The sequence below is a fragment of the Podarcis muralis genome, chromosome 3 (assembly GCF_964188315.1).
Source record: "Podarcis muralis chromosome 3, rPodMur119.hap1.1, whole genome shotgun sequence".
Taxonomy (NCBI): Eukaryota; Metazoa; Chordata; class Lepidosauria; order Squamata; family Lacertidae; genus Podarcis; species Podarcis muralis.
In genome coordinates, this window is record NC_135657.1 from 49,237,432 (window position 1) to 49,288,169 (window position 50,738).

Genomic DNA, 50,738 nt, shown 5'->3' on the forward strand with positions numbered 1-50,738 from the left:
AAATAGGAAGCAAGTCTTCAAAGAAAAGAGAATTTCTTATGGGCTTGGTTTGCACATAAGACTAATATTTGATGATATTGTGTAGCATAATGTGGTTCTGTGCTAGTAAATTGGAACATCACAATCCATGTATTGTCCCTTCCTACATGGTTGTCATATTCACACAGGTTTCATCGGGGTTGGGAAGCAATGATATAGTAGTTAAAGTGTTGAATTAGAACTGGAAAGGCATATGATCAAATCTGCACTAGGCCATGAAGCTCACTAGATGAACTTGGGGGCAGTCACTATCATTCAGCCTCACGGTGTTGTTGTGAGTGAAAAGGTCTTTGGAAGAAAGGCAGGTTGTAATGTAATAAATTAATAAATTAGTGCCTTCCTCCCCCTTGCTGCCTCTAAGGATGTAATTCAGAAAATGCCATGCCAAAGTCAAATTGCAAGACTCAGACACATGTTCACGGAATCCAATATTATGATGTATAGTCAAGTAAATAATCTTGTCATGCTTATGTAGCAACGTTGCCAAGTAGGCACCATTGCATCCAATCTATTAGTGAGAAGCTAGTGTCAGCAAGAGATCTGTCACCTTTCATGGTTTTTTTATGGATCAAATCAAACAAGCCACAATTCTATTACCATCGAAATGTAAGTTAAAATAAAAGTTTTTCACAAAAATGATTGCACTATCCCTATCTAGTTAAAACTTGTGTAACTGTATTTGTTTTCATCAGAATTTCTGTTGATTTCAATACTGTCGAGAGTTTACCTTTGCGTAAACTGCAGTGTTTCTTTGCTCAAATAATCAAATAATGGGATGCCCTGCTATTTAAAAGACATGGTGGGCTGGCTGTGTTTGTCTCACTGAGTAAGGTTGTACTAATAAAGAACCCTGATGAATGGACAAAATGAGTGAATGGATAAATGTTTTAGTGTACAAGCTGTTAGGGTATGACAGTCCTGACAATACAACATACATAGGAATACATTGCAAGCTATAAAGGCAGAAGAAAGCACACTAGCAATCAAGAGATGGAAAATGTGAAACTGGTGAGTGATGTTACTATTTTATTCGCAAACTTGCATTCTTCCAACAGAGGCACGATCCTTCTTGCCATTTATATTTCCTCTTCTCTGCTTAGGGAATAGTTAAAATGTGTGAAAGGAAGATGTTTTGTGAAACTAGCCCCATATTCTGATTATGTTCCTGGCCGCTGCTGCAAATATGCCTTATCCAGTTCTGAGACAATCTGGCATCTCATCGAATCTTTGTGTTCCCCAGAGCCAGCCCAAGACATTTTTCTGCCCGAGGCAGAGCAGCAAATGGCACCACACCAGAAATGAAGACCTGCCAAGATATTTTGGCTTCTGAGGCAGAAAAGTCCTTAAGCACCACCCCTTTTGCTGGCAGGAAAAATACAGCAATAATAGACAGTTTGCTGCCCTTTCAAGACATGCATCAAAAATCAACTTCCTGAGATGGCCTTCTCACACTGTCCAATAGTAGAACTGGCCATGGCCCGGAATGTCATACCAGCTTCTGTTATGAGGCCAATTTCATATCCCAGCTTTGTACGTGTGTGTGTGTATGTGTATCATAGCTGTCAACTTTTCCCTTTTCTTGTGAGGAATCCTATTCGGAATAAGGGAATTTCCCTTAAAAAAAAGGGAAACGTTGACAGCTATGATATGTATCTCTCACACAACTCAAACTTGGAGTGTTGGACTATGTACACAGCCAATTTCACTGTACTATATCTTTTGAGAAAGCTGCTTAGCAATATTGGTACCTCTGTAAGTGAAAGAGTCCCAGACGTCTTTTCAGAAAGATGAATGAACTGATCTGTTACGAGCTCACCAAAATTCATCTCTTTCACTCCACGATGGTGTGCTGTCAGAAGGGGCTATGGTGAATTGCTGTGGCTAGAAGACCGTTAAGATTCCGGTACCACTCACAGACCGATAAAGGGGTCAAAAGGGGAGTCTGACTGATGATAGTAGAAAGAAATATTCCAGAAGAGGTCTTGGAAAAGGCTGTGAACTGTGGAAGTTCACTCTCCCACTGTCACCAGCTATTAAAGAGGCCATTAATTAAAGAGCATCAAGCTCTATTGGATTCTGTGGCATGCAGATCCCATTAAGTATTTGCTAGCACCAGTAATGGAATCTTCAAAGGAAGGGATGATGTCACTGCCTTTCCCTTCGGGAACCTGGAGGAATACACCCGACATTTAAAGCATTCCCAAAGATTCCTGGGAAGTGTAACACCCTTAACAAACTACAGCTCCCAGGATTCTTTGGGGGAAGTCATGTGCTTTAAATGTATGATATGAACACAGCCAATGTGTTTGTTGACATTGCACATTTTGATATTACACATGTGCATATGTTTTTGTGAAAGGGTGTACACTTGTTGGTTTGCATAGCTCAGCCACAGGGACACCAACTGTAAACTCATTGATCATTACATATGAATAACTGTAAGAGTGTATAGCTCAGCTGTTTACGCAGGTACACAGACTGCATACTGGCTGAATGTAGTATGTGAACACCCATTTAGGCCTGTGCTGGATTTTTGTATGCAATCATTTCTGAGGTGAAGTGAGGGGTGTACATTGGTCTGGCACTCTCCACACATGTTTTTTATTTTGATGTTGTTTCTGGTAGCTCAAAGACGAAGATTCTCCATCTCTGCTGCTTCTTGCTGTCATTTTTTGAGGTGTCTCCCCTCACTATTCAATTTATTTTCACATTCTTTTGACATGCATTGCCTGCTCATTAACAATGTTCCATGGGTGACTCACACAAGATTGAAAACAATCAAGTGCATAGTAGTTAAAACAAAACCACCGCCAAATATAAGATTGCATCATTATCATTATTAATTTATTTATTTTACAATCAATACAAATATTCAACATAATCTATCACATAGAGAGCTTGATGACCAGGGCCAATACAAAGGATTACCCTGCCTGAGGGGCCTCACTCCACACACCCAGGTGCTTAGAAACAACAACAACAACATTAACTGCTAATTAATTCGCTGTGAGTAAAAGCCTCAGCGCCTAGGGCTTGCTGATCGAAAGGTCGGCGGTTCAAATCCCCGCGGCGGGGTGCGCTCCCGCTGCTCGGTCCCAGCGCCTGCCAACCTAGCAGTTCGAAAGCACCTCCGGGTGCAAGTAGATAAATAGGGACCGCTTACCAGCGGGAAGGTAAACGGCGTTCCGTGTGCTGCGCTGGCTCGCCAGATGCAGCTTTGTCACGCTGGCCACGTGACCCGGAAGTGTCTGTGGACAGCGCTGGCCCCCGGCCTCTTGAGTGAGATGGGCGCACAACCCCAGAGTCTGGCAAGACTGGCCCGTACGGGCAGGGGTATCTTTACCTTTTAATTCCACTGTGGAAGTAGTTCTCTCCCTTTTCTTTCCTATTTTACAACATACATGCTAATTTATGTGGTTCTGGTTGAAGTGAATGCTTGTTTTGGTTTGGTCATGCTTGAAATGGGCCCTGTACATACAAAATGACTCCTCTCTTTCAGTTTGCCACAGTGTAAGTGCAGGGCATTTTGACTCACAGGCCTAGACTGTGCACATATATAGCCTGATGGTCAGTAGACAGCTGTCAGGTCTGAAATGTGCTTCCTTCTATGGTCTGACAAAATCCACATTTGTTGACCTTATGGGCACAGCAATGGCTCATCTGTTTACTCATGCTTTGGCCTGCGGAGGCGGCCGTGGATAATGTCTACTTTATACCAGAGGAGTTGTTGTTTTTTCTTTCTGAAGAACTCACAAAGATAAATATACTGAGGGGATGATCCCTCCCCGGGTGACACAGCACCTGCGCACAACGGTATCCCTGCGAGGCCATCAGAATCCTATCTCTCTTCACCTTTGAGTACAGGCATGGGCAGTGTGCCAGCAGTCCTTAGTGTGCACCAGTGAGGGGGAATCAGAAACAGGGAGGGTCCCTCTGCACATGGATATTGCACCTGTGCAGGGAAGGATTTTACCCATGATATTCTGGAAGTATTGATTTTATGCATCATCTTCATTTACTTTATGTCACAGACATGAGTCCTTTTTAAACCAAACATGCTGTAGAGTCCATTGGGAATCTAAAACGTGTAGAGGGGAAACAGCTCTGAAGCAGCAAAAGGGAGAATGTCATTTTCAAAACGTGTACATATTTTTTGATTTAAAATAGTGACACTTCTTAGAGACGATGTCATTTAGCAGCTAAGAACCGAATCCTACAGAGATGGATATAATGCACTGAGAATACTTTCTCACACACCATGTGCAGTGCAGGTTAAAATAATTATTTTGACCCAACAAGTAAAAGTTAAGGAGAATGATTAAACTGAAAAGGTTTCTGGAAAGAGGAAAATGGGAAGATGTTCGTTGGACTTCCTCCCTTCCTGTTGCGATATATAATCAAGTACCCACTGAACTAAACACAAAATGCCTTCACTAGCAATTATTTGGGCCAATTCACAGGAACTTCTGAGTACTCCAGCACAGATCTCTGCTTCATGGGGATAAGACTACTAATGGCTACTAATCATGATGGCTATGTGCTATTTTCTAGATTCTAGATTCAGAGATGGCAAGCCTCTGAATACCAGCTGCTGAGACACAATAGTGAGAGAAGGCTATTACCTTTGGCTGGCCACCATGATCCTGGGTATATGGGTCTTTGGTCTGATACAGCAGATCTCTTCTTGTTTTCTTAAATTCCTGTGCCTCTGATCTCAAATTGTCTTTTCTAAGTGAAGCAGTAAACTGGATCAATAGGTGAAGCTCAAAGACAACCATTTCAACATCAATATGGTGTATCTTAGCTGAAACAAAAAGCATGCCATGGATGAAAAGTGCCCCAGTAGTGGTAACACGAATCAATAAATTCATATCACCATGATAAGCGCTGATAAATTCAACCTGCACTGCAGTGCAAACTCTGTGTGTGAAAGCATCCTTTATACAGCTGGAGAAGTCACGAGTTGACTCATGGAAGGGGCTGACAGCAGCAGTGGTATAAAAAAGAAAATTGTAAAAAGAGAACAACCATAGTAATATGGATGCAGATCAGTTCACAGATCAATCTCATTCTGATAAGTGACTTTGGTTGCTGTCCTGTGCAGACTTACCCAAGAGGAGCGAATCCCACTGAGCTCAGTAGAACCTATTTCTGAGTAGAAATGCATAAAAGTTTATGCTATGCATCTCCCAATACCATGACCAAATATGCTACCATCTTCTCTAATGTTTATTTTTGAATGCAAAACTACTTTTCCAGATAAACAAGAGAAAGTTGGTAAAAGAGAGAATATTCATAGGAGCAATTGCCATTGGTGAATGTAGAAATTGACTGAGCTCAACATTCCTCTTGTAGGAATGATGGTTTCCTTAAATCTATCTCAACAAAATTAAACCATTCTATGTTGTGCATATAACAGAGATATTTGTGTTGTCTCACAGTGACATCTAGTGATTGCTCCCATGATGAAGAAGCCATACACTTTCCTGGGTGCTGCACTTGTCTTCCTTCCTTCCTTCCTTCCTTCCTTCCTTCCTTCCTTCCTCACTTACTCTCTTGTTTACCTTCTTTAAATCTGTGTTACATTCACATCATAACACTAACAATGAAAAAACAACATGACTTTCTCCATTTAACACAGAATTCTTTTTACCAAACCTGACTGCAAAATTCATTGTAAGTCCCCACCCCCAATGGATTGTATCCATTGAAGTGGTCCCACTCAGGTAAGGACTTCTACTTGGGCAGCAGAAGTTCCCCTCCCTCTTCTCTTCCTGCCCTCCATGCCTCCCCCCCCCCCTAACTTCTTCTGAAAGTTGGAGAAAACCCCAGAACAGATTGGGGGGGGGGGCGAGTGAATGAGAAGGAAGGGAAGTTCTGCTGCGCAATTGCAAGATATGACATTCTGTGTGAAAACGAAGACTTCAGGAAACCCCCATGACTCTTCTGTTACACATTGCCAGAGAAACTCTGGCACAATATACTTTTAGTCCCAAGAGAAACCAGTAAAAACAGTTATCAAAGCTGTACAAAAGAAAGACACGTGAAAGAGAAATGAATGCAATGAAACTGGGTTGTGTAGCATTTGACAGTTAAAGTTGCCTACCTACCATAACTTATTTTATTTCTTTTTCAGTACATAGGTACCTAGGACTACTACCTCCTTTCTTAGCACAATCTCTCGGGGAGAAGTATTTCCCATAATCCAGTGTTTATCTTCTTGCTTTTGTATTCAGGATTTTTTTCCCCCTAAAAAAAATTCATGTGGGCTATTCTTCTCTTCCTAAAGAAAGACTCATTTGTTCACTTTGGGAGGTACCATCTGGTTTGAGTTTAGCTAGGAGTGGGGGGCAAAAGCTTTCAAACTGACAGCACAAAAGAAGCCCACAGCAACAGAGCTGTGGAAAGTGTGTTTGCCCAAACTGGCCCTAGCATTTTATTTCAGCCTAATCCAAAACACCTGCTGCGGGGCTTGCACCTGGGCAGAGGGCACTGGAACGGCTCGACCTCCTGATGTCTTGCCGGTTTGTGAGATCTCTGCGGAATGGAATGTTTGCCCTCTGGTGGCAGTCAAAAGGAAACACTGTGGATTTGCTGAGCGAAGGAAGACATACCGATGTAGTAGAGATATGGTGAGATGCTTTCTTTAAATATAAATCAGGACTAATGAATGGCCAGGGTGAAATTCCACTTTACACATTTAATATTATAACAGCAGAATCCTATACACGTCTGCTTATAAACAAGTTCCACTGAGCTCAATGGGCTTACTCCTAGGAAAGTCAGTAAGTATACAATTGCAGCATATTTTAATTGAACGTGGATCTTGCTGAAATCTTAAGAGCAAGTTCACCATGACTGAAGTCACATTAATTTCAGGGGGAACTAAGTGCTGCTAACTTTGAATGAATCCCAGCCAGTCTCTCCAAGGTCTGCTACAGAGAAGCCAGGGATGTGTGCATGTTCTTTTGATAACATTTTCAGTTATAGATGCCATTTGTGTCTACAAGCAGAGTCTTGTAGAGCAGCGTCTTGGCCAGCTGCTGCTTAAAACAATTCCCTTTAAAAGTATCAACAAGACTTAAGATTTCGTTGTCTAAACATGCTTCACAAAACTGAAATTTTAAACATCAACCCAAGCCGCATTATTCCAGATTCTTAAAATTTACAATATTTGGAATTGGATTTTAGTACAAGACACTCCCCTGCATATGGTGCAAAATTTTACGATCTTTCAAATACAAAGCCCTATGGGGTTGTTGTTTTTTAAGTCCAGTAGTGTGAAATGTAGGTAACAGATGAATACCAGTGAATTGGTCAAACAGTGAAATTTCTCTGCACTAAATTGTGCGTTTAGTTTACCTATGAAAGGGGGGGGGGGATACCACACACATAGCAAAATGTGATTTCCCTCTTCAGTCTGGAGTGTAGCCATCAGTCACCTGGGACCATCTGTTCAAATCTAATACTTTTCTCTTGTTACTGTTTTCATTCTGCCACTACTTGAGGGAAATACAGGAAGAATAGCATTCCTTTGGGGGGAAAGGAATCTCTTGGTGGCACTACATCCTAGCAGAAGACTGTCTCTTTGTCCTGTGAGGCAAGGGGGCTACCAGAGAACAGGTCACTTCTACTCAAACAGATGAGGACAATCTTGCGGAAAATCTGATATACGTTTGTGGGTGACTCTTAAGCAACAGCAACTGTAAAAGTTCCTACGCATATGGATTCATTCAGCATACCACACAGCTTTCTTCAGATTGCTTAGGGAGGGCTTCCCAAATTTTGATGCATGAGGCTCCAGTCTTACACTCTGAATAAAAGGCATATATTTTCTTAATCAGTTCCTCAAACATGGTCCTGCCTCAGGTCAGGTGTCAGTAATTGGCATCCTTGGGGAGTTGCCAGGGCTCCAGTGCCCCAATAGTGGGTATAGTGCAAGTATATGTCCCCAGCCAAGGCCTGCCCTGGGTCTCCCTTTAAAAAAAAATAAAAATCCAGCACCCAGCACCATTTTAATTTCCCTCAATATACAGAAACAATATTCCAAGGCATTGTGGGAAAATAAAATGGTTGCCCCACATTGAGGATTTCAGTTTACATTTCCCACAATGCCCTGAGGCATCAAAGGCATTGTGGGGAAAGTTAAATGCTGGCCGCCATTGAAATGGCCCTGGAAGACATCCAAGTTGTAACTGCAGAACATATTGTCTAGCCTTCTCTCTGTTCCATCAGTTAAGGCTCAGGGATGGTTCTCTGATATCTGGGTGATGCTTCAAGGCTTCTTCCATGCCTTTCAACAGGTTGAAATCCCAGAACAACCTTATTCCTTCCCTTGATTTGCTGTCAGCTCTGTGAGAAGGGGGTGATACTTTGGGCTTGTCAGAGGTGAGGTGGGATCATTACAAGTTGAAGCAGCAATTCCTGAAGTGTTTCACGACACCTTGCTGAACCAGACATCAAAATAGTGTTGCAGACAAGTATATGCTTAAAGCAAGAAAAAAATTGTTTACTTACTTACTTACTTTATATGCTGCCCTTCGCCCAAATATCACAGGGTGTCTTACAGCATAAGCTGTAAAGAATGTCTATAAGCTTACCATAACACCATAATGCCAAGGTGGGGTGATGGGAAGGTAAAGGTAAAGGGACCCCTGACCATTAGGTCCAGTCGTGACCGACTCTGGGGTTGTGGCGCTCATCTCGCTTTATTGGCCGAGGGAGCCGGCATTTGTCCACAGACAGCTTCCAGGTCATGGGGCCAACATGACTAAGCCGCTTCTGGTGAACCAGAGCAGCACATGGAAACGCCGTTTACCTACCCGCTGGAGCGGTACCTATTTATCTACTTGCACTTTGTGCTTTCAAACTGCTAGGTTGGCAGAAGCTGGGACCGAACAACAGGAGCTCACCCCATCGCGGGGATTCGAACCGCCGACCTTCTGATCGGCAAGTCCTAGGCTCTGTGGTTTAACCCACAGCGCCACCCGCGTCCCTTTAGGGATGATGGGAAAATGAAGGACAAATTACAGGGTGGGGAGAAAGTTCTGTTGTCACTGACATATCTAGCTTGTTGTCAGTGGAAACAATTTTACTGGCACTCTCCAAACCCAATGCTTTCTGGAAGAGAGCAGTTTTGCAAGAGTGACATTTCTGTCTAAGGAAGATGCCAGGATTGCTGGCAGTGGGTGGGGGCTCCTTCACAACTGACAAGTCTAGCTTGTCATCAGAAGGAATGATTGTCATGAATCCCTTTTAATGCTTCCCACCACAAAATCAACTTTAAAGGTGCTGCCTTGTAGAGATCCTGCTTTACCTCTGACAAGCACCAAATACCCCATACACATTCTCAATATTCATATGAATCCCATAGTAAACATGTGTTCACAAATGGGTGTCTAGAACAAAAATGATCAGGGACACAAGGAAAGAACTATTGAAACCAAGGGCTAAAATAAAGACCTGGATGTGCATGACTGGGTTTAAACTAAGCACAGAACTCCCTGAAACTAATTTTCTGTGACTGCATGTTTCTTCTCTGGGGCACCACTCTCATGCCTGCAGTTTTCAGACTACCATAATTGCCCAGAAAACACATGGGGAGATTTGCAAGTGATTCCGTTTTCATCCACCCCAGAACTGTGGAAGCCAACCTTGCACGAAAACCTCTGCAGCTATTCCTCTGGAGCGGGCATAGGCAAACTTGGCCCTCCAGATGTTTTGGGAGTACAGCTCCCATCATCCCTAGCTAACAGGACCAGTGATCAGGGATGATGGGAGTTGTAGTCCCAAAACATCTGGAGGGCCGAGTTTGCCTGTACGTGCTCTGGAGTATGGCAGGATTTGTGCTGCTCAGGTAAAGCCATCATCTGTCCTTTGCCACATACCTTTGTTCTTGACACCTGTACAACACCTCTGGGCTCCTAGGTGTTTCTGTGAGCTCAGTTCCTCTTCTGGTTTGTAATAAAGCTAGCAAGTTTGCTTTCTTGTTTTGGTTCTGTGAGATAATTCCCAAATAGATTTCTTAACTCTACTTCTTCCTTCTATCTCTCACTGGTATGGAGGTTCTCTTTCATCTTGCTATTTTTGAAAATCAATTTTAATAAATCCACCTCATGCATTTTTGTTGTCTTTCTTTGGCTAAAGCCTGGAGTGCTGAATTTAGTTCCTAACTTATTGGTTCCTGCTACTGACTAACTTGATGGCCTTGAGGATCAGAGAACAAAGAGCCTGATGACCATAGATGTCAACTTTCCCCTTTTCTTGCGAGGAATCCTATTCGGAATAAGGGAATTTCCCTTTAAAAAAAGAGAGAAACATTGACAGCTATGCTGATGACATCCACTAAGGTTCTGGGAGTCTCCTGGCCCAGACTGATTGGAGTGGTGGCAGTAGTCTACCTTGCAGGGTCGATTTTTGACCTTGGTCATTTGGGTGCTGCTAAACCAACAAGAGAGCTGGACCATAAAGAAGGCTGATCGCCGAAGAATTGATGCATTTGAATTATGGTGCTGGAGAAGACTCTTGAGAGTCCCATGGACTGCAAGAAGATCAAACACATCCATTCTTAAGGAAATCAGCCCTGAGTGCTCACTGGAAGGGCAGATCGTGAAGCTGAGGCTCCAGTACTTTGGCCACCTCATGAGAAGAGAGGACTCCCTGGAGAAGACACTGATGCTGGGAAAGATGGAGGGCACAAGGAGAAGGGGGTGACAGAGGATGAGATGGTTGGATAGTGTGTTCGAGGTTACCAGCATGAGTTTGACCAAACTGCGGGAGGTAGTGGAGGACAGAGGTGCCTGGCGTGCTCTGGTCCATGGGGTCACGAAGAGTCGGACACGACTAAACGACTAAACAACAACAACAAAAAACCAGCAAGGGCTTTCTTCCAGGATGCTGGGAGCTGTTCCTTGACACCATATTCGACATGTGCAAGATGAATGATACTGTGGTCTCACTTTATTCTGAGCTGAAGGAAGCCCCCCTCCTCCTTCTCTACTCACACAGCTGTGAGGTTGTATCTGCATGTATCTGCTTAGGTGATGGAGTGTGGGTTCTGGTCCTATACGTGCCCTTTGTCTAAGGTCTGCTCCTGGGCTGGAGATGGGATTGAGGGACTGAAAAGTGGAAGGAATGGCACGAGCCACATCCTGCAACCACTTTACATGCTGAAGCCCTTGGTGGCAGGGAATGCCAAATGCAAAGCAGCTGCCTGCATAGTATTCAGAGCATTTGCCAAAAATTCCCATTGTGGGTGGCTTGTTTCAAAACAAAGAATCCTTCCTTGGGAGGTCCATTAAAAAAAAAATCAGATTACAGTAGAAGGGAGCTGCTAGTGACCAGGGATTTTCTCCCCCCTCTATCTTCAGCTCCCATAAAGAATGCAAATAGTTATGACAGATTTGTACCAGCCAATGTATACATGGTATTTTTCCTACCATGAGACCACATTCCTCCCCCTATCAGTCTATTACTCTTTTGCCAGCTTCAGTCCTCCAAGCAACTTGGAACACTCTTTTCTCCACCAAACCGTGGCAAGCTGTGCTTTAAAACTACAATAGGACTAATCAGGAGGAACTTAGCTTTCCAAGTTATTTTGAGATTACAAACACACGCATGCACCTACTCGCACACACAAGTGTGAGATACAGAAGAAATTCAGTTTGGTCTGCATGCTGATTAGAACCAACCTCACCCATGCTTTCCAAAATAATACACATGGTATACTTCCCCATTTACACTTCCCAGGATTTTGTGATGCGGGTCTCCAATCAAATACCCCCCCCCCCCCCCCGAAAAAGTGTACAGTAGGGAGAAGCGTGCATTAAAATGCATATATTTGTGGAAATTACATACAAAAACGCACAATACTAGGGAGAAATGCATGCAGAAATATCTGTATATTAGGCAAAATCCCAACCCAAAATGTGATTATGAGTGCTAAAATGCTGGCGAATGTTTTTGAGGACTTAAAAGAAAAATTGCATGAAGCAATGATGAATAAAATTTAAGTGGGAAAATGAGAAACTGAGAAAAACTTAAAGGGGACGGCTTAGTCCATATCTAACACACTTACTTGCACACACAATCAGCATTGCAGAAGGAGCAAATTTATTCCTGTGGGCATTTTAAAGGCATTTATTGCAGAGGCTTCGAGAGACCCTGGTTTCCTAGTGAATTTGCACACTGCCAAAAAGCAGTGGAAGGGGCTTCCTTGTCCCAATTACTACAATGCTGTCCCTCCAGCAAAACCAATGCCGTTCTGTTTTCTTCCCTTATTGCTGCATTCCATTGCACTGGCATAATAGCAATAGAGACTTTGTGTGCCCATCGTATGATGCTGGGCAATTCTTGACAGGAGTCAAAATTATTTCAAATTGTTTTCACTCTTCCTATTAGCAGTCTACGGAAAAGGTAGACTAATTTTAGATTCTAGACATATCCCTGGAGTTTTCGGGACGGGTTGCGTCTTTAAAACAAAATGAAACACCCAAATCATTAATTCGTTGGCTTTTACAGAAAAAGAAGTTTGAAAGGACACCCATTAGTCAAATACAGTGTAAAAGGGCGACACCTGGTGGATTTGTTTATTATTGTATTCTATATTCCCCCTGGTGGACTGACAGTCAGTGTAGAGTCAATACTGATTTTTTGAATATTTTTTCTGTTGTTATTTTAATTTGTTTCTTGTTTTCAACTGTTATATTAAGAGACCAGAACTTAATGCTGGACTACAGATTTGCATTCAGAATGTCCCATTTTCACTCCCTTGCATCTCCCAGAAGGCCTGGAAAAGAGTCTGTTGGTTCCAGGGGGGTTTAAAAAGATAAGTATTTTAATCAGTTTATTTCTGGTTCTCTTTTTCTTCTTCTTCGTCTTCTTCATTTATTTATTTACACTCCACATTTTCCCCTGATAGGAACTCAGGGTGGCTTTCTGATAAAATAGCAACAGCTAAAAACATGGGAGTGCAGAAAGCAATCATTTAAAAAAAGCATTAATAGAATTAAATCATAAACAAATTTAAACAATCTATTAAATAACATAAATATAATTGCAATAAAACAGCATGGTTCTTGTCACTTTTGCATGTGTTTATTCCTAAGGAAATAGAATAATGTCACTAGAGCTATACCTTCCTTGGTGGCCAAATTTCTTTTTTTAGCTTTTAAGCGTCGCAAGACTATAATTGACTGTATTGATATGGGGCTATCTGTTTAGCCCATTTTAGTGTTGGCTAAGTTCTAAAATCTCCCTGGATGTTTTAACTGTGTATTGACAAATGTATTTTTTAATTTTTTTTCCTGACTGACGGTCGAATAAAAGGTTGACTGACTGGTCCTAAGGAAATAGACAAGACCAGGAGGGAACTGAGCCATTGTGAGCATCGCCCTGGAAGTTTGTATGTCGGCATTGTCCTGGTAAATTTGGCTTACCATGTCAGGCAAACTAGGCCAACATGCAGAATCTATGAATTCTGGCCCTATTACTATGAATGTGTCTTCTTTTTAAATTTTATGTCCTTTTTTTCGCAACCTGACCAGAAGTGAAATGACCATTAGAAGGAGCACAGAGAGGGGAAACACCATGGTGAGACCCTACCTGCCCATGGAGTGGTGCATGCTCTGGTTATCTCTCACTTGGACTACTGCAATGCGCTCTGTGTGGGGCTTTGAAGGTGACCCGGAAACTACAACTAATCCAGAATGCGGCAGCTAGACTGGTGACTGGAAGTGGCTGCCGAGACCACCTAACACTGGTGCTGAAAGACCTACGTTGGCTCCCAGTACATTTCCGAGCACAATTCAAAGTGTTAGTGATGACCTTTAAAATAGGGTTACCAGACATCCCCGGATTTGCAAATATGTCCCGGCAAGCGTGGCAGTGGCGGCCTCAGCAGCCCGGAGCCAGCCTGTTAGCGCAGTTGGCTCTAGCTGGCTCCAGGAGCTGCTCGCTGCCGTGGCGCCTGCCATTTCTCCTGTGCCACAGCAGTGAGCAGCTCCTGAAGCCAGCCAGAGCCAACTGCACTACCAGGCTGGCCCCTCCTGGGAAACGACCGCCCACCCATGACTCCCGAGCCTCCCCTGATCTGTCAAAATGAAGGGGGAAGGAGATTGGGGAAGGCTCAGGAGTCACAGGTGGGCAGTGCACCATTGCCCAGTTTTTTAAAAAAGAACTCTGCACATTTATGTACCACAGGGTGTGAAAGAAAGGCTTTGCACCTTTATACAATATGCATGTGTGCTTGGGCCCAGGGTCTTTTGCCTCACCATCCCCACTACTGACTCCCTGTTGCTACTCAGTTTAAAAAAAAAAAGTGTCCCCGGATTCATTGCAAAAAAATCTGATAACCATACTTTAAAACCCTTTATATACTTTAAAACAGTATATTTGAAGGAGCGTCTCCACCCCCACCATTCTGCCCCCCCCCCTGAGATCCAGCTCTGAGGGCCTTCTGGCGGTTCCCTCCCTGTGAGAAGTGAGGTTACAGGGAATTATTATTATTATTATTATTATTATTATTATTATTATTATTATTATGGTGCACCTGTAGCAGCAAAACTTGACGCCTTCATCTGCCCAACCTGCAACCAAACATCTCTTCTCCATATCGGTCTCTACAGCCACAGAAAACGCTGTCACTCTCCAATGGTTTGACTTTAACCCTGAAAGTGCACCCTTCAGTTGTCTCCCAAGACAGATGGATGAGCTTCCAATTGCTTTCCAGTTCTGCGTTGTGGTTTATTTCACAACTAATGTGGCCTTTTTAAACTACACCTTCAATTCTGGCCCCTGATAGATCTGGAATGTACAAAGCTTGTATGTCTCCCAGGGTAACAGAAGTTTTTTAAGTCATCTTCATCCTTGTCAGAGCTTCTTTCCAAAAGGGTGCAACTATCGAGCAATTCCAGAGTAAGTGACTGCTGCAACTGGTTGTCCAAGGTGAGAACAGAATGATGGATTAGAGAGGCCCTTGGCCTGATACAGAAGGCTCATTTAGCATTATCTATATTGAAATGGCACTAGATCATCAGTATCTATCCTGGCCCATTCAGGTGCATTAGAGTCTAATTCTGATCTCCAGAACATAGCCTGGGAAATCAAGTACGCTTTGGAATACATAAATTGGGGAGAGTAGATTTTCTTTGTGCGACTGTGAGCTTAATTTAGAAAAAGCAATATGCGGCTTTATGCCTGTGCCACAAATGAACTTCCCAAACAGCTTGCCTAAAGGGAGGGTGTGAGGGGAAGACCTCTTAAAATATACATTGTATTTCTTCTTAACATGTGCATTCTGTCAGGCAGCAGAGAAACCAACCCCCACAGCAGGTTGCCAGGAACGGACAAGACAAGGAAAAGTCCTTTACATCTGCTTTTATTAAATATTCACACAGAGAGGCTTGGGAATGTAGCCTTTTGGAATAATGGCATCATCCCGAGTGAATCTCCACCCCCTCCGTCTCTCCCACTTCCTCATTTGTCAATCTCATAGTCTCTCCTTCAGGTGCTGAAAAGTGCCCTCTGCCTTTGAGCTCTTTGCTCTCCTACTTTCAAGTTTCACCGGATTCTGGGAGGGGGGATCCGGAATGCTTTCTAAAGAAACTGAGTCCGTCAGCTGTTGCTCCCCTGGTGCTGTTGCCTCCTCCTCCTCCTCCTCCTCCTCCTCCTCCTCCTCCTCCTCCTCTCCCATTATTTCCCAGCTTTTCCCCTCATCTGCCTCTGAGCTGTGACGTTCCTCAAACCCCTGCTGTAATTCTGAACTGTCTTCCTCTTCTCTGGAAGGGTCAGGCTGGGGAGGCGGTCTCTCCACTATTCCTCCTCTGCCCAGTCCCTGACACATTATAAAACATAGTTTCAACTGGAAGCGGCTTTGCAATGTTCAGGGAAAAGCAAAATCTGAAGGATAACTATGTTCTGATTCATATAATAGTCCATGAGCAGAGATCAAGTCAGTTTGAATTAAGATCCACAAAGAAAAAATTCCTCAAGCATCCATAATTTAAACAGACTTAAATATCAAAACTGCTGAAATTGCAAGACACAGGAAACATTATGGCTCCATCAATGTATTGATACACAGAGTGGCTGGGGAAACCCAGCCAGGCAGGGTGGGGGTATAAATATGATGTTGTTGTTGTTGTTGTTGTTGTTGTTGTTGTTGTTGTTGTTGTTGTTGTTGTTGAAAGTGACAAAGCTAATTGTATTCCAAGAGACAATGCAGGAGGCAGGCAGCCCTTCGAATATAGGTTGCCTCCTCAGATCTTGCAGTAAACCTCATACTTCATCTTTGCTCCTAGTTTGCTTTTGGCTAAACACTCTTCAAACCTTCTGTCCATTTCTTGGTTCTGAGATTCTGAGAACAGGCTTTTCCAGTCACCAACAGATCCTGCAAATGTTTAAGATAAATGAATAGTTGTAACATATATTCAGAAGGTATTTTATTAAGCTGGAGTCTCTTCAGTGGGGTGGATTTGCAGCAATGGCTTTCCAGACGCAGTGTCACTGCGACTTGCTTGAAACAGGAGCAGATGGCCAAGACAGCAGCAAAATTATGACAGTGTGATGGCAGTCTTTTACAAAGGAACTTTTCATTGCAACTAAGTCAAATTTAACTTTAAAAGAGGATAGTGGATTGGTTCTCGCTTCACAATAGGGTAGACAATTATGCAATGTCAAAAAAGTGGTTTTGCATACCTTTGAATAGAAATACATCTCACCAGATTGAGGAATATCCCAAGTGACTTGCCAACCTTGGACTGGACAGCCCTCAAACAGAGGACACCTTTAGCTAGAGAACGGCTAGGAACAGCTCTTAAAAATAGATCACTGTCTTCTATAAGTTCGGACTCAGGGACATCCTATTCCACAATCTCCAACCATCTCTTGTGGGATATATTTCCAAGTGATATTTGAAAAATCACCATTTGTTTCTCTTTTAAAATGTATTATCCAATTTATCCACTTCTGACACCAAAGTAGGAGACACAAAAGACAGGACTGCCTGATGGTGTGAGAGGGACCTTGGTATAGTTCCTTCTGATGGATCCCTCCCATGCCAAGTCCCCCATATACCATGGGTGCCCTCAGCTCTTGGAAACAGGGGGCAGAATCAAATCATTGTGGGAAATCTAAGTGGTGGCTCCCAGTTGCTTTGTGCTGTCCACTACTGGGGAAAAAATATATGGACAGGAGAGTCCAGAGCAGGCATTAGAAGGAGGTCCCAATGGGGCATCAGCAAGTTCCCCAGGATACTGCATGTTGATACCAGAGACATGACGATGGGAGCTTTTTCTCCATCACAAACCTCAACAACTTCTGAGCTGATTTTATTCAATCAACCATGGATTCCTATTCCTTTACCCTGTGTTCTTGAATGATAACACAGAATGATAACTTGCCTTGAAATCACAGGTCTGGACTGAAAATTAAACCTTGCAACCCTTTGTGGCATCCCTACTTTACAAAAGCATACACAAAATATAACTTGATAAGTAACTGTAGATAGTTCTGATCACTTAGCAGGCAACTATTGGTGAACAATCTTATCAACGCCCACCATACCCTAGAAATTTACCTTTGCGGAAAAGAACATCTCCAAATGCTCCATGAGTTTCAGCAGATTTCTGCTTCATAGCTTTGAAACTGCCTTTTTCGGCAACACTTTTAATTTCTTCTTCAGTCAGGGAAAACCCAAAGAATTTAGCTATTTTTTGCAATCCTGAATGTAGATCCTTTTGTTTTTTCATAAACAAGAGAAAGCATATTGCATATGTCAAAAACATTACATCTATAGTGGAGCAAAAGTAATGTGTCTGTTAAATTAACCCAACATCATCTACTACTCAGTAGTCCAAAGATTTCACTACCCTTTTGTCAATCTCATTTAAATACCTATTTAGGCATATGGACATATGAAGCTATATGTTTAAATTAGGATTGATGGATTATTATTTTTGTATGTCAGTTGGCAATATTTTTTCCCTTTCTTTTTGTTATATATTTAAATAACATTACTTTAAAATATTTTTTAAAAAATGATGTTTTAACTCTACGCTGAAGGTGGAGACCAATGTCATATAAAAAGAAACTCACTCAATTGGATTCTTCAGCTGTGATATCAGCCCTGCTTCCTCCTGGCCTTGTAATAGTGATAGGTGTAGAGTGACCTAGGTATCCGTTGAGAGGTATTCTAGCCTAATACATGCTTTTGCTTTCAAAACTCTGGCCAGAAGAAACCATCTCTTTGGCTTAGCTGCCAGCCACAAGCCTACACAACACCTGTGTTATGAGCATTTCAGAAAACAGTCAGACATGTCCGTGTTCAGATTCCTGCTCCATGTTTGGAGTCATGGGATTGTTGTCTATCACATGATGGTGTATGTTTTCATTCCACAGAGTGGGAGGTGACGGAGACAGAATGTTTTGGCTGCAAATACTCTGTGGATCCCTAAGTGTTCTGATGCGTCTTGGTATCAGTCGCTGTGATGTTCAGGCTGAAGAAAGCTTTGGAAGCTCCCGAACGACAGAGCAGGATGGAGAGAACATGCCAGTCGGGCATGTGTCTCTACCAGGGTCCTACACGAGAATAGGACGATCCTAACAGTCCGTGTGCACTCATCACAGACAGGACATTCACCTATAAAGTGTCCTTGTGCATTTATCTCTTCGACAGCAGTTCACAAAGAAACCTAGTTTTGATATCCCTGGGGCTAATGTTAACCTCACCTCCTTAAGTTCTTCGTAACATATGCCCATGACATTTTCATCATCAATGTACTTGTCCCATTCTGAGACATGGTCAAAGTAGGAGCCCCAACACACTGGATAAAAAGGAGAAGAAAGCTGCATGATATCAACATTTTAAAGCTTATCATTATAAGCAAATTCAGCTATACAAATTAGAATTGCTGGGGGAAGCAGCACTGTTTTCCACAACAAACACATTGAAGTAGAAACTATATAAAGTAGAGGAGCATTTCATCAGTTTTTCCTTTTTGTGTGGGGGTTTAAGAGGTTCTTAGCTGTTTCCTTTTGGTGCACAGAAGCTAGTGGCTTTATTTTTCAACTTTTCTCCCAAATCCAGACACAGCATTTTATGTCATTCTGAATGGAAAGAATGTGTGACCCACCAGTACCCTGCCAGAGTAAGCTCGCCAAAACATCTTCACCATTTTTGTGGCATCATCCCTGTTTCTTCCATGCCCAGAGCCCCCTAGAATTCACACATACACCTTAGATCCTTAACGCAAAAACTATCTGAGAACTTTAAGCTCACTGTTAGCATACACACATGAACTCACCAGCATACACACATGTGGGAACTCTCATTGGACTGGCATTCCCATTCATGTGGACATGGATGTTTTAAGAAGGCATATACATGCGTGGCTGTCATGGACTGGCTGGATGCACAGGAGTGGTGGGAGGCACCAGCTGGTTCCCAAGGGAGTGATGGTTTCCAAGTGATGATAGCTCAGAGCCAGGGGATTGGTGGTGGGACAATGATGAGTTGTCAGAGGGAGAAGAGGGAGCAGGCTGGGAAGAGGGGGTGTCGGAAGCTGAAAAGGGGAAAGGGTTTAGTGAGCAGGAAGAGGCTGGGGCAGAGAGCAGTCCAGAATCAGAGGCAGAAGTGGAGACTGGAGAGGAGAGGCGTCAAGAGGCAAAGATCAGGCAGGCTGCTGAAGAATCCAGGGGGTCTCCCCCTCCTGCTGCAACTAGGTACCCCCCTGGTCTCCCAGAACCCACAGTGGTATGAAGAGGGCAGAGTAGAGGCAGGCAAGGTGATGGAGCCTCAGATTGCTCGGAAAGGAATTGGGGGAGGAGTAGTCTTAGGCAGCTGCGGGAAGGCGGGGGGACCTTTAGTCCTTGCAACTGCCTCATTGGGGCAAGATCTAATGGGAGGAGTTGCTGTGCTCACTAGACCTGAGCTGTTTTGTCTCTTTGAATAAAGAGTTAACTTCACCAACACATTGTGAGTTATTGCTGACCTGCTCCCGATACCCGCCCTGACAATATAGGATTTTAAAGGTTGAAACCAGCACATTGAAATTAGCTTAGATACGTACTGGCAAACAGCGCAGCTCATGTAGGTCTAGGTCTGGATACTGAGGTCCAGCGCCGAGGCCCTTCGAGAAGCGAAGTTACAGGGAACCAGGCAGAGGGCTTTCTTGGTAGTGGCACCCACCCTGTGGAATGCCCTCCCATCAGATGTCAAAGAAATAAACAACTATCTGATTTTTAGAAGACCTCTGAAGGCAGCCCTGTTTAGAGACGCTTTTTGTATTTGATGAATTATTGTATTTTAATATACTTCACCCTCCCCCCATAAAATATTTGAGTTCCCACCCAAAGTTGATGGACATTTCCATTCAAATTGTGTCTGTGTGCTACATCCTGAGATTGATTATGCGGGGCAGGGCTTACCTGCCCCTCCCGATATTTTATTCAAGTTGGCTCCCTTCCTTCCATAGCATTCTTGACTGTGTCTAGGTCCTAAGTCTCTGGGAAAGGATGAAGCTGGCATATTAACCAAAATGGACAGTACATACTCTAGGCTTCTGCTTCCACCTAGATATCAAAATGGGGTGCTGGATCCAGAACCCCTTCCCATACCATGAACTACTCTTAAATATATTATTTTTGACATTTGCTGTAAAATAAAAAGGATACCTTGTCCATTCATAAAATCTGTGAAATATGCATCCCATGTTGCATTAGGAAAGCCAGGAAAATTATTGTTGAAATGAAAATAAGACACCACTGTATCTTTGGGATTCCGAGTCAGCACCAGTATCTGAAACACAAAGATATAAATCATGCTTTAAGATTGTGCTCTTAATGCTCTCAAATAACATTTAAGTGAATGCTGTAGTAATGCAGTCATAGCTGAAAGACTGTAAGATGCATGTACTCACCTTGGCTTTACTTTTGAAAATAGATTTGGGTAGTAAATGGGGAGGGAGATGAGTTACTATGATCCTTCTGGAAGGTAATTTCGTCATCCTCTTAAATAAGATAGGAAATAAACACTGTGGTCAATTTTGAATTTAATCAGTTCATTTCTTCATTACATTGTAGTATGGATTGCAATGGAAACATTTCCTTCCAGATTTTTCACTAGATCTATTTTTATTTTATTTATTTAATCCCTAGCCTGCTTGGTTCCTATATGTCTACATAACACACAAAGCGCTCTTCCCAATTCTGATTTTCAAGCACAGCTACCACTGTTCTAGGAGACATTTTTTGAATACGTGTCATGTAAATACAACTCTTTGATTTTGTGCACAGTTATCAGTATTTTACAGTTATTTTTTAAAAAAACCTGGTCTTAAAGAATGATGGATAAACTGCCAACTGACCAGGAAAAAGGAAAAAGAAACACGATGATGAGCTAGATTACTGGAACTGGCAGATTTCTCAGCTTACATAACAGTTTATTCGTGCTGCTGTTAATACAAACGACACAGTGAAATCAACATCTGCAAGGGGAAAATGCATCTCCAGTCTAAACCAAACAAAAATTGCAAACCCTCTTCCATGACTTCAGGTGAGGTTGTACCTCCCTGGTACATGTTATTATTGTGCCCCATGTCTTCAATCTACTTTTAGGCTAAAAAGAATAACAGTCAGAGATGGGAATACATGCGACTGTACCATGAATTGACGTTTCATACATAAATAAACTTGCCTCAGAGACACTGTGTCCATCAGGCCATGAATACTTTGGCTTGGCCATCTGTGCCCCTCAGGATGATGCTACATAATCACCTGACAACTGCTACCAAGCCGCAGCTTCTTATACAGTGGTACCTCAGGATGCGAATTTTGACCGTCTGCACATCCACGAGTGGCGAAACCCGGAAGTAACATGCTCCGTTACTTCCGGTGCACCGCGGAGCGCAACCCGAAAGCGCTCAACCTGAAGCGTATTTATCCTGAGGTATGACTGTAGTTCCCGTTGCTCGGTCCCAGCGCCTGCCAACCTAGCAGTTCGAAAGCACCCCCGGGTGCAAGTAGATAAATAGGGACCGCTTACTGGCGGGAAGGTAAACGCCATTTCCGTGTGCTGTGCTGGCTCGCCAGATGCAGCTTTGTCACGCTGGCCACGTGACCCAGAAGTGTCTCCGGACAGCGCTGGCCCCCGGCCTCTTAAGTGAGATGGGCGCACAACCCTAGAGTCTGTCAAGACTGGCCCGTACAGGCAGGGGTACCTTTAGCTTTATGACTGTAGTTAAAAATAGGGGAGAAGACAGAAACTGGCCACCTCATCAAAATATTACTCCCCTCACCCCAAAGTGATGCAATTCACACACACACACACACACACACACACACACACACCCCACACACAAATATAAGCAAAATCTCCATGAAAGGTTTTCCCCAAAACCAAAATGTGCTGGGGAAAGCATTAAGGCAGACCCCCACTGTACATTTAAAGTATGTTCAAGGTGCATTTGTAACAGAGGTCACAGAGCTACAATTCCCAGCAAACAAACAGTTCCCAACTGTAACGAACTATAGTTTTCAGGATTCTTTGAGGGAAGTTAAATGTGTGGTGTGGCTCTGCAGTAAGTTGAACAGATAAGTTGAACACCCAATTGATTGGAAAGAGTGTGTGCTGTTGGTTGACATGAGCTCATCATGTATGGAGAAAGGCCAGTGTTATTTCCCTCTAGCACAGGAATCCAAATGTCTGCTCCTTGGGTGACAAAGATCTGCACGCCATTCAAGGAGGTCTGATGCTTCCTAAACTCATTTTTTAAAAGAGTGGCTCTCCTAGACAATGAACACTATCTGTCTGCTTTTCAGAGACTAATTAATGTCAGTGATGGTCTGATTGCTGATGAACTAACCTTGATGGCGTCTAGATCCTCAAACTCAAGACGTGGAGGCACTGCCAATTCCTCTTCAATTGCCATTCTTCTTTTATATTCCTCTTCTGTATATTTCCCAGCCCTGAATTCCACCTCACGTAGCATGGTTTCAAGCCAGTTTGTACCTGAATGAGATGCAAAATGTCTGGGGTATGTGCTTCATGCTTCCTTTTAATAACTTGCTCATAGAATCCCTGATGCTCAAGGACACTGACCACAAACAAAGAATTTATCCAAAATGTATAAGTTATGATTAAATTGGCATTTAAAAGACGAAATTGTTAAGGATGTAAGGATGTAATGGCAAAATGGGCCCAAGACCAGATATACAATAGAATTGGAGAAATGGGAAAATCTTTGGAAATATGATATCAAATTTTCAGCCTGCTATTTAAATAAAGAAAACTTTTTTTAAAATGATGTATATTGGCGAAAATTGGCGAAAATGAACAAAAAAACCCAGTAGTGAGTACTGGAGATGTAACCATAAGGATGGGAATCTATTCCACATGTGACTTTAGAAAGCATTCCAGACCCCCCCTCCCAGAACCTGGTGAGCCTTGAAAGTAGGAGAGCGGAGGGCTCAGAAGCAAAGAGCCCTCAGCACCACCCGTAGAATAGATGACAAATGAGGAAGTGGGAGAGAAGGGGAGGAGAGATTTACTCGGGGCAATGCCATCATTCCAAGAGGCTGCATTTCCAAGCCTCTCTCTGTAAATGTTGAATAAAAGGCAGGTGGTAAGAACTTTTCCTTGTCTTATCCATTCCTGGAAACCTGCCACGGGGGTTGGTTCCTCTGCCTCCTGACAGTAATGAAATTATTAATGGTCAGACATGAATGTGTAGTCTGGAGGTGAAGCCAAATCAGATAGTTCTCCATTTTTTAGTATATAAATACAGTGGTACCTCGGGTTACATACACATCAGGTTACATACGCTTCAGGTTACAGACTCTGTTAACCCAGAAATAGTGCTTCAGGTTAAGCACTTTGCTTCAGGATGAGAACAGAAATCGTGCTCCGGCGGCGTGGCAGCAGCGGGAGGCCCCATTAGCTAAAGGGGTGCTTCAGGTTAAGAACAGTTTCAGGTTAAGTACAGACCTCCAGAATGAATTAAGTACTTAACCTGAGGTACCACCGTAGGGAGAGTCATATAAGTACTCCTCCTGTGACTCTTTCCTCATCATCGTTGGGCTGTTTAGATTCCTTGGCTATATGTAACTGCACCTATGTAATTTGTTTTTTATACAGAATATGTTCCATGTATGGTTATGTTCTTCATATACTGCCTTTCATAAGACATTTTTGTTTGGGTGGAAAAGATGGCTACTCACCTGTTTTAGGATATCCTACCAGGATCACATCATCCGTTCTGGCTTCAAAGGTTTCAAGAGCTTGGAAATTTTCTAGCTTGCAAACAGCAAGAGGATACAAAATCCCTTTATAGGTAAATAGCTTATCTTCTGGAGCTAGCTTCTCACCATCACCCATCAACTTGTCCAGAATTTCAACACGTTTCCTGTTCATGTTCATCTTTGTATCTGATGGGATGGACACTTGATGAAGACTGAGATTTGAGCTATTCTGCCTGAACAGATTAATACTTATGTTGATCAGAAAAAGTTAATATATTACCAAGATTACGATTCATATCTGGTGATGAAGTTCACAGTGTAAAGTTACTGTTTAACCAAGATGCCTGTAAAGTACCTCTAGCCTTACATTTCCCATTCCATGTTCACAGCTGTCCTTGACATTTGGGCTTCTGATTCTTTCAGAAGCCATCAGCATCAAGAATAGTTTTGCTGGATCAGTTCAAAAGCCATCTTACCTAGCATCAGGTTCTCATAGAAATTGGTTTAGTGTATTCAGAAAACAGGCATTGTGTGTGTGAAGCAGGCGAGAGAGACTCAATAATAATAATAATAATAATAATAATAATAATAATAATAATAATAATTTATTTATACCCCGCCCTCCCCAGCCAAGGCCGGGCTCAGGGCGGCTAACAAGCAATAATAAAAATAAGTTGAATGATTACAACTTAAAACAAAATTAAAATACAACATTAAAATATTGAAACATTAAAATATTAAAATGCCTCATTAAAATGCCTCATTGAAGGAGGAGAAGGAAAAGAAAAAAGAAAGAGAGGGAGGGAGGGAATCAAATTGGTTCCAAGCCAAAGGCCAGGCGGAACAACTCTGTCTTACAGGCCCTGCGGAAAGAAATCAGATCCTGCAGGGCCCTGGTCTCATGAGGCAGAGCATTCCACCAGGCCGGAGCCAGAGTTGAAAAGGCCCTGGCTCTGGTTGAAGCCAATCTAACTTCCTTAGGGCCCGGGACCACTAGGGTGTTGCTATTTATGGACCTTGAGGCTCTCCGTGGGGCATACCGGGAGAGGCGGTCCCGTAGGTACGAGGGTCCTAGGCTGTGAAGGGCTTTAAAGGTCAAAAGCAGCACCTTAAATCTGACCCTGTACTTCACCGGGAGCCAGTGCAGCTTGAAAAGCACTGGGTGAATATGCTCCATGCTCCCATGGCAGAGACCCCGTGAGGAGCCTCGCTGAGGCATTCTGCACCCGCTGGAGTTTCTGGGACAGCTTCAAGGGCAGCCCTGCATAGAGCGAATTACAGTAGTCAAGCCTGGAAATGACCATCGCATGGATCACTGTGGCCAGGTCGGGGTGGGAAAGGTAAGGGACCAATTGCTTGATGCGGCGAAGGTGGACTAATGTCGCCTTGGCTGTTGCTGTAACCTGCGGCTCCATGGAAAGCGAGGCGTCAAGCATTACACCCAAACTCTTAATGGAAGGCAATGGCACTAATTGGGCCCCCGCAAGAGAAGGGAGTTGGTCCCCCATCCCCATGCCATCCTGACCCAGCCAGAGGACCTCTGTCTTCGAAGGATTTAGTTTCAATCGGCTCCCACGAAACCATCCCACCACAGCTTCCAAGCATCTGGTCAGGGTGTTCGGGGCTGAGTGTCATCAGCATATTGGTGACAGCCCAGCCCAAAGCTCCGGATAATCTGGGGTAATCTGGGCAATAAAGATGTTAAAAAGCATCGAGGAGAGGATAGTGCCCTGCGGCACTCCACACACCAAGGAATGGCGCAACGACATTTCCCTCCCTAGTGTCACCCTCTGTCCCCGACCAGAGATAAAAGAGCACAGCCAGTTATGGGCTATGCCCTGTATCCCCATGTCTGCGAGGCGGTGGTCCAGAAGATCATGATCGACCATGTCAAAGGCTGCTGACAAATCTAAAAGGATCAGCAGTCCTGACCCGCCTCGATCCAGTTGTCTACGGAGATCATCTGTTAGGGCAACCAGAGCCGTCTCGGTCCCAAAACAATTAGTAAGTGTGGTAAACAATGAAAAGTGTCAGTAAGTCGTACAGGAGCCATAATACCATGTATATATCCATTGATTGAAATTATAGCAGTGCACATAAATGATTTTAGACCACCACTTCAATGGTTTGTAAAATAGTGTTATTTTACAACAGCATTCTACAAGAAGATACTATGAACTACTGTGGCCACACCCTTATGTAAAAGCTTTGCTTTAAATGCCTTATCTTGGCATTCTGAGACTAAATGCCACCCTTCAAAGTTTAGCACCTCAGGCTCTGCGAATGAGGAAGTGAGTTGGGGAAGGAGTTAGCACCAATTAAACTGAGCTGACTGCAGCTTCTGGGAGCTTATGACCAGAGCTTGTGACCAGGACTCGTAAACAGGGGAATTTGTGAGGGTGTTGGGCATGGAAGGCCCTTGGTGCTGTCTCACGGTATGCATAGAACCAAGAGAAATGAGAGGTGAGGAAGCTGCTGCAGAGACATGCAACACCTGTGCCATGTTTGTCTTCCTCCCGGAGAACATGCAAAAGTACACTTGTGGCAACTGGAAACTGGTTGCCTTGCTGGAAGAGAAGGTATAGCAACTTGAGGCCCACCTAGCCCTACTTGGAGCTACTGAGCAAGAATTTTTTCAGTAGAGTTGAGTGGACCATGCTGGACTAGTACCACAGGTGGGGTGCCCCTAGAGAGGAAGAAGATTGCCCACTGCAAGTGATGAACCCCTGGAGGAACATGACATACAGAAGCAGGGCTATCAGGAGCCATGCTGCATCACTGGAGCTGCAACATGGATTCCACATGCTCACCTCACAGTTTCAACTGGGAGCTGCTTTGCAAAATTCAGTTAAATGCGAAATCTGAAGGATAACCAATTTTTATACAATAGTCCATGCGCAGAGATCAAGTCAGTTTTAATTAAGATCCACAAAGAACAAATTCCTCAAGCATCCATTATTTAATCAGGTCAACCTGCTTAAATATCAAAACTGCTGGAATTGCAAGAAACATTATGGCTTCCTCAATGTTCTGTACAGGTACACAGAAAGAGACAAAGCTAATTGTATTTCAGGAGAGCATGGAGGAGTCAGGCAGCCCTTCGAATCTAGGTTGCGTCATCAGCTCTTGCAGTAAACCTCATACTTCATCTTTGCTCCGAGTTTGCTTTCGGCTAAACACTCTTTAAATCTTCTGTCCACTTCTTGGCTCTGAGATTCAGAGAAAAGGCTTTTCCAGTCACCGACAGATCCTGCAAACATTTAAGATAAATGACTAGTTTTAACATATATTCAGAAGGTATTTTATTAAACTGGGGTCTCTTCAGTGGGGTGGATTTGCAGTGTCATGGCCACTTGCTGGAAAGGGAAAGCCAAGACAGCAGTGAAGTCAATACTGTGTGATGGCAGCAATAGGTGTTCTGCTGTTGCTCCTGTGCAGCCCCACCCTTGTGACTTGCTTAGCCTTCCCTTCTCCTGCAAAGCAGCAGTGGTTCCACTGTTGGAAGACTGTTGTTTCACCTCTGTTCCAATGAGCCTGCTGCTCCTATTGACTCCTTTGGAATTTGTTAACTAAAGGAGGTAACTGACCTTGACATAAAGGAACCATAATCGTTTGCTCCTCAGCCAAACATCACACAGCTGCTGTTAGGATTTACTATGAAACATGCTATATATTAACCACTCACTGTGCATAAGTCTCTCACACAGGAGCTGTTAATTACAACTTTTAAATTAACGTTAAAAGAGGTCAGTGTATTGGTTCTCGCTTGACAATAGGGTAAACAGTTATGCAATGTCAAAAAAAGTAGATTTGCATACATTTAAATAGAAATACATCTCACCAGATTGAGGAATACCCCAAGTGACTTGCCAACCTTGGACTGGACAGCCCTCAAACAGAGGACACCTTTAGCTAGAGAACAACTAGGAACAGCTCTTAAAAATAGATCACTGTCTTCTGTAAGGTAGGACTCAGGGACATCCTATTCCACACTCTCCAACCATCTCTTGTGGGATGTATGTCCAAGTGATATTTGAAAAATCACCACTTGTTTTTCTCTTTTAAAATGCATTATCCAATTTAACTACTTCTGACACCAAAGTAGGAGACACAAAAGACAGGACTGCCTGATGGTGTGAGAGGGACCTTGGTATAGTTCCTTCTGATGGATCCCTCCCATGCCAAGTCCCCCATATAACATTGGTGCCCTCTTAGCTCTTGGAAACAGGGGGCAGAATCAAATCATTGTGGGAAATCTAAGTGGTGGCTCCCAGTTGCTCAGTGCTGTCAACTACTGGGGAGGAAAATATGTGGACAGGAGAGTCCAGAGCAGGCATTAGAAGGGGGTCCCAATGGGGCATCAGCAAGGATGCTGCATGTTGATACCAGAGACATGGTGATGGGAGCTTTTTCTCCATCACAAACCTCAACAACCTCTGGGCTGATTTTATAGAATCAAATACAGATTCCTATTCCCATACCCTGTGTTCTTGAATGATAAATAAAAAACCAGAAGAAGAACTTGGATGCCTTGAAATCACAGGTCTGGACTGAAAATTAAACCCTTTGTGGCATCCCTACCTTTAAGAAGCTTACGCAAAAAATAACTTGATAAGTAACTGTAGATAGTTGTGATCACTTAGCAGGCAACTATTGGTGAATAACCTTATCAACCCCACCCCACCCAAGAAATTTACCTTTGCGGAAAAGAACATCTCCAAATGTTCCATGAGTTTCAGTGGATTTTTGCTTCATAGCTTTGAAACTGCAATTTTCTACAACACTTTTAATTTCTTCTTCGTTCACGGAAAAACTGAAGAATTTAGCGATTTTTTGCAATCCTAAATTTGGATCCTTTCCCCCCCGAAAACAAGAGATAACATGTCAAAACAGTATATTCAGTCCTTTCATTCTAGCTGTACATAACAGTACGTAGTACTGCCACCTTTTTTTGGGGGGGGGAGGTGGCATGAGGGCTCTCGGAAGCATTTGTCCAGCTTAGGACAAGGAGGCACAATGCTCTGACAGGATCCTGGAGGCCTGCTGTCTCCTTCCCAAAGTCAGGCAGGGGAGGCTTCTTCACCCAAGTAGCAGCACCCTGGTAGGTGGGTGGGTGGATAAGGGAGCATCAAGCAGCTACCATCACCGCCCAGACTTGGCATCAGGCCACGCCCCCCACACTGGCTCCTCCCCCTGCTTGCTGGTGAGTACTGACACCCTTTTCAATAAAAAAGCACTGATTACATCTATAGTGGGGCAAATGTAATGTGTCTGTTAAATTAACTTAGTATCAGACTACAGGTCTGATGGGCCTGTTATTACTACTACTACTACTACTACTACTACTACTACTACTACCCTTTTGTTAATCTGATTTAAATACCTATTTAGGCATATGGACATATAAAGCTATATGCTTGAATTAGGATTGGTGGGTTAATTTTTATTGTACATGTCGGCTGGCTCCCCCCCCCCTTTCCTTTTGTTATATGCCCATAAAATAATTTAAAAATATAAAAGTTCTAACCCTACACTGAAGGTGGAGACCAACCCAAAGAATTCAGCTTCCCCCCCTTCTTTTTTTTGCAATTCTGAATGTTGATCCTTCCCCCCCCCAAAAAAACAAGAGATAACATATTGCATATGTCAAAACATTACACCTATAGTGGGGCAAAAGTAATGTGTCTCAACATCATCTACTACTCAGTAGTCCAAAGACTTCACTACCCTTTTGTCAATCTCATTTAAATACCTATTTAGGCATATGGACATATGAAGCTATATGTTTAAATTAGGATTGATGGATTACTATTTTTGTATGTCAGCTGGCAATGTTTTCTCCCTTTCTTTTTGTTATATTTTTAAACAACATTACTCAAAACTCTGGCCAGAAGAAACCATCTCTTTGGCTTAGCTGCCAGCGTAGGCCACGAGCCTACACAACAACTGTGTTATGAGCATTTCAGGAAACGGTCAGGTATGAAATGGCATGTCCGTGTTTGGATTCCTGCTCCGTGTTTGTAGTCATGGGATTGTTGTCTATCACATGACGGTGTATGTTTTCATTCCACAGAGTGGGAAGTGACGGAGACAGGATGTTTTGGTATTACTGTGTTCCGGAAAGTGGGACTATTGTCCTTTGTTCTTTCTCTCTTTGCTATCTGATGAGAAAGAGGAAGGAGCTAAGTCAGAGTGCTTTGAGTGTATTATATGTAAATAAAAGTAGATTAGCCAAAATGCTGTGCTACTGAGTTCTGTTACGCGAACTGTGAATACTCTGTGGATCCCTAAGTGTGTTGATGCTTCTTGGTATCAGTCACTGTGATGTTTAGGCTGAAGAAACTTTGGAAGCTCCTGAACAACAGACCAGGAGGGAGAGAACATGCCAGTGTCTCTACCAGGGTCCTACACGAGAGTAGGACGATCCTAACAGTCCATACGCACTCCTCACAGACAGGACATTCACGTATAAAGTGTCCTTGTGCATTTATCTCTTTGACAGCATTTCACAAAGAAACCTAGTTTTGATATCCCTGGGGCTAATGTTAACCTCACCTCCTTAAGTTCCTCGTAACATATGCCCATGACATTTTCATCATCAATGTACTTGTCCCATTCTGAGACATGGTCAAAGTAGGAGCCCCAACACACTGGATAAAAAGGAGAAGAAAGCTGCATGATATCAACATTTTAACACTTAACAGACTCTCTGTTAGTGTACTCACATAAACTCGCCTGCATACATACATGTGGGAACGCTCATTGGATCTGCTTTCCAATGCATGTGGACACTGATGTTTAAGAATGCATGTGCCTGTGTGTAGGATTTTAAATGTTGAAACCAGCACTTTGAAATTAGCCTAGATACAAATTGGGAAACAGCACAGCTCATGAAGGTCCACTATCACGAGTCATGCTGCTAGATTCTGGACAGATGGAAGATGCTGGCCTATTTTCAAAGGCAACCCCAGCTAAAGCACATTACAGTAGTCAAGTCAACAGGTTGCCATAGCATTCGTGACAGTGTCTAGGTCCAAAGTCCCTAGGAAAGGATTCAGTGGGCATATTAAACAAAGGTTAACACTCCCAGCTTCTGCTGCCACCTGGACATCAGAATGGGGGGGGGGGGGGCAGATGCAGGACCTCTTCCCATCCTGTGAACTACTCTTGCATGATTTTTTTCAAAATAAGAAGGATACCTTTTCCATTCATAAAATCTGTGAAATATGCATCCCATGTTGAATTAGGAAGGACAGAAAGGTTATTGTTGAAATGAAAATAAGACACCATTGTATCCTTTGGATTCCGAATCAGCACCAGTATCTGAAACACAAAGATATAAATCATGCTTTAAGAATGTGCTCATAATGCTCTGAAATAACATTTAAGTGAATGCTGCTGTAAAGGAATTATAGCTGAAAGACTATAAGATGTATGTACTCACCTTGGCTTTACTTTTGAAAATAGATTTGGGTAGTAAATGAGGAGGGAGATGAGTTACTATGATCCTTCTGGAAGGTAATTTCATCATCCTCTTAAATAAGATAGGAAATAAGCACTGTGGTCAATCCATTCCTTTCTTCACTACATTGTAAATTGCATGTAACAGAAACATTTCATTCCAGATCTTTCACTAGAAGTATTTTTATTCTATTTATTTAATTCCTCGCCTGCTCGGTTCCTAAGTGTTGACAACATACAAAGGGCCCTTCACAAATGATTGCTTTCAGGCATAGCTACCATTTCTCTGGAAAAAATTGAATATGCATCATGTGACAAATACAACTCTTTTATTGTGTGCAGTCACCCTCATGTTTTTGTATTTCCTGTAAGCTGCCCAGAGTATCTGAGGAAACCTAGCATGATGGGTGCAGAAGAAGAAGAAGAAGAAGAAGAAGAAGAAGAAGAAGAAGAAGAAGAAGAAGAAGAAGAAGAAGAAGTGTTTTTTTTAAAAAAAAACATGCTTAAAATGCTTTTCAGAGATGAACTAAAGTCAGTGATGTGCTGATTGCTGATGAACTAACCTTGAATGCATCTAGATTTCCAAACTCAAGGCGTGAAGGCACTGATAATTCCTCTCCAATAGCCTTTCTTCTTTCCTTTTCCTCTTCTGTATATTTCCCAGCTCTGATTTCCAAGCCGCTGAGCATGGTTTCAAGCCAATTTGTACCTGAAGCAGATGACTTATGTCTTATGTATGTACTTGAGACTGGCACACATGCCCACTCTGGCTTCATGCTGCTTTTAAATATTTTGCTCATGAAAATCCCTGCTGCTCAAGGACACTGCCCACAAATGTCCCCTGGTATCCTTTACTGGTGACTTCGCACCAATGAGAACTGCATGGACAGTTATGGACCAGAAAACCTCAGGGGATTGTGGTTATACAGGTAATATCTGTGTGTTGCCCCTACTGACTGACAGATGGGAACTACAGCACTGTGACTTAGGGATGGGTGAATTGGTCGGTTTTGGTTTCTCTCAAAGCTTGAGATCTTTCTGAACTTTTGGAGTTCTTCATTAATTGGACTTGTTGAGATGCCAGAATGTTGAAGTAATTGGTTTTCTTTCTGAAGGAACCAATGCATTAGGAATTCACCAATGTTCTCGTTTTTTCTTTCTGAATATTGCAGATACATGCTTCAGTTCATTGGTCATCCTGCTCCCTTCACATTACATGATAATTGATACTGATAAGTTGATATATGAATAAATTGACATTGAGGACATCTCAAAAAAACAAACTTGATGTAATTGCACATACAGTGGTGCCTCGCAAGACGAAATTAATCCGTTCCGCGAGTCTCTTTGTCTTGCGTTTTTTTCGTCTTGCGAAGCACGGCTATTAGCGGCTTAGCGGCTATTAGCGGCTGAGCAGCTATTAACGGCTTAGCGGCTATTAACGGCTTAGCGGCTTAGTGGCTATTAACGGCTTAGCGGCTTAGCGGCTTTAAGAAAAAGGAAACAAACTCACAAGAACTCGCAAGACGTTTCATCTTGTGAAGCAAGCCCATAGGGAAATTCGTCTTGCGGAACGACTCAAAAAACGGAAAACCCTTTCGTCTAGCAAGTTTTTCATCTTGCAAGGCATTCGTCTTGCGGGGCACCACTGTACAATTCTGTCAAGACTCTTTTTGAATGGACATGTGGGTACAGTAACAGCCCCACAGAAAATAAATTGTGCTATAGTTACATGTACAAGCACAACAACTTTGCTTTTGTTGAAGTGTTTTATCAAACGACATGTGCACATTGGTGTCACCAGGGTGTGGGAGAGGGGAGAAGCAAATAATCTAAAGATGTGGAGAACAGAGTCGTGATGTCCATGCGACAATTCTGAATTTTGGACATTCTATTATAAATGAACTTTTAATCTTGACTTTATTTTGACTAGATCAATAATGAAATTATCAATGATCAAACATGAATGTGTAGTCTGGGGGTGAAGTCAAATCAGACAGTTCTCCATTTTTCTGAGTATATAAACAGGGAGAGTCATATAAGTACTCCTCCCATGACTCCTTCCTCATCGTGGTTGGGCTATATAGATTCATCGTAAAATCTTGGCTATATGTAACTGCACCTTTATAAATTGTTTTTTATACTGAATATGTTCCATGTATGGTTATGTTCTTCATATACTTCATATAAGACATTTTTGTTAGGGTAGAAAATATGGCTACTCACCTGTTTTAGGATATCCTACCAGGATCACATCATCCATTCTGGCACCAAAGGTTTCAAGAGCTTGGAAATTTTCTAGCTTGCAAACAGCAAGAGGATACAAAATCCCTTTATAGGTAAATAGCTTATCTTCTGGAGCTAGCTTCTCACCATCAGCCAACAACTTGTCCAGAATTTCAATCCCATGTTTACTTCTCATGGCCATCTTTGTGTCTGATGGGACGGGCACTTCAAGAAAACTAATATTTTCTGTATTCTGCCCAAACAGAACAAAGTTAATAGATTACCACAGTTGCAATTTGTATCTGCTGAGGCATTCAGAATGTAAAGTTACTCTTTAATCAATATTGCTGGAAGATGTCTAGAAAACATCTCTAGCCTTTGCATTCCCATTGCATGTTAACGTAAGGTTACCAGACGTCCCCGTTTCCTGGGGACAGTCCCTGGATTTACAAATCAGTCCCCATATAAAATCCATTTTGTTGCTCAACCCCCTTTACAACTGTGCTTTGGGGCCCTGCAGATTTCTGCTCTTTCTCTTGAGCTACTTAATATTGACATTGCTGTTGAGAAACCTTTGCAGCTCGAGGGTCACATTCCTGCAAGAGTCCAGGAGCCACATGCCAGTGCTGGGCAGGATGAGAGGCCAAAGTAGACAGAGCAATGAATGCAAATTTTTACCTTTCTATAGTAGGTACACCCACACGTAGCCCACTTTAGCATTTATCCAGGCAAGCCAGAGTCATTATCAGAATCCAGCCAGATAGAAACCCTCATGAAGGGTATGAAACAAGGCCTGTGAGGGGGGTGGTTTGAGGAGAGGAGTGTGTTGCTTGGGAGGGATATGGCCTGGAGAGAGTCCCAAGGGCCAGATAAAGAGGCTTCGGGGCCATATTTGGCCTGTGGACCTGAGGTTCCCCACCCCTGATCTACAGGGAACTCCCAGGAGAGGTCATCTAGAGATGTGGGTGGAGATATCACCAGTATATGGGTGACACTCAGCTTTCCTTCTCTTTTCTGTCAGATGCAGGGGAGGATGTGGGTGTCCTGAATCAATGCTTGGGCATGGCAATAGGCTGGATGAAGGTGAATAGTCTCAAACCAGGCAAGATGACAATGTTGTAGGTGGGTGATTCATACACCCAGCTGAATGGGGATCAACCTGATCTGAACAGGGTTGGCATTCCGTCTAAAGAATCAGGTTCACATCCCGGGGTCAGTTACTGATCCAGCTTTGTCATTAGTGGTTAAAGAGACCTCTGTGGTTTCTTTCTATCAGCTTCAGCTTAAATGCAAGCAGCAACCGTACCTGGATGGAGATAGCTTGGCTTCTGTCACCTCCTATTCAGACTATTGTGACATGGTATATGGCAGGTGGCTTTAAGGACAGCCCAGATTCTGCAGAATAACTAATGGAACTGGGCAATTGGATCATTATGCACTACTGCTTTGGTCGGCCAATTTAAGGTGATGGTTATTATCCTTTTAACCTGGCTTGGGACCAGGTTACTTGAAAGATCAGCCTCTACCATATATACCCCCCTACCAGTCATGGCATGGCTATACATTATCTCCTGTAAGAGAGGCAGCATACCTCAGAGAAGCAGTTGCTGGGAAACAAAAATAGCTAACAAGTTGTTCCCTCTACAGGGCAGTAGGAACACTAGTGAAATTGTATTGTGAGTATAATCAACTGGAGTATTGTTTTCCAGCAGTATTTTACCAGAAGACAAACCATGAGACAGAGTAATATGCAGTTGATGACTTTTATCCCATATCAGCTGGTATCTTCTGCTGTTGTCTCAAGAGAGCTATCTATTTATCTGATGAGGTTTGCTTAAACTTTTACACACTAGGAAGGTATGAACTTCTGGGACCACACCCTTACACAAAAGCTTTGTTTTAAATGCTTTAACTTGGTTTTCCCGGAACTTAAACCCCACCCTTTGACGTTTGGCGCCCCAGGGCCTATGAAACATAAGAGCTCTTGCCTCTCTAGTCTGGTGTGTGGTTTCCCACAGAAGCCTCTGAAGCCCCCATGGGAAGCCCACCAGCAACCACAGGAAGGCAACAGCCCTCTTCTGCTCTTGTTTGCCAGCAAATGGGATTCAAATGCTGCCCCTGACCGTGGAGGTAGAGTGGTAGTCATTTTGACTAGTAGCCTTATTCTCTATGAATTTGTCTAATAGCCTGAATTCTTGCCATCTCCACATCTGGTTAGTGTGAGAATGTTGAGGAAGGTAGGAGAGGATATATTGATTAAATATTATCCCTCCCCACTCACGCTACTTGAGCAAACAGCAGAGCACATTCCATTGCAGATTGCTGGAAGCAAGTTGATGATTTGTTAGAATCCTTTAAATTAAGCAATGTAGTCTGGCTTGTCTGGTCTGGCTTGTTCCTGGTAAGTTTTCCCTTTATTTCCCTTTTAAAATAATAATAATAATAATAATAATAATAATAATAATAATAATAACAACACAACAGTCTTCTTTAAAAGTAAGAGTAAAGTTGACTTACATTCAGTTCACAGCAGTAATCTAAAGGTAGGCTTTATCTTGTGCTTACATTTACATTTGTGGAGAAAAGAAGTCTGAGCTGGGCTGCAGACATTCTGTCCTCTGTAAGGAAGAGCCAGAAGAGGAGGTCACTGCCCATCTGCCTGGTCACACACAAGGGGAGGAGGCTCCAGAGCAGGTATGACAGGAACTGGAGCCACATTCCCCTGCGTGTCCACTCTAGGCAAAAGGAAAATGTTGCATTTGACTGCTTCAGTGATGATACATCCCACAGTTAGGTACTGTGCAGATTCCAGCAAACTGCTTTCACCAAGACTTCTGGGACAAAGCGATAGAACCTCCATTTCTGAATATGTGAAATCCAGTAGTTATTCATATCTGTCTCCAGTCCAGATACATCTATCACTCTATTTTTTAACTTTTAAATTTGTCATATGCAAAACATAATCTGCTCAAAAAAGTAGTCTTCAAAATCATTATACCAAATTTAAAAATGGAAATTAAAATTCTTAAACATTTTCCAGCTTAGGAAGTCTTTCTTCTTTCTGTTCTAGTAATTAGGTCAGGCATCCCGAATGTTTGAGGCCCTCCAGAGGTTTTGGGACTACAACTCCCATCATCCCTAGCTAACAGGACCAATGGTCAGGGATGATGGGAATTGTAGTCCCAAAACAACTGGAGGGTCGAGTTTGGGGGTGCCTGAATTAGGTGAATGATACCACACAAGTCTGCTCACCCCTCTTTGTGTGGCAGCATTACAGGATGGCAGAGGCTTCACAGGGGCCCCGACGAGGGAACTGAAACAGTGTTGCCCTACTTGGTAAACGGTGGGGGCTTAAGCCCCCTCCGCCTATCAGGAACTGGATCCTAGCCTGCACCCGGCTTTGGTGAATGGGAATGCAGGCTGGGGACTTGGGCTGAGCCAGGGGGCAGAGCCGACAGAGCAGGTAGGCTTCCCTCGGATCCACCCATTGCCCATTTAAGCAGCCCGCACCTGAGGCACTACCTGTTTGTTCCTTCGCCGGGTTTTCTTCCCTGCCCACCCACCCTCAGTTTAAGCTGATAGTCAATGACTTTGCTGTGGCTATGGTGGTTGCTGTTCTTTATGGGGCCAGGTAGGAATTTACCCACCTGGTGGTTTTGCCTCATATCAATCATTGCAACCGGTTTGACATTGGGTCAATCCTTTGTTTTGGATGGAGGGGAGGTTCTAGTCTCTGCCTGCCCCTCCAAATGCTGGGGTATCCCGTTAAAGGGATCCAGGGGGAGCGGCCATGTCTGTGTGCCCAGGCAGGGTCAGGGCTGAAGGCACTCCCCCAGACGGCGGTCCCCACGGGGGTCACCCTTGTTGGGAATTCCACTCCACCCTTTGCTGCAGATATGTGGATTGTTACATGTCACATGTCTATTTACATTCCACCACAGATTGCTGGCATGAGCGGAACTTCCGCTCTGTATTGCTTTTGCTTTTTTCTCTCTCCGAGAAGACAGCAAGGAGAGAGGCCATGTTTTCCTTTGTCCTGATTTATATAGAATAAATGTGTAGCTTAGTATTGTATCCATGCCTCAAGCCTGATCTGTTGTGCAGTTTATACTGCTGAGTAATGTGTGCTCAAGCATGCACTGCAGCTTGAGTCACAGACGCCTGTCGGAGGAGGATGACTGATGGATCTCCACAGCGGCAAGGCTGAGAGGGGAGACGCTCCGGGTGGGGCCGAGCCTGCTGGCTTTTCAACCCCCAATTCCGACAACCCTATTTGATGTAAGTCTTAGGAACCCCCATCTGGACTGACCACGCCTCACTTCCGGCCAGTGGGCCGGAAGTATTTTGATTGTCCCATGCCCAAGGCAAACCTCTTTCATTTGTATTCAATAATGTTGCGGCCCGTTTTGACCCCCCAAAAAACCAGCCTCATTGGACTCTTATTTGCATGGGTTGGGGGATGGGAACCCGATGCCTGGTCCTGCAAGCACAGTTTCAGTTCAGAAATAATAAAAACTGTTGGAAATAGTTCACACTTTGAAAAAAGAAATTTTAATAAATTTTACTATGAAAAATTTATCCATTTTATTATGGGCATGGAGAGGGGCATATACCAGAAAGACTTCCCTTTAACAAAACCAACCCAAACATGTCTTCCTTTATGGACAAAACAGAAGGCATGAGACAACTGTAGCACCATTGCCCTCCTTAGCTCTTGCAATATAGCTCGTACTTCAGCATCTTTCCAAGCTTAGTTCTTCCTGCAGCCTCCTCAAATTTTCTATCCATTTCTTCATTCTGGCTCTCAGAGAAGACACTCTTCCAGTCACCTACTATGCCTGCAAATATAAAACATAATAAAGATTATAGTACAAGAGAGAGAGATTTATTGTGCCATGAGCTTTAGGTGACTGGAGTCACTTTATCAGACACATGGAAGTGTTATCTTAAATGAGCCCCTGCTTTTAATTCTCCACAACTACCGCCAGATGGGCCCCCGAAACTGGACATTTTCAGGTGCCTAAAATGTAAAGCAGCTCCCCAAGTCAGGTTCACTTGGCCCCTTTGCTGCTTGTTACAGCAAAAGCCCTCTTCTGCTGTCTGGGACACACACACACACGGGCTAAAAGTCGGGAGGGGACAAGGGTGCACAGGAAAACAAAGTCCCTGGTGTCCCCAGGGAAAGTTTGAAGGGGGTTGTTAATATGTTTTGGTAAACACACTTAGCATCTTCCTTGGGACTGGGATCCCCTGTGATCAGGAAGTTGGGCAGGGATACTGCATTGTCTCCTGCCGATTTTCAGCCCACACACATTTGGGTGAATGCCTGTATAGGGCTGTAGAATATTTCATTTCAGTGAGCTTTTGTGGGTTGCCTTCTTGCAATATGTGCTTACTTATTTTAGAGCTCCAAGAATGTCGCACTGAGTGGTATGAAACTGAGTGGTAAGAATGAATACAATTGCAGCCTGGGATTGTTTCAGGCTGATTATGGTTTTATGGACACCTCGTTGTTGGTAGTGATGATTTGTTGTTGTTGTTTTACTGCAATTCACCATGAATGTTTTGTTGAGAGGGTGCCCTTCAGAGGCAAAAATATATTATGTTAAATATAAATGACTCAGGACCGCAATACCTCAAGAACCACCTCTCCTTACATGAACAGACCCAGACCCTGCGCTCATCATCTAAGGCCCATCTTCGTGTGCCCTCTCCATGAAAAGTCTGTGGAGTGGCAACATGAGAACTAGCATTTTCTGCAGTGGATCTCCACAGGGAGGTTCGGCTGGCACCTTCATTATATACCTTTAGGCACCAGGCAAAAACTTTCCACTTAAACCAGACCTTGAGCTGATTGACATCCAATGCCTTTTTAAATGTGTTGTGGGTGGGAGGATACTTATTTTTATTCCTATTTTCATTATGTATTTTGTGTTTTTTATATTGTAAATCTATGGATGAAGGGCAGTGTACAAATTTAATAAATTATTGTTATCATTATGGTTATGATCATTAAAATGCTATAGCACTTAACGTAATAAAAATATCTAAACAGCTTATACTGTAAATGATGAAAACAGAACAACCAACATTCACTAAATATGTGGATGAATTCATGTGGAAAAACTGTAAGCAGAGCCCTGAAATCCAAGAGGAAAGGTAGGTTTGTGGCATATTCATGAAAACAACGGATTCTAGGCTACTTTCTACCTGATGTAACTGAAGCACTACGGAGGTGTGGTTTCTCTCCCTCAATAGAGCATCACTGAAACATACAATCCCGATCTACATACTAGAGTGGTACAATCCAGTCATAAGACTGTGCTACAGTTATAGATTTACTTTAAAACATTCCACTTATAGGCTTACTTCTCAATCTGCACAATGTTTCTGGAAGAAAACGTACTAGAGAAGCAAGGTATGTACTGTTGATGATAGTAATTTAACATATTAGAACAGGGGTTGGCAAACCATGGGCTGCGGGTTGGATTCAGCCCAAGGGGGTCATTAAACTGGCCCCCGGCCCTTGCCACCCACTCAGTCAGTCCCTGCGTGGAGCTAAACCGGGGCAGTGCACTGTTTAGCTCCACATGGGGACTGACTTCCGGGATGCAGCCACAGCTTCCTATTGGCTGCAGGAAACTCCTGCAGCCAATAGGAAGCCACAGATACCTCCTCATCCTCCCCCGCCATGGCGAGGAAAGCCAGCGAGGAAAGAGCAGCAGGCATGTGTGCATGCACACGGGTGCACATGCTCCTGTGCGCGGGCGATCTGGCCCACCGGTGGAAAAGTTTGCTGACCCCTGTATAAGAATGTTACCTTTACGGAAAAGAGTGTTGCCCATTTTTCCATGGGTTTCATGGGATTTCTCTTTCATGCTGTTGAAACTGGTCTTCTCCATAATGGATTGAATATCTTGTTCCGTCACAGAAAAATTAAAGAATTCAGCTATTTTTTTTATTCCCAAAGTTGTGTTCTGGATAAAGAAAACAAGGGTGTCACAAGTGAAAAATACTGTGACCTCATGAAACTTTTCCAGATCCCCAGTTCCTGTTTTTGTTCTGCATTCTACACAAGAGTTGCAACCAGCACATAACTTTCTTCAATCCTGCTCAGTTGTTCTTTGACTACTAAACAATATGTTTTGTAACAGAAAAACATGTGACCTTATTATTGTTTCCAGATGTGTCTTTCCTTGCAAGCTGTAATTGTTTGGAACTGTCTATGAAGAAATACTCCTCAGTGACTTACAGAAATCCAGTCAAAATAAGATTTAACAAATCCAGAAGTTGCATTTTGAAAGAAAACATTCATGAGCTGTTTACCAGTCAAAGAGGGTAGAGATGAGCAGAAACCATGATTTAAATCCTGTTTCAATTTCCTTCACACACTCTCCATTAGAAATGCTTTAAAAATTTAAAAATAAATTTTAAAAAGTGTTATTTACCTCTTTTAGTTCCTCATAGGTAATAAACATAATATTTTTGTCATCCAGATACTTGTTCCATTCAATGATGTGATTAAAGTAAAGGCCATAGGGAACTAGTAAGAAGAAAGCAGAACATTTTATTCATGTAACAAATCTCTGATAAGACAATGATAAAGGCTTTTATGTAAAATCTGAATTCATTTTCCACAAGTAACATTTGCTTATGCAAGCTAATATTTGGAAAGGTAGCATGTGAAAGTGTTTCTCAAAATGTCTTCCATGGATCTTGTTTGCTGATGGTCCTATGTTATGTCTTTTATGCCAAATCCAGTAATTCTACTGAGGGAAGGCTAGCCTCTAGGCCAGTGGTCAAACTCCAGCTGTTTTTAGGCTACAACTCCCATCATCCCTAGCTAACAGGACCAGTGGTCAGGGATGTTGGGAACTGTCGTCCCAAAACAGCTGGAGGGCCAAGTTTGGCCACCACTGCTCTAGCAAATCTGAGCCCCATATAATAACTGTGTGAGGGGTTTAGCTTGGAACACTTCCAGGACCAATAGTATATGTTTACCACCTTTTGTGTAGAAAAAAACATGTCAGAATTTTGGCACTTTGGGATGCTTTTTCTTTTGCACATTTCTGGTGTGCTCCCCATGACCCCATAAATTGGAAAATAAGGCCAAGATATTTGAAGACTTTGACCTGTTCAATTAGCTGGTTGTCCATGCGCCATCTATGGGCCGTATGTAGTTTCTTGAGAAAACCATGACTTTGGTTTTCTTGTAATTCACGGTCAGCTGTTCTCTCTGTTATGTCTTTTACAATAATTCATGAGGTTAATTAATTAATAATATTTTTCAAATGCTCTTCACTTATGTGCCTGTGCTTTGTGTGCACCAATATTTATTATATGCGCTAATTCAAATGTAATTCTTTTCACTTTATTCACCTTTCTGGAAAGTATAGACCACCACACATAGCTTAGACCACTTTGGCTTTTTGCCTGTGGTGACTTCTTGCACACAAATCACAGGTTGTCTGGACTTGTTCTCCAAAACTTAAATTCTGTATGTCAGCCAGTCAGCAAAGGTGTGGTGTATAAAAATTTATTTATTGTTCATGATGCCATGCAAGATTTCTGGTGCTTTTTAAAATAATGTATTTGCAAAATTGCAAATCTAAAACTGCTCTACTGAAGATTTGTGAAACTCCAAACAGTTTACAGCAGTGTTTCCCAACCAGGCGCTTTATGACCATAATATTCCAAGGGGGGCACAGGTGGAAATTATGTAATGGGGGTGCACAGAGGGAAGTGAAAAAGAAAAGTGTGTGTGTGTGTATCCTGATTGGCTGGCTGGCTATCTGCTTGCCCAATCACAAGCAGGTAAGCGGGCAGCCCACCAGGGGGCCACCTAGTACTTCTTTTTGCCCCATGCATTTTCTTGGAGCAGTCCTGGTTTGCTTACAGCAGGAGAGGACGATCACGATTGCACCTGTTCTGACCACTGCTTGTAGCTGCCACCAGTGTTGGGCCAGGTGGCAGCCGGGGCCTGACTCTGCAAGGCACAGGGTACGTTCCACCTCAGCGCCAATCAGATCAGGGCCTTCAGATGTTGCCAAGGGGCACAGGGCCTGTTGACAGCATCAGCCTACCTCTGCAGCCCCGGCGCCTAGCCTCGTCTGGTGCTGCTGACTTGCTAGTAAATAAGTGTATTTTCAGAAGAAAGCCGCACTGAGTTCAGTGGGCCTTACTCCCAGGTAAAAGTGTGGGGGGCTATAGTGTTTCATCTAGACAGCCAGGGCTCCTCTGGATGACAAGATCTTTTTGCACCAGGTCAGTGAGGACCACTTGCTTTTTAAAATTCTCCCATATATACAGAACTCCCTGTGAGCCTTTTGCAGACCCTCCAAGTGTCCCTGTTTTCCAGGAACAGCCCCAGATTTACAGAAGTCATCCCAGTTTCTGGTTTGATGCCGGAATGCCCCGCTTTTCCTTAGGACGTCCCTATTTTCACCAAATGTTGAAGGGTATGGAGTTATCCAATCCCCTAGCCATCTGAAGGCAGCCCTGTATAGGGAAGGTTGGGTTGTTGTTTTTAATGTTTAATGTTTTATTGTGTTTTTATACATGTTGGAAGCCACCCAGTGTGACTAGGGCAACCCAGTCAGATGGGCGGTGTATAAATAGTAAAATTATTATTATGGAAGAGGGCGTCCCTATTTTCATTGGAGAAATGTTGGAGAGTATGCTTACAGATGTTTTCCCCTCTGTATCAAATAACTGGGGTCAAATAAGTGTTGTTTACTTTTTATAATACATGGAAGATGGATCTCCCTTGGGAGGATCTGGACTCTCCTTCCTTGGAGGTTTCAAAGCAGAGGTTGGATAGCCATCTGTCATGCATGCTTTAGCTGAGTTTCCTGCATTGCAGGGGGTTGCTCTAGAAAGATGACCCTTGTAGTTCCTTCCAGCTCTATGATTTTTCCCCTTCAGTAAAATTTCATTAAGTTCCTTTCATTTTATGTAATTGTATTTTGTATAAATTTAAAATAAAACATGTTCTATTTAGAAACGAAACATTTCCACAGGAAGGAAACAAGGTTGGAAGGAGGCCACGGTCAGAGAAAAGTTGGGAAACACTGATTTAGAGCAACATGACCTTTTCTTCTTCTTACAAATTCATATTTCTGTTGTACCTAGTCTAGAACTTAACAGGCTGAATGGAAGAGGCACATACCTATTCCATTCATAAATTCTGAGAAGAACTCATCCCAGGTTTTCTGATCAGGGACGATGCTCATGCCTTTGGAAAAATGGAAGTAGGATACAGCCGTGTCTTTCGGGTTTCGAAACAAAACCAGGATCTTCAAAACAGAAAGAGGCAGAACAGGTATGCAAAACTAGGGGGACAAAGTTCATATCCATAACACCAAAAACATAAATCATCTAAACTTTTTCTTTAATCTATAGTATGAAAATATTCATGTATTTGGCCATGAATTAATATGACGAAGTTTAGAGAAAGAGTATAAAACAAGGGGACAAACCCCTTAAAAAATAATAATAATGAGATGAGCTCCTAGCTCATTGTTAGAAATTGTTCGCTGAACATGGAAGTCAATTCCTCAGAATCCCAGGTAAGAATTGTGCAGGATTACAGCATCAGGGTGGAATCCAATGTAGCCCCAAAGCCACTGTTCCATCAGCTCAAGGATTTCTGCTTGTGCAACAGAAGGCCTCACCCTCTCCTTTCCTTGTACTCCCCCTTAAACTACTCTGGAGTTTCCCCCAACCCTTTGGAGCAGATTTGGAGAGGACATGGGGCATGTACAGAGAGAGGCAAAGACTTTTTGAACAAGTGTAAATCCTTTGGCTGATGGGACTCCTTAGCAGAAAGATATCCTTAGGATGGCAAAAGCCTCTGCCTGAGACCCTGATAAACTTCTGCCATGCAGAATGCAACCATTCAGTGGCTGGGCATGATGCTAATGTATTCTTTAGCATTATTTTTTTAAAGCTGCAGCAAACCTTAGACTCATGGGCTGCACCTCTGCTCTCTCCTCCCTCTTATACAAGGAGACTGAAAACTTCTGCCCTTGGTTTTGAATAAAACAGTTTTCCATTATAAAAATAAAAGAAACAAACCTAAAGTTTATTCTGACCAGAATCTGAAACAAGAGTTTGTTCATTGCCATATTTTGGTATGTAAGCCAATTTGATGAATTTTTCATGAAAAGTGGTACATAAATATTCTAAATGGATGGATGGATGGATGGATGGATGGATGGATGGATGGATGAAACTTTAAGGAGTGAACTTACCTTTGCCTTCTTTTGGAAAATAGATTTGGGAATCTTTTGAGGAATGAGATGTGTTTTTATCACTCTTCTGGAAGGTAACTTCTTCAACCTCTTTAATAACACATTAGAAAAAAAGAGAAATGTTAGCATTCCTTTGTGTGAAAAATAGCAGGGTGGTTTGAATGTACTATAGGAATAATCCACAACAAGTTTGACACATTGAGAGCTGCCTCACATAACTCTGAATGTAACTATTTCTCTGCAGAAGTAAGTCTTATTGAATTCATTGGAGTTCACTCCCTGGTAAATCGGGTTAGGATTGCAGCCTTAAATATTAGGAAGCCAGACAAGGCACAGCTGAAGTCACTTGTTTTTGTCTCTGACTTGTACAAGCTAATCCAAACAAAAATGCCCAGAAGAGGTTCTGAGTTGAGCTTTTGGCACTGAGTTGAGCTTCGGCACAGAGAAACTGAATTCAAAGCTGGGAAGCCAGCCACACCAATGTGTTTCTCTACCTACCCCAATGGCACTAACTCATCAAACTGACTGCATATATCTGGAGGGCAGTAGGTTGAAGAAAACCTTGTGGTATCTCTCATGTCATTCAAATGCATCAAGCTATGCACTATTCTCTCCAATACTGACCTCAAACTTCCCGGGATCTCCAAATTCAAGGTATGGCAGTAATTTTAATTCTTTCTCTATCTGCTGCCTCCGCTTCATTTCTTCTTCATCGTATTTTCCAGATGCGGCTTCCAACTCTTTTAAAATCTGACCAACCCAGTTAGTACCTGAAGGAATGCCAAAGGACTGTTAGAAAACACAGAAAGAGACTCCTCATACCTACTGTAACATAGGTTACATCACTATTGCACAGCCAAAGGATCTTCAGAAACAAAATTCATAACCATGGAATTTGAATGTAGTTGTGGTGTGCATATGGGTTAAAGAATAGTAAAGGTAAAGGGACCCCTGACCATTAGAATGTAGAATGTGTCCTTTTATTTAAAATGCATCTCTGGGTTATTTGTGGGGCATAGGAATTCGTTCTCCCCCCCCCCTGAAAAAAATATATAGTCCAGGCCCCCCCCCCACAAGGTCTGAGGGACAGTGGGCCAGCCCTCTGCTGAAAAAGTTTGCTGACCCCTGTCTTAAATACAAGTGTTTTTTCTTTTTCTTTTGAGGCACTTTCACCAAGACAGCTTATTAAATGTTTCACAACTAAGTTTCTGCTGATTAAAAAAAGGATGTGGTGCTAATTATAATGAGAACCTTAATATTATAATATAAATGCTTTATTATTATTATTATTATTATTATTATTATTATTATTCTCTCTCACACACACACTCCAAGTATTTCTTGCAAGATGAGCATACTCACCAGTTTTGGCGTATCCCACTAATACCACATCATCACTCCGAGCTTCAAACGTGTCAAGAATTTTCATTGTTTCGGGACAGCAGACTATGGTAGGATATAAACCCCCATCATGCATAAACAACTGGTCTTCAGGAGCAGCCTTTCCAGCTTCTTCCAACTTCTTGTCCATAATTTCCTTCAATCCTTCCTGAGACATGATTGTGCAGGATAGGAGACTAGTGCACAGGCAGACTGAGATCTCGGCCAATGGTGAAATAAAAAAATATAATTATAGAGCCATCGTCTAGTCACGTGCTAAAGAATAAGTTGCCGTGCCTGCCTTGAAGAAGAGAACTGGTTACAGATTAACTCTGAGTTGGTGTTTGTAGCGCAAGAAAGGACTCTGACCTTTTTCTTCCAGCCTGCACAGCGTTTAGCGAAGGTGCGGCCAATTTGTACTGAGCCAGGACATTGAGAAATGTTTGTTTCTGAGAGAGAAAATTGGCCAGAGGGAGAGGGAGGAGGGGTGCATTTCCTGGAAACACGCGAATAGAAGAAGGCAGTTTTCCTTGCTTCCACCCACAAGGAGGAGTAAGAAGTTAACTTCTAAGCTGAGATTTCAACATCTGGAACTCCAAATTGGACAGAAGCACGCACATTACTGGGAGTGGAACTGCTTTCATGAAACTCTTCTCACGCAATCCATTGATTTTCATTATGCTGGGCAGAATCCTGCCCTCAGCTTTCCGGATAATGCAAGAGGAGCTGTTTCCCCTCCCCCTGCCTCTTTCTAAGGAAGGTGAAGAGATTTCAGCAGAGTTTGCACCTACTTTACTTAAGGGGTGTGTGAGAGTGAGTGTCCTCTTCCATTATTACTATTCTAGATTAGGGGGACACACACACACACACCCAAACCCTAGAAATTAATAAATGCTAGGATTTTGATTATTTGGGATGTGAAGGGAGAAATACCAGTTGCAGAGGAATTCCACATGGAAGGCCACATTTGGCCTATGGGCTTGAGGTTCCCCACCCCTGATCTACAGGGAATTCCCAGGGGAGGTCATCTGGAGATGTGGGTGGAGGTGTCACCATTATGTGGTCTACTCTTGGCTTTCCCTTTGTTTTCCATCAGCTGCAGGGAAGGCTGTGGGTGTACTGAAGCATGGGCTGGATAAGGGTGAATAGACTTGATCCAGATAAGACGAAGGTGCTTTCAGTAGGTTACTCTTAGACCCAAGTTCTCCGTAGAGGTTGCGCTCCTTCTAAAGGATCAGGTTCACAGTCTGGGGTCAGTTATTGATCCAGCATTGTCACTGGAGGTTCAAGAGGTCTTTGCAGTTTCTTTCTATCAAGTTCAGCAACCATACCTGGATGGAGATAGTTGGGTCATAGTCACCCATGCGCTGGAAACCTCCCATTCAGACTATTGCAATGTTTTGCTGTGTGTCATTCTGCCTTTAAAAGAGAGAAACAGCCCAGATTTTGCTGTTGATCCAAAATAGGGCCACGAGATAACTTACTGCAACTATGCAGTTGGATCATATTACAGTGGTACCTCGGGTTAAAAACTTAATTCGTTCTGGAGGTCTGTTCTTAACCTGAAACTGTTCTTAACCTGAGACACCACTTTAGCTAATGCGGCCTCCCCCCGCCGCCATGCAATTTCTGTTCTCATCCTGAAGCAAAGTTCTTAACCCAAGGTACTATTTCTAGGTTAGTGGAGTCTGTAACTTGAAGCGTCTGTAACCTGAGGTACCACTGTACCACTGTACACCACTCCTTTGTCAGGTAGACTGGCTCCGAAGATCACAGGGCAATTCACAACATAAAAATACAAATATATGGTCATTTGTATTTTTATGTTGTGAATTGCCCTGTGATCTTCGGATGAAGAGTGGTATACAAATTTAATGAATAAATAAGGACCCAGTTAAAGGGTTAGGACCCTTTAAGGCAGGGGTTGGCAAAGTTTACCTCGCCTGGGCCAGTTCACTCCTGCGGAGATTGCTTTGTGGGCCGGATCGCATCAGCGCATGTGCAGACGTGATTTCCAGCGTTTGTGTCAGCACAGATGTGATTTTTGGCATCTATGCATGTGAAGACATGATTTCCGGTGCCACGGAAGCAAGTCCCCGCTCTGCGCTGCGCCAGTTTAGTGCAGCACGTGGGGACTCGCCAAGCAGGCAGCTCGGTTCGGGGGTGGCTCGTGGGCTGCTTATGGCCCACGGGCTGCAGGTTGCCGACCCCTGCTTTAAGGTCTTTGTGGCCTGTGATCATGTTACTTGAAAGATCACTTTCTTTCATGTATGGCTACTAGTCATGAATACAGTGGTACCTTAGTTCCCGAACGGCTTAGTTGTCAAACAAATTGGCTCCTGTACGCCACAAACCCAGAAGTAAGTGTTTTGGTTTGCGAATGTTTTTCAGATGTTCTGGAAGCACCAGCAGCCAATCGGAAGCTGCGCCTTAGTTTTCAAATGGTTTTGAGAGTCAAATGGACTCCTGGAACGGATTAAATTCGAGAACCAAGGTACCACTGTATATTATATCCAGTAAGAGAGGTAGCATACTGTAACTCAGAATAGCAATTGCTGGGAAACAGTAATACCTGCCCATTTTCTCCCCTTAGAGGGTAGTCGAAACAGGTCAAAGTGTTGCTGTGAGCACAGGTAACTGGGACAATATGTCCCGAGAGCATTTTACAATAGGGTAAACAATGAGAGTGCAAAGAGTAGCACGGAATAAGGCAATTGATGACCTTCACCCCATAAGCAAGCTGGTTTCAGAGCTATCTGATTACCTTCGCTGGGTTTTTCTTAAACTATGGCATACTAGGAGTATATGAACAGCTGTGACCAGACCCTTACATAAAAGCATGCTTTAATTATGCTGGAAGCTGCCCAGTGAGGGTGGGGCCAGAGAACTATCTATTTGTCTCACTAGGTTTGCTTAAACTTTTACACACTAGGAGGGTATGAACTTCTGGGACCACACCCTTACATGAAAGCTTTGCTTTAGATGCTTTAACTTGGTGTTCCTGGAATTCAAACCCTACCCTTTGACGTTTGGAGCCCCAGGGCCTATGAAACATAAGAAGAGCTCTTGTCTCTCTAGTCCGGCATGTGGTTTCCCACAATGGCCTCTGAAGCTCCCATGGGAAGCCCAGCAGCAGCCCTCTTCTGCTCTTGTTATCCATCAAATGGGATTCCAGTGTTGCCCCTGATCCTGGTAACCATTGTGACTAAGAGCCTTGTTCTCTATGAACTTGTCTGATGTCCTTTTAAAGCCAACTGAATTCTTGCCATCAGCACAACTTGTGGTAGGACATTCCATAGCTGGACAATGTGCAATGCAAAGAGGTGGGAGCTGGATGGGACTAACCTGATTCAGCTCTGCCTGCCTGGATGCTCTCGGCAACACCAATCCAGGCCAGAGGGTCAGGAGAAGGCATTGTCATAGTTCATAGAACTAGTTCTCACACTAGGAGCCACGCTAAAGGACTTGCATTTGGCATGGTGCCATGGAGACAGGCTCGAGATGCTTTTGGTATATCACCCACCCTCCTGCCCAGTGAGCTCCCTGATGGAGGCTGTCTCTGGTGCCATGTTGGAAGAACCCAAGACTGTGCTATGAATGACTCAGGGTTACCTCAGATGTTCAAAGCCTCCTGTGGTCATTATGGGACTGTCTCAGAGCAGAGCATACCATTGACTATGATCTGAAAAGCACAATGTGATTGTTTAAGAGGCACTGTAGGCTTAGAATAAAAAAAAGGCATTCCCTGATCAGTAATGTTGCCTGCACACACAACTAATGGATTGGCTTGCATATGCAGTAATGTTTTACTGTTTTCAGATAGATCTACTGTCTTTTGCCATTCTTTTGCAATGTTCTGTTGTGTACTGCTTTTGATTTTTTTTGAAATCTAAAACAGTATATAAATATTTTTAATTAAATAAAATGAATAAGTGAAACAAAAGCTCCTGGAGTAGTTCTTTGAATATTAGGGGTTGTGATCTCCAGGGTGACCCATGCAAAAGGTTCACAGGATCAGAGCAGGGCAGGCTTTACAGGCAATCCCCCTTGCAACTTCTGATGATGGGATTTTGACAAGTGTGTGTGAGAGAGAGGCAACTCACCTGTCAAATCATGTGATACTGCAATGCCATCATGTGACTGGCA

General features: G+C 43.1%; 3 protein-coding genes across 5 annotated transcripts; all 3 read right to left on the reverse strand.

Annotated features, from left to right (window-relative positions):
* Nucleotides 1-15,399: 15,399 nt before the first annotated feature.
* Nucleotides 15,400-24,499, reverse strand: LOC114594350 (sulfotransferase 6B1-like). The gene is made up of 7 exons (XM_028723933.2): nucleotides 24,253-24,499; nucleotides 22,899-23,044; nucleotides 20,955-21,044; nucleotides 20,710-20,833; nucleotides 18,766-18,860; nucleotides 17,615-17,771; nucleotides 15,400-16,426 (listed from the first exon to the last, which is right to left on the reverse strand). Exons 1-7 carry the CDS (start codon nucleotides 24,449-24,451, stop codon nucleotides 16,296-16,298), a joined length of 942 nt encoding a protein of 313 aa, XP_028579766.2. The 5' UTR covers nucleotides 24,452-24,499; the 3' UTR covers nucleotides 15,400-16,295.
* A 2,672-nt stretch (nucleotides 24,500-27,171) lies between these two features.
* On the reverse strand, nucleotides 27,172-37,518 carry LOC114594349 (sulfotransferase 6B1-like). Of its 2 annotated transcripts, XM_028723931.2 has the most exons (8): nucleotides 36,478-37,517; nucleotides 33,961-34,213; nucleotides 32,298-32,443; nucleotides 31,718-31,807; nucleotides 31,473-31,596; nucleotides 30,829-30,923; nucleotides 28,971-29,127; nucleotides 27,172-27,523 (listed from the first exon to the last, which is right to left on the reverse strand). In XM_028723931.2, the coding sequence occupies exons 2-8, from the start codon at nucleotides 34,160-34,162 to the stop codon at nucleotides 27,393-27,395; spliced, it is 945 nt and encodes a 314-aa protein (XP_028579764.2). In that variant the 5' UTR covers nucleotides 34,163-34,213; nucleotides 36,478-37,517; the 3' UTR covers nucleotides 27,172-27,392. The 2 variants fall into 2 exon arrangements, with proteins under 2 accessions (XP_028579764.2, XP_077781938.1); XM_077925812.1 differs by lacking the exon at nucleotides 31,718-31,807 and having other exon boundaries at nucleotides 36,478-37,518.
* Nucleotides 37,519-38,488: 970 nt separating this feature from the next.
* LOC114594346 (sulfotransferase 6B1-like) lies at nucleotides 38,489-47,011 on the reverse strand. 2 transcript variants are annotated; one of them, XM_077925811.1, is made up of 7 exons: nucleotides 46,575-47,011; nucleotides 45,837-45,982; nucleotides 45,213-45,302; nucleotides 44,129-44,291; nucleotides 41,409-41,503; nucleotides 40,781-40,937; nucleotides 38,489-38,798 (listed from the first exon to the last, which is right to left on the reverse strand). In XM_077925811.1, the coding sequence occupies exons 1-7, from the start codon at nucleotides 46,768-46,770 to the stop codon at nucleotides 38,668-38,670; spliced, it is 978 nt and encodes a 325-aa protein (XP_077781937.1). In that variant the 5' UTR covers nucleotides 46,771-47,011; the 3' UTR covers nucleotides 38,489-38,667. The 2 variants fall into 2 exon arrangements, with proteins under 2 accessions (XP_077781937.1, XP_028579760.2); XM_028723927.2 differs by having other exon boundaries at nucleotides 44,129-44,255; nucleotides 46,575-47,000.
* Between the last annotated feature and the right edge of the window lie 3,727 nt (nucleotides 47,012-50,738).

What these genes read in the sequence shown, in the direction of transcription:
- LOC114594346 (XM_077925811.1), bottom strand. Translation starts at nt 46,770, where the DNA reads ATGTCTCAGGAAGGATTGAAGGAAATTATGGACAAGAAGTTGGAAGAA. An exon ending in AGTGGGATACGCCAAAACTG is followed by an intron (nt 45,983 to 46,574) that starts GTGAGTATGCTC and finishes GCATTCCTTCAG; the next exon opens with GTACTAACTGGGTTGGTCAG. An exon ending in CCTATGAGGAACTAAAAGAG is followed by an intron (nt 40,938 to 41,408) that starts GTAAATAACACT and finishes TTCTTTATCCAG; the next exon opens with AACACAACTTTGGGAATAAA.
- LOC114594350 (XM_028723933.2), bottom strand. Translation starts at nt 24,451, where the DNA reads ATGAACATGAACAGGAAACGTGTTGAAATTCTGGACAAGTTGATGGGT. An exon ending in GTTACGAAGAACTTAAGGAG is followed by an intron (nt 17,772 to 18,765) that starts GTGAGGTTAACA and finishes AAAAAACAAAAG; the next exon opens with GATCTACATTCAGGATTGCA. An exon ending in AGATGTTCTTTTCCGCAAAG is followed by an intron (nt 16,427 to 17,614) that starts GTAAATTTCTAG and finishes AAACATTTGCAG; the next exon opens with GATCTGTTGGTGACTGGAAA.
- LOC114594349 (XM_028723931.2), bottom strand. Translation starts at nt 34,162, where the DNA reads ATGGCCATGAGAAGTAAACATGGGATTGAAATTCTGGACAAGTTGTTG. An exon ending in GGTAGGATATCCTAAAACAG is followed by an intron (nt 32,444 to 33,960) that starts GTGAGTAGCCAT and finishes CATCTGCTTCAG; the next exon opens with GTACAAATTGGCTTGAAACC. An exon ending in AGATGTTCTTTTCCGCAAAG is followed by an intron (nt 27,524 to 28,970) that starts GTAAATTTCTTG and finishes AAATGTTTGCAG; the next exon opens with GATCTGTCGGTGACTGGAAA.